Source organism: Denticeps clupeoides, chromosome 9 (genome assembly GCF_900700375.1).
Source record: "Denticeps clupeoides chromosome 9, fDenClu1.1, whole genome shotgun sequence".
NCBI lineage: Eukaryota > Metazoa > Chordata > Actinopteri > Clupeiformes > Denticipitidae > Denticeps > Denticeps clupeoides.
The window spans coordinates 8049742-8110689 of record NC_041715.1 but is presented as its reverse complement, the minus strand read 5'-3'; the positions used below and the strand labels follow the sequence as shown (position 1 = coordinate 8110689).

General features: G+C 45.7%; 2 protein-coding genes across 9 annotated transcripts; one reads left to right on the top strand and one right to left on the bottom strand.

Annotated features, from left to right (window-relative positions):
• The first annotated feature begins 1565 nt into the window (after nt 1-1565).
• On the top strand, nt 1566-44969 carry klf12b (Kruppel like factor 12b). Of its 5 annotated transcripts, XR_003750739.1 has the most exons (8): nt 18501-18589; nt 18678-18815; nt 21163-21245; nt 26937-27453; nt 31854-31989; nt 37131-37282; nt 38899-39797; nt 44622-44969. XR_003750739.1 is itself a non-coding variant. In XM_028990700.1 (7 exons), exons 3-7 carry the CDS (start codon nt 23578-23580, stop codon nt 39078-39080), a joined length of 1140 nt encoding a protein of 379 aa, XP_028846533.1. In that variant the 5' UTR covers nt 1613-1664; nt 21163-21245; nt 21354-23577; the 3' UTR covers nt 39081-43367. The 5 variants fall into 5 exon arrangements, 4 of the variants coding, with proteins under 4 accessions (XP_028846536.1, XP_028846533.1, XP_028846532.1 ...); XM_028990700.1 differs by lacking the exons at nt 18501-18589; nt 18678-18815; nt 44622-44969 and adding exons at nt 1613-1664; nt 21354-23730 and having other exon boundaries at nt 38899-43367; XM_028990699.1 differs by lacking the exon at nt 44622-44969 and having other exon boundaries at nt 38899-43367.
• A 161-nt stretch (nt 44970-45130) lies between these two features.
• klf5b (Kruppel like factor 5b) lies at nt 45131-49147 on the bottom strand. Of its 4 annotated transcripts, none has more exons than XM_028990704.1 (4): nt 49021-49147; nt 47044-47794; nt 46831-46890; nt 45131-46385 (listed from the first exon to the last, which is right to left on the bottom strand). In XM_028990704.1, the coding sequence occupies exons 1-4, from the start codon at nt 49027-49029 to the stop codon at nt 46207-46209; spliced, it is 999 nt and encodes a 332-aa protein (XP_028846537.1). In that variant the 5' UTR covers nt 49030-49147; the 3' UTR covers nt 45131-46206. The 4 variants fall into 4 exon arrangements, with proteins under 4 accessions (XP_028846537.1, XP_028846539.1, XP_028846540.1 ...); XM_028990706.1 differs by lacking the exon at nt 49021-49147 and adding an exon at nt 48754-49002; XM_028990707.1 differs by lacking the exon at nt 49021-49147 and adding an exon at nt 48232-48592.
• Between the last annotated feature and the right edge of the window lie 11801 nt (nt 49148-60948).

Below are 60948 nucleotides of genomic sequence, written 5' to 3'. Positions count from 1 at the left end.
TATGTTAAGGAAATTATACTCTATGCACAAGTAAGAGTATAAGTAACTGAATAAACTATCAAAAATCAATACCCTCGAGTGGGCGTTATCCTGTGTTGCTCATTTGTGGCTGTTAGGTCGGTGTTAATTTCTGTGCATTGTGTGTGTGTGTTTGTGCGATGGTATGAATATTCAGGGGGGAGCAGGTGGACTAAAAGGCTGTGTGTAGTCACCGCAGTGCCAGGGAGAGAACGTCTCTCATCATTACGGTAAGGCCCGCCACACAAGATCCCAGTAACGCGAGGTCTATCGGCAATGCAAATAAATTCCAGCTCCTATACATCACACGTGATCCCAAGGGGAATCTGGCAGACCGTCACCATGTTCCTCCTTCCCTTTCAGATCATCTTCATAATCAGCAGCAGCAGCAGCCTTTAGGAGCTCTAGTCACGTTATTTTATAAAATGGCATATTTCATTTGCATAATTGATTGGTGGTCACTAAATGACATGACCGCCATCAAATACTTCATATGTCATGATGACATATTCATCGTATACGAACTGCTTTTCTTTCGGTTTTGGTTCTAAAGGAGACGTAGGGTATAGTTTTTCACACTCTGTCTTGCTTGTTGATTGTCCCTGTCCCCATGCCCCGTCTCTCCAGCCATTTAAACCGGAAGGCCCTGCATGCACGCGCCCAGCGGACGCGTCGGAAACCTCCCACTGGGGGCCCCGTGTAATTCGACGCACGCTGTTAAGGCTTAGAGTATATTGTCTTGCCTCGCTTATGAAGCCTCCACCCACCGGCCCACCCTACATTTAGCGGATCATGTGACTGTGGCAAGTCATTTGCAAGTACAACAGTTCTCTGTGAGCCCCCATTCATTTCCTGAGAACTGCGCCGAGCGAGCAGCTGAGCGAGGCGAGAGAGAGAGAGAGGAAGCGAGAGAGAGAGAGAGAGAGAGAGAGAGAGAGAGCGGTGGAGGCGGGGTTGCCAGATCTCGCCGGGCAACACTTCCCTGGTTGATCGTCTAAGACACGGCGAGTCAGTTATGTACGCAGCTTGTAATGTTAATTAAGTAATCTAGAACTGCTTCAGCTTTACAGAATAAACCCCAGAAGAGGCATAAAAGTTTTTTCACAGAGGGTACGCTGGTGCTGCAACATCGAATTGTTTGCGTTTGCACAAGCGTCGTCTGTATGGCAACCAACCACATTCAACAAATTATAAAATGACGACCACAGTAAGCAGTGCAGCACAAAATTCCTTACCTTAGTCATTGTAAAATGATATAAGTTAAATGGTGACATGATCAGACAGACCAGTGTTGTTCAACTCAACCTCCAATCTGCATTGTTACTGACTCTGTATAATATCCAATGATAATTAAACAAGAACACGAGCAAATTGTTTCGATTCACTCCTCCTTTTGGAATATGCAAGGTCTAATTGCGTCGCTCGTGAACTTGTGCGGACCTCGGCCCCGAGGCCGCGCCGAAATCCTCCAACCTGGCAACCCGTCCTGACCAGCGGAAAGGGGCGGGGGAACGAGCGAGGGAGCGAGAGAGAGAGTTAGAGAGAGAGAGTGAGTGAGTGTGTGTGTGAGAGAGAGAGAGAGAGAGAGAGAGGGAGCGGGCTGTATAAGGAAAAACAGTTTGCGCCGCTCTGCAGCTTCTGACGAGGTCTGTGCTTTTATTCGCCCTTTTTCTCCATGTTTGTCGGCGCGTGTGTGTATTTTTCTCCGTATCTCTCTCTCTCTCTCTCTCTCTCTCTCATCCTCTCTCTCTCCCTCTCTCTCTCTCCCGCCTCAGCGAGTCTCGTTCAGCTGTCAAAACAGACGAGTCGCCGCGCACCACGCGTGTCCCGCTGTCGCGGTGGTGTGTGTGGCGCGTTTTCTGCCTGTCCGTGTTAAACTGGTAACTTGTCGGAACGCCAGACCGCGGCGTTTACTTATTTTCACTATTGCGTTTCATTAAGATAGCGGGAGAGAGAGCGAGAGAGAGAGAGGGAGACGCGCTTTTAGTTGAAGGGCAAGAAAAGTTTGCTCGTTGTCACTGCGAGCGAGCGAATGTGTGTGTGTGTAAACGTGCGTTTGAAATATATATATATATATATATGTACGTGTGTGTGTGTGTGTGACAAGCTCTGCCACCGAAGCGCCGCGGACGTAGCGGGTTAAACGCTCGGAGGCTGTGGTGGCTGGTGGAAGGACACCAGGGGGGTGGGTGGTGATGAGGGTGGTGGGTGGGTGTTGCATGGGTGGCGTCTTGGACGTCTTCTGCGCCCGCGGTCGTCGGCGTCGAGATGCGCGGCTGTCAGCGGCGCGAGCGAGCGTGCGCGCGAGCGCGCGCGCGCGGGCGGGAGCGCGCTCTGCAGAGGGCCGAGGGCCTGGCCCCTGGCTGTTGTTTTCAATTAAAGTGGACCTGGACTGAGCTGACAGCAAAGGCACTTGTACTCTAGGAGTGGGGTGATAGAAGGAGACTGTGTGTGTGTGTGTGTGTGTGTGTGTGTGTGTGTGGATTAAATAGGGAGACTGCGGTCCAGGAGCCGGGGGTTTGATGTGAAGACGCAGTCCTGACCCCCGCGACTTCAGCTGTGTGACAGTCAGGGTTTTCTGCCGGCCCCCTCTTCCGCAGCCCAAGGTTATTCAGCAGAGGAGATTAGGTTCCGTTTAACTTTCACTCTCGAAGTCTTTAAAGGCCGAACAAATCCTTTTACCCTCATTTTTTGTGCTTGTGTGTGTGTGTGTGTGTGTGTGTGCTTGGGGGTAATTTTACATTTTGGACTTGAGCATTGCAAATCAATTATATATGATATAAAACACTATCAAATTTACCCATAAGCATCATTTGCTTTTACATATAAAGCATTGTGGATTAATTACAGTGCTCAGACTTTGTTGGAAGTGTACAGTCACCATGCAGGTGACTAGTGATGGCTTGATAAGGGTTCGTACTGCACAACTTATCACTCGACTGGTGCGCTGTGTCTCCGAAGTGACGTTCTGTCATGAAACAACTTGCTAGAAGTGACAGAGGAAATGACTTTTCAAAATGGACATATTCCACGAGTCCCCGCCCCTTTCCATCATCCTGTGTCCAGTGTTCTCATTAGCTGTAGGTCATAGGTGGCTCAGCCAGATATTCATCGCAATAGAAGCTGAGTCTTTTTATCTAATTGTACCAATCAACCGGCAATTTGCCTCTGATCAGGAATTTAGGTAGATGTAGGTAAACTCTATACAGGTGCCTGAACCGGCGAAGGGCTTCTGCCCTGCGAGCGGGCATGCTGTGGGGGAAAGGCCAAAGGCAAAGTGCTTTGTGGGACCCATCTGTGTTCAGCATGGCCCCTGGCCACCGAGGGGACAGTTTGTGTCCAAAGCTGTCAGCTCCGGCTATCCACGAGTTCTGCAGGCAGCATCTCCGACACACACACACACACACACACACACGCACACTCTAAGCCAATACAACTTTGAGTAGTAATCTAATCAAATCTGGCAACGTTAATTACTGGTGGCTGTACCTGTTTTCCGCGGCACACCTTTCACACGACGCCGGACTCTAAATCTATCAGCAGGCAACAGAGGGAGATGATAAAATCTGTAAAAAAGTGCATGTTTTTATGTTGAAACGCCTTACAGTGATGGTGAGGGGAAGCTGTGACACCAGGAAGCTGAGCAAGATTCCCATCTCACTTCACCAGTGCCACTTCCTTCATGATTGATTAATGAGGGAACCTCATCTGAATACTCCGGCTTAATACTGGCATTAAGTGGAAAGTTCTCTGGAACCGTACAACTGTGTGGTCTGAAAGTTGAGCCGTGGCAACCGGACTTCTCTCCTTAATCTAGATGCATGTCATTCGGCATCCACAGAACGTCATCAATCTTCATCAATCCCGAATCGTATCTACCTTAAAGAACGAACTCCAGTTGCCACGACTCAACTGTCAGACAACTTCACCTGGATGACACTGTGTTGGTACACTCAGTATTATAATCTTAATTATTTCTTGGTATTGGCTGCTACGTTATTTAGCAAGGGTCATGAAACAGTTTGAACCGTTAAAATTATGAATGTCGGCTGTGATAAAATAATTGGTGGTACAATAATGATACGTTATATATATGTTGTATATCCTTTACATCGTAATCTTCATTATTACACATATCACGATTAAAAAAAGGTCGCTGTGTGACCCTTATGTTGCAATATTTATGATGATTTACATTTACATTTACAGCATTTATCAGACACCCTTATCTAGAGCGACTTACAATCAGTAGTTACAGGGACAGTCCCCCCCTGGAGCAACTCAGGGTTAAGTGTCTTGCTCAGGGACACAATGGTAGTAAGTGGGATTCGAACCTGGGTCTTCTGGTTCATAGGCGAGTGTGTTACCCACTAGGCCACTACCACCCTTATATGTAGGCTGGTGTCAGTCAGATTGATCGGCCCTAATGGTTTTTTTCTCTTTACTCTCTTTATGTATTTTTTACGAAAATCCTGGAAAACTGTGATCTCATGTTGTTACCAGGACGAAGGCGAGGGCACGGCAGCGGCCGCTACGTCACGGCCCCCGAGCCGTCTGCTGTTTGCTCAGAGATGCTCCCGCCTCTAACTGTGTCAAAGGACAGCGGGCCAGACCCCCCCCCCCCCCCCCCCCCCCCCTTCCCCACGCGCTAAGTTGATAGAATGTTCTCTTGCACGTCCTCCGGTATATTCAACCCTTGACCCCCGGCCGCCCAGCCCGGACTTGTTTACTAAAAGTGTTTAGTGTGTGCACATGGAGCACAAGCGGGAGAGGAGTTGTGCAAGCGCCCCGGCATTTTCCGTTCTTTCTTCCTCGCCGCAGCACAGGATGTGGAGGCCTGGAGCCCTTTACCCTTTACCCGCGTCGGCTCTGTGTCATTAGCCGAAAAGTCTGTTATTATGTTACTATGCGCGCCGCGGTTCCGACACCTCGGCTGTCCTTTAATGCGTCGTGAAGGTAGCACGCTGTACATTTCACCGCGCGGGGGCCATGCTGTGAGGAGAAGGCCCTAACCCGAGTATATCACCAGGCTTTCGGTATATCACCAGGCCGGCGTGGCGATGGGCCCAGGTGTGAACTCTGGACGTACCCGCGGTGTAACGCGAGCCGCCACAGTCCAGCGCGGCTGAAATCCAAGCGGAGGCGGGCCGGGCGACGGAGGCGGGCGTCCCGCTCGCACCGGCGTGAACCGTGTTTCCAGTTGCAGGTCAGCCGTTCAGGGAAATCATGCAAACAGCATGTGGTATCGATTTGGAGCCGGGGGGGGGGGGGGGGGGGGGCACGGCTCAGGATGGCTCGGCCCGAGACTTCCCCGGCGCTCTCAGCGTTATTGACGTGTCTCGGCGACGCAGATACTATCTGCAGGGCCCGGAGTGACTATATGCCAAAAACGGCAAAGTAACATGACTAATGAATGTAAACACAACTGCCGGTTTCATCGCGGCTGGTGCTGCGTAGCACATGCCTGAGGGTTTTTCTCCAAAAATAGACTAATTATTTGCTGCCAATTAAAATAAAAAAAAAAAAAATACAAATTAAGCGGGGTGTAAATGTTATTATATTCACATACCTTGCATGTATATAGAAGCCTAAGTAAAAGGCTCAAATACCTCGGTCAAATACCTTTCAAATACCTCGGCCACTTACACATGTACATACATGCATGCAATATTGTGAAAAAGATGAACCCCGACCAGCACTAATTTCTCTAATGTGATTTTTTTTATGATATTAGGCAATATAGCATAAATAAAGCACTACCTTTTTGAAACAAGTTGAAACAAATGGCCTTTCTCATGATATACATTTTTTTTTAAAAACATACTAGTATATATAAAAGTGTACGTTTGCCTAAAAAATGACTCGGTATACCGAATGCATGTTCGTGTGTATTTGTGTGTCCCCGGTCCTTGTGTACCAGAGTAGGGTTATGTATTTGTTCAGGGCCGGGTAGGCTCTCTACAGGAGTCGGCAGGATACGGCCGACCCCCAGCGACAAGCGAGTGGGTTATTGTGCTGGTGATAATGCCGCCGCCGCTGACCTCCAGGCCCGGCTCGGAGCGAGCACTCCCAGGCACGCCGCTGGGCGCTGCCTTCAAGCAGGTAGCCGCTATCCTTCTCCCGCTCTGTCTGATGGAAGTTTAGCGGAGTTGAGTTTCGTTTAATATCTTTTCATTTCCACCACATCTGCAGACATCAGTGGAAAGGATTCGGTGGAAAGCGGTCCCCCGACACAAAAAGCTGATTACTGCGACAGCAGCAGCAGCAGCAACCGCCGCAAAGTAATGAATCATCTTTTGCATCGCAATGGATTCACAATGCACAGGCTTTTGCCGCGCGGCGGTGGAATATGTGATTTGAATTCGCTAATTGCGCCCACGGCCTGACAGCGGACAGATTGAGAGCGAAGCGCTTCTGCCTCGTGACGCCAGGTAGCGATGTGCTGAGATGTTCCTCCTCCCAAACAGCTGGCGCTGGTGTGCAGATGGCTCCTAAGAAGTTGGAGCCGGACACTTTTAAACGGATCTCTGTTTTTTGCCGTCAATGCGCCGGACAGCTGTGGCCACTGAGACGGTGCTTTGCCTCTTAAGTGTGCAGCCGGCTCGATCGCGCTGCTTGTCACTCAGATAGAGGACGCTGCCGCCTTTAAACGAATGGCGGGGTTTGAACATGTCCCGGTGACAAGCGCAAGTCGTATTGCATCATGTTGCTTTTGGCGGCGTGCGTTTGGTTGGGCGCGTGTCTGCAAAAAAAAAAAATGAAAGCAAAACGAAATGTATTCTACAGAGTGACTTTTTAAAGATGCCGTGACATGTCATGACTCAATACGAAAAACGCGCAGAATTACATCAGACGCTCTACTTTATTACCAGATGGTGTGGATGTTTGGCAGCAGGGACAGCTTGGCCTGTCAAACGTCCTGTCTGAGGACACTGTCCTTAATATGGTTATAAGTGGGAGGAAGTAGCCTAGTTCAGTGGTTCCCAACCTTTTTTCCCTGAAGCCCCCCCCCCCACATCTGTCCAAGACAAGCCAGGTCCCCCCAACCCAGATTCCTTCCCACATAGACACATTACAGAATAAAACGACTGTAGCAGTAGTAGGTTTTGGTTTTTGTTCTCCTTGTTTTGCACATAGAGTCTATATTAGAGCTGTAATCAACTTTAAAAAGTTACACCCGACCGGGCTGGAGCCCGACAGAATTCAGCCCGACCCGACGGTTATGCTGCGTGGTGAATTTAATAAATGACAGGCACACAGTCAGTGTTTTTACTGCGCCACTTCCATACAGCCGTGACCCTGTGAGCTCTCACAATGTTCAACTTTTAAAAAACTTGCCTTTCTGTGCATGCGCTACACACGCTAGATTAAGAGGTAAAGGAGGTGAGCGGGTTTAAAATATAATCGCCAGCTGCTCACCTCCGTTTCGCCTCATCAGCATCTCTCTTGCGATAATCAAAACGCATCACAAGATGACGGTGGCCGAGAATTGCGAATCAAATGAACATTTCATTAAAAAAAACTTTTAATAAAACAAATTAACAAAAACCCTTTTACCAATCCCCAAAATAATTTAAAAGCAGCGAATCAAACAAAAGCATAGGTACTATAGACCGGATGTTCGTGTGTGCTGATTAAGCTGATGATAGAAATTGACTATGAGTACAGGATTATAGAAATTTTGGATTATCATTTTGGGTGTGTTATTGTTTATAGATTTAATATAATTTTGGTAACCTGTGCCGACCCACGATATCTGGCAACACTCCAGGCCTGTTGGGTAACACACTCGCCAGTGAACCAGAATATCACAGGTTCGAACCCCACTTACTACCATTGTGCCCCTGAGCAAGACACTTAACCCTGAGTGTCTCCAGGGGGGGACTGTCCCTGTAACTACTGACTGTAAGTCTCTCTGGATAAGGGCATCTGGTAAATGCTTTAAATGCAAATAAGACGTTATGAACTCAATCTTACATTTGCGTGAGCGGTTTTATTTTTTCTGGCCTTTGTTTTCGATTCTTTTGGGATGCTTTGCATGTCTCGTCTGTCATCTGAGGGATTTTCTTGGGGCATTTCCCACGCCTTACCCACACTTGGGCCAAGTTTATATGCTTCTATACTCATCATGTTTTGTTTTTTTTTTTAGTTCTCATCTGAGTCAAAGTGCAATGTGCTTGATGTGCACTTTTTTGCAACCTTCTAAAAAGACTTTTTAAAAATCTTGTCTCATAATGCTGTCTGTGTTTATGGTTTTCTTCAAGAGCCGGCATAGAATCGAGAAATAGGTGCTGACACAAACTAATATCAAAGCGTTCATTAAGTGTGTTGCGGAATTGTTAACCCTGGAAATGTGAAACTTACAAGGAACACATGGCCTCAGGTCACTCTTCTAAAATTAGTTATATTGACTCCTTGAAGGCACCTCTCACCTATGGGTGCTGCAGCATATCACCTAATGATTGCAGGTTGTTGCAGGTGTAATTCTTTTTACAGTAAAGCATCTGTGTCCTTTATTTATCGAAAAATGTCTCAAATTATTTAAAATACTGTAGGCAGTATTACTAAATTCTATAAAAAGACAAATTATGGTATATTGAAGCAATAAAGAGTTAATACTTGCAGCTCCAATACTTGTAGATGGTGCTAAACAGGAATTTAAGTGAGCCAGCTGCCAATGTTACCAAATTGGAATGAAATGAGACTGTTTATTTGCACTTATCTGAATAAATGGGATCCTGATTAATGTATATATGTTACTTAATGCTACTTAAAGTTGAATTAAATTGATTAAGTTAAAAACCAACACTCTGCTTTACCAGCAAATCTATCTGCGGTAATTTTATATTCAGTTCAGCATGGTAATGACCACATAGTCATATTATTGGATGTCAAATTTTTTAAGCTCTGAGAGAAACAATTTGCCAGGGTTTGTATAGTCTCATACATTCCAATCTTGTTAAGCAAATACCCACCTTTGATTTTGAAATAGGGTGATAAAAAGAATCATATTTATTTAAAACAGCTTAGTGACAGTTAATTAGTAAGACACATTACTCCTAATATCATGTGTTTGTGGACGTCTGTTTCCTGTACAGAACGTGGTTCATCTGCCTCACTTTCCAGCTTTGTAATGGTGGAACATGCTACTACGCCGCTGTCCGCTCTGCCGAGCAGCAGAGAGGCCTTTTTAGGAAAGTGCATTTGTCCTGACACCAGTTTCGCTAACAGCGATGTCTCACGGCTGAGGTGAATTCGCCCTCGCCAGCCCGGCCGCCCTCCGATATCTTTCCCTTTCTCTGTGCATGCGAGGTAAAGGTAGAGAGTAAATAGAGTGGAAGGCGGCATGTCAGTGAGTGCACATTCCTTATTGATCTCGGCGAGGTTGCTCGCGCCGAGGTCGCCCGTTCCGACGCGGCCTTCCCTCGCCGAGGCCTCGCCGCAGCGATCAGTCGAACCACATCCGTGCCGCTGCCTCGCACCCCTGGTGCAATTGAGGTTTTTGTGTCAGGACTATTTTAAAGCATGGCTGCTGACACCGGTAGGATTCAGCGATGGGGGCGGGGTCATCCCTGCCTGTTTTTGGACCCGAAGCCCTCCACACAGAGATCGTGCACTGCATGCGTGTGGTGCTAACTGTTACCTGCACTGTTCATCGTCGTCATGGCCACTCTGACTGATGTTGGGCCAGCAGTGCAAAGCAAAGACGCCCTGTCTAGTATTTTGTTCGGTGACCAGTTCTCGGGCCAGGAGGTTGAACGGAAAACACAACTGCCTGCTTGTTCTCTGGGCTCTCATTGAAATACAAGGAGCCCAGTCAACGCAATCAGATATGTAACTAAACAGCACTTTCACTTATCTCTGCTTGTCAGAACTATGGACGTTTGACTGCTAGCCACTGCTGTGTCAAAAACATCCACCCTGTCACTACATGGAGCCATGGAAGGAGCCAAAGTGTAAGCCAGCTATGCCTTGTTAAAGTGAAAGTGAAGCGAGTGTCATTGTCAACACAGCACAGCACACACAACGCAACGCGTCCTCTGCTTTTAACCATCGCCCTTGGTGAGCAGTGGGCAGCCATGACAGGCGCCCGGGGAGCAGTGTGTGGGGACGGTGCTTTGCTCAGTGGCACCTCAGTGGCACCTTGGCGGTTCGGGATTCATTACGGGTCCGTTTCCTTACCCACTAGGCCACCACTGCGCTCTCAATCTAGTTCTCGATCTAGTTGAAGTTGAAGTTTGGAGCCAATGGTGTTGCTGGAATCACTGGAATACAAAAAAAGTTGTGCCCTCTTGCATTATAAATTGGAACCATGTTGAATGGAACCAGTAAATGGAACCATGTTTTGAATCAGCTGATTTGTTTGCTGAAATTGAATGGGCAAGTGGTCCGGATTCGACACTGACTGCCTCTTCGCAATAGCTTATCGCGGGTTTACATTGTGTTGGTGTGTGCGAAAGTCCCGCCTCAGCCGGAAACACGTCCAGAAATTATACACGATTCCGTGTTTTGCAACGGATTTCATTTTCCATTTCCATTTACAGCATTTATCAGACCCCCTTATCCAGAGCAACTTACAGTCAGTGGTTACAGGGACAGTCCCCCTGGAGTCTTGCTCAGGGACACAATGTTAGTAAGTGGGAATAGAACCTGGGTCTTCTGGTACCCACTAGGCTACTACTTTTCTTATTTGTTTTTTTATTTGTTTTATTTTGTGATTCCGTCAGGCGTTTTCCGCATCGTGGAAATAATAGGGTACCACTGGGTACCACTAGGGGACTTTTCCTCTAGATGCTCAGTGGGGACCATCACTGTGTCACAGAACAGAAAGTAAGAGGAGGATCCAGGCACGGATGCACAGCAAAACTTTATTAACACTTAAACACTCACACCAACACACAGGAAGACACGTGAGGACATGCATGAGGACACGGGGAAGGGAAGAAACACTCTCTCATGGGGTTCACTATCTGCACACCACCTGAAAAAAAACAAACCCCAAACACAGACCGTTAGACACACACACAAGACCCCGAGGCTCACTGCCGCCGACATGACCAAGACCCTTCTAAATCAAAGCCAGACGTCTATAACAAACTGAGCACCAGCGCGGCTCCCCCCTCTCGGATGCGCAGTTCAATCTCCTTTACAATGGTTACGGGGACCAAGAGCCCAAAATGACACTGCAATTATAAATTCCAAGGGTGAATTTGGTTCGACGCCAACAAATCAGCATTCATCATGCCGAATTTCTGGCCTTGCAGCTTTTCACCTTCTTTACTGAACGTCAGTCTAGTCAGGAGTTTATGGTAAATACCTGCTAGTAATAATTTGCAAGTAGCGTTTAGTGACAGCAATGGACGTTCGGCAGTGTGGTGGGAGGTGCCGTAGCAGCCACGGTGTTTTTGTGAGTAAGTGCGAAGAATTAGACGGGAGTTGAAAGCGCGGCGCTGGCACCGCGTGTCAGATTGCGCCGGTGCGCCCGCGGTGTGTGTGGGGGGGCGCACCGGTTCTCACGAGAACAGGCCAGTGCGCGGTGAGGCCGCCCAGGCGCGTAGTAAAAACGTTGGCCGGGAAGTCCGATGCCGGTGTCGGAGCCAGCTGATCTGTGGCGAGAGAGAGAGAGCGGGCGGCACACTGTGGCAAGAAAGACTTTCTCTCTTTGACATGCACAGCCGTCCCAGACAATCTGAGCCACTGTACTGCATTAGTCACGTCCAGGCTATTCTGGATTCAAACACTTCGGCTCATTCATGTACCGGCAAGGCGCAGTTGTTTACCAGAAGCTGTAGATTAGACTAAGTCTGGCAAGAATGCAGAAGTTGCCGCGTGCAACATGGACTAATATTGCTTTACGGAGTGTGAAAGTATTCTGTCTCTCGCATCCATGTGATGCATGAATTAAAAGTTACGTTTTATACATAAGTAACATCAGTAATGTATGTTACAAGTGTGCTGTTCAGCTTTCTGATACTTTGTAAACAACTTTGTAAATAACTTTCATGCGAACTTTTATTTTGTGAATTTAATTTTTTTTTTTCGCAAATTGTGTCGTTACTGAACCCTTGTAACAGTACTGCTGGTGTTTCACTTCAAGTGGATTTAGCTCCAAGTGAAGGGTCCCTGGAAATCTGTCCTTTTATATAAATATGTAGTTTTCAATATAGATTTGTAATGTTTGATAGCTTAATATAGCTTATTTGGCCATTTCGCTGTTTTACTGGTGTGTGTTTGTATGCATATGACTTTTCATCTTTTCATAAGTTCTTTTTTTTTTGGCCTCTCCCAGATCTGAAAAGGTCGGACAATGTTGTAATTTTCAAGCAAAGATCTTGTCCTTGAATTAGACTTGGCGCCCGTTGAGCCTCGGGTCGACCCACTAGCCCACGCCGGGAGGCTTGTGTGAAAGCCTCAGTCTTGAGGCCGCATCCGGCAGCGTCATCCCAGCAGGATCACTGTCACAGGATCCCCCATCTCAGAAATAGCCTGGGCTCAAGGGCAGTCCAGCCGCGGCATTGCCACTTCCGTGATCCGGCTTGTTTTAGGGTGAATGTTTACACGGGTCTCATGCTTCTATTAATGGGACGCGCTTCCTATCAGGTGTTGGGAGCCGGGTGCTGGGGACGCCGCGTTTGCAGCCGCTTTGCAGCTGACAGCGATGCCCTCATACAGCCTCTCTTGAGTGGATGCAAATGTCTGGGAGTGATAAGCTCATAGGCTTTATTCACCATTTTATATCGCTAAGGCAGCCCAGATTGCAAATATCACGGATAAATTGACTTTTGCCTGCAAAATATCCCCTCACTCATATCACTCATTTGAGCACACTCTCTACCGATAGCGGGGGTCCCCAATTTTTTTTTTTATTTTTATTTTTTTTTTTATCACCACTTCAGTTCATCCAGCCTCGTTCTTCAGATGTGATAGTGTATATCCATCACATTTACAAACGTAATGGAAGTGACAAGACAACAATTCAATTTACCATGGTTCTGAATGAATGAAATTCATAGCCTCGTATGTGTGTTCATGTGTGTGTGTGTGTGTGTGTGTGTGTGTGTGTATGCGTGCTCTGCAGGAGGAGCGTGGGCTCTCAGAGGTAAAGTCCAGCACAGCGCCTTGAGCCAAACACAGGGAGAATATGCTGGTACTGCACATTCCTCTTGAGCCCAATTCAAAAAATGTCCCAGCAGCGTCCAGACGTCTCAGACCCTGTTGCCTGCCAGGGAAAATGTGCCTTTATGAAATGGAAAGTCTGAAGTCATTCACAGTATGGCAGAAAAGATTTTTTAAAATAAATAAATAAATAAATCCGAAGAGAAACCATCCTGTCCACTGGAGAACATCGATACGGAGACTGGAGCAAGACACATGCAGAAAGAAAAAAAATGTGTGGAAAAATGAACTGCAGAAGTTCAGATGCAGTTCAGACTCAATTTAGCCTGGAAAGTAACACTAGTCATGATAGGGGGGTTTCTCTGTAGATATTTATAGCAAAGACCTAAAACATTTTGTGTAATTTTGCTTGTGAAGTGGGTGGAAGCCAGAGTACATGAATTAAATTCATTAGTGGGGCTTTTGGAATTTTCATGTCCACTGGTCACCCCTGATTGGTACAAAGCGATGGTGAGCGATCATCGTCGATGCCCCAATCCGTTAGACACAAACAGCAATGACTGGATAATGAACGTGAGTGTGCATAAGACATGTGCGCCGAATGTATGAAACACAGGGCTGTGAAGCTGTCCAATTCAACGCTCAACATGGTACCAATTTCCCTCCAGCAGCCCTATTTTTTCATTCTGCTCAGCACATACCCAGGTGTTGCATCCATCTCTGTCTTTCTCTCCTTCATTACCTCACATTTTTACACTCCTCAAACACATATCATTGTTTATGTCCCTTGACTGTAGCCGTGACATGCAGATCATGGGAATCATTCTCTCTTTCCGGGCACTATTTTATGGCTGCCACTGAGCGCAGCACTATGCACTAACTAACTTGTTTGCTTGTGTAGGGTAATGCCAAATGAGGACTTTCAGAAATAGATAACACAAGAAAGGTAACAGGATCTTTAATGATGCTTGCACTTGTGACACATTGACAGACACTGGATAGTGACAGAAGTGTACCTAAGTCATCCAGAAAAGCGAGTCTGAGAGCTGTCAATCATCAGGCTCCTCCCATTTCTAAACTCTATTTATAAAAACATAATCACAGATTGTGTTCTGGGTTAATAATGTGATTGTGTTCTGAAATACTTACACAGCTGCAGGCTGGGCCCTAACAAGTCTGGAGCCCTAGGCAAGATTTTAGGGGGTTCCTCCAGAACGCAGGCAGAACACCGTTTTCTATGCCATCCTGGGTGACACTTGGCGGAGTAAAAAGTGGCATTCAGGGCGTTTTCAGAATAGAATTGTGAACCTTGACTGGGCTCACGATTTGATTCGATTACGATTATTAATGCCTCGATTATCGATGCATCATGATGCATCCCATATTTTTTTTTTTCTGCAGTACTTCACATGATGTTTTCCAATACAAGATGTAAGGCCTCGTTCACCCGAGTGGATGCTTTGATTTGCTTTTGATAAAAAAACAGTCCGCACTGACCTAACTCCACAAACGGCAGGAAGATGCCTGGTTCAAATGTCTGTGATGTCAGGTGAGCTTGGACTGAACGTTTTTCTGCTTATTGGAGCAAATCTAAGCCGTGTAAAAACGCCATTGTGGAGGATCGAACAGCGTTTTTTGCTGTTGCTGTTGGCCCTGTTGGCTTGCTGCAGTGGAGGGTTGGGGGTGGGTGCTGTGTTGGCCTCATAGGAAAGTATCAGAATTACTATTACAACTACAACATAATAGGCTTTGCTTAGCATGTGGGCTTGTTCTTTTTATATTAAGACACATTAATACCAACTTCTTTAAAGAAACAGTTTATATTTATGATATATATATATATTATATTATATTATATTATATTATACACACACACACACTGCCTGTGCCACGGGCCGGCCTTGCACAGCAGCAAAAATGGTATTTGGTTTACATATAAGTGACTAGAAGTTCTTTTCTGCTTGGTTAATTAATTTCTGAGGATGCCTAACCTTACAATAGCAAACAAACCCCACCCCATGCATAGCAATTAGCTCTTAGCAGCGGCTCATTATGTTTTTCAGGCCTCAGAACTGCAGACTAAAGAAACTAAAGGCTGCACGTCCTCTCTCACTCACATCGCTGCCTGACTGGTCACATTTGGTTTTTAGGCCGCAGAAAAAGGAGGAAGTGATAGCGATTCCAACCCGTGGCTGAGCAGCTGGGGTCAGAGGTCGGCCCGTACGTCCGAACATCCTGTAGTTAAACGCACATGTTATCACAGAACATTGTAAAATTATGCTGAATAGCAGATTGTGTTCAGACGCTTCCTGTAAGTGGTGCAGTGTGAGAGGAGGAGCATTATATCAAAAAACTTGGTTCATTTGTTTTGTGGCCGTGGGTTTGTTGGCTTGTTGGCTTGGCTGGACTCCACCTCCTCTCCCCCACACTCCACCCAGCCCTCCTTTCCCTGAATGCTCTGCTGTGTTTTCCCCCTTCGGCCTGTGGCAGCAGGACCAGCCTCTGTGTCACAGATGCACACAGTTGCTCTGGGCACTTAACATGGGAACAAAGCATCGGCACCACCGAGGCCGTCCGTCTGCTGGTGCGCCCTCCATTTCGGAACCTCTCTTGTTCCGTTACTGCAGATCGTTTGCATGTTCCGAAGGCTCGTAATCTAAGAGCGTTTTTTTTTTTCCACCTGCACAAATATCCTTCATTTCTCAAAGTGTTAAAAAAGTACTGTTCTAAAATTAGCATCTCCTGAAAAACGTGACCCGATGGCACTCCGCCTTCCCCCCACATTGGAGTAGATTTTTGCACCCTAACCCCGCCTCCCCATCGGTGACACCTGATTTGTTGAAAAGCGACGTCAGATTAAGTCTGGCGAGAGCGCTTAAAAGAAATTGCACAATGAGGTGGGAGCCAAGTTCCTGTGCGCCGAGTGAAAGCTCTTTAAATCAGTGTGTGGCGAGGTCGGCGTGGGGTCTCGGGAGGTCAGGGTTCTCCGCAGCGGCCTGTCATCTTGTATTGATCCGCTAGTCATTTGTCTGACGTGCTGCCGCTGCCGTGGCGATTGCTTCAGTCAGCACCCATAGTCGTCAGGGAGTTTGGAGCCGTGTTCGTTTTTTTTGGAGTTGGGGGTTGGGGGCGGGCTTTGGCCGCACCCCCCGCCGCTGCCGGTCGGAATTGAATCCCGGTCCGGTCCCCCCACACCCCCCACCCCGCCGCGCCGTTTCCATTTGAATTGGCCTCATTCTTCTCGTGGCCCCTGTCCCGGGGGACGGCTCCAGCGGTGCATGGCAATGAGATGCCTGAACACTCGACTGCCCCCCTCTCACACCTGGGATCAGCATTTCATTTCAGGGCCCGGCGAATGGAAAGGTGATCTTAATCTCTCCACTCCCTTCCCTTTTCTCCTCCTCATCTCCCTCCCCGATTCACTCGTCACGGAGACGGCCGTGCCCAGGAAGGGCGGGCCGCCTTCTTGCTCTTCTGGGACGCCCGGGGGAAGTCGCGCCGCTTCTAGACCCACACTTACAATCATTATCCCTGGTGCTCGCCACTCTGCTTTTTTCCCTGCTTCATAATTCAAATTTTCTATGTGGTCAGATGAGATTGGCGACAGCTGGTCATTACAAATGGCCAACACTCTCGAGGCACTTCTCCGGTTTTAGTGTGTAATTTAATTTTTATGTTCCAGTAAACAAAAGCGGGCTTTGTTCTTTAAAGCCAAGTGAGTAACCTTCAACTCATTATATTTTGCTGGTTTGTGTATGCTGGAGTCAATATTCTTATTCTTTTTAAAGTAAAAACTTTTGAAGGGAGTCATAAATGAATCACCGTCGTAACGTTTTATTAGTGTTTATAACTGACTAATATTACACTGCTAGAATTAAAGATATACAGTGTACTCGGCCAATCTTGGCAGTGACAGTGCGGCGAATTCTTTGATGCTCATCTGAAAACGGTGCGCATTCGGCGGTCGTTAACCGAGCCCACAAATGTTAACTGTGGATATTGATTTCCCATTTGGGAAGCTTTTCTCTTCAGCTGCTTAAGAAAGTTATTTAGAGAAGCAGATATCCTTCAGGAGTGAACCCGTCCGCTGCTCATTATTAACCTGCGTTATTAACCTCCACAGGTACGTGTGTCCGGGCGTGATTTGTCAATGTTTACTACACATGCTGGATATATCAAACATGATAGCTTGTGCAAATATACTAAGCAAGATTTTTTAAATAATATATACACTACTTATCAGTTGTCCCACTACTGGCCGCAACCAACCCAAATGAGCATCTCCGACTGATTAAATAATGGTTTGACATGCTAGTCAGATAGTTTGGTAGAGGTAGATTTGTTTATTAAGTCTTTCAACTTGTATGCTAAAAATCTTTAATATTGCACATCACTTTCATTCCAACCCCCTTCATGCCCTTCTTGAAGCACTTGCACCTAGATACTTTAATCGACACCATCTGTATAGAATGGATTCAGACACAGGCTATGTTTCTAGCCGTTCTACCTGTCTTTAAAGGTATCCTCTGGTCGACTCGCCTGGAGTTCCCATGAACACCATGTCTTCAATATTATTCATTTAAAGTCTATGTAGCTTCTTAATATAAACAGCAAATATTGCAGCTTTTCATACTATTGTATATCACATTTACACCTGGCTTAGAGGTATTCTATAATGCAGGCTTTTAAATATGAATTTTTGAATGCAACATGGTTTCTAACTGTTATAACCCCTTTATTACAAGTGAATTTACATTAAAATACAAAATTGTATTGCATTTGGTGATACTATATGGATGTTTTATGATATTAAAATAATGATATTATATCTACATATATTGCTTAGTGATAAATACTAGACATCATGTCTGACTGCTGGGGGTCATTGTCCAGTGGCTATGTGGAAACTCCAATCCCAGCTTCAGGCCCCACCTATGGTTACCAAGGCAACATTATCTCAGTCCACACATGCCTAAAGCCTAGGACATTCTGGTCACAATTCCACCGCGGCAAGATTAGCAGCAAAAATTGCTTGAAATCTATCCATGGACCAAGGCACAGTATGTGTGTGTTTGTGTGTGTATATATTCTTTTTTTTGTTGTAGTTTTTGTGGTTTTTGTGGTTGCGTGTTGCGGCCCTCATTCATGAAAGCAGGCTGGAGTGAGTGGTGACTGGAGATGTGGAGTGTGGTTCCTCATTTCCTGTGGGCCGTGCCGACGACGGGAGTGTAATGGAGATGTTTAGAGCATATCTGCTCTGCTTGCATTCCTCCATGTGCTGCTGCTAAAATAATAAGAGTGCAGGTTACCTCAGGACGTCCAGTCCAGGGAGGCTCGCGCTGTTGCAGTTGGCTTTCTCCCACTCAGGAAAGGTACAGCTGCCCCCTTATCACCCTCTATGCGGGTTTGGGGGGCATGGTTGTCATGTGACACAGCTCAATTCACAGTAAGAGCGGTGCGTATCTCACCGCAACCGCCGCAATTCCTTCTCCAGACTCGCCACAGATGACACGTCACTCATGTGCCGTGCGTTTTCCCCACAGAAGGGCACTGTGACCAGATTTATATGGCGGCAACGCGTGTGTTTGGCGATGCACCTGCGGGGGGACTAAACCCGCCCAAATTGGGCAGATGGAGGAGACGGAGAACGAGTTTATCTCCTGCCCGTCCCCGCGATCAAGGTACTGTATTAGTGTCTAATCGGATGCAGGCAGTTCATTAGACCCTATCTTCGGTGGCAAGTCCTCTTTTGTTGAAAAAAAAGCTGCTACTTTCAATTTTATATACATGTAAAATGATAAAAAATTATACAATAAAAACCAGGGGGGCTGTGCGGACTCCAGAGAGGAGAGCCCCCGACTTTGTTCGAGCATAAACCCGCCTCGGGGAAGTTTTCATAGAGAATTGGATGTGCAAGAAGACATTTTTCTTTCTTGTGTGGATATTCGGGGGAGGGAAATGTCATGGGCTTCTTCCACTCCCTGATAGCAGAGGAAGCTGAGGGGGAGTGGGACGAGGGGGGGGCGTGTTGTCTGCGTGGCGGTTCTGGTGGTTGTGTCCTGCCCCGCAGCCATTCACTGGGTCACCTGGGTAATAGTGTACATGCTGTCTTATCTGTGAACGGAGGAAATGGTTGGGGGTGGATTATGCAAGGAGCAAGGGGATTGTGGAAACTGCTGCCCGCATGTAGTTACTAAAACGCTCCATTTAATTGACCGCGGTTGGAGTTTTACTTTTTTTAATGTGCTATAAAGCAGGGCTGGGCATTATATCAGTGTCTCATGCATTTTGAAACTAATCTTTTCAGACCAAACATGACAAGTGCCATTGTCCTTCTTTCTGAATATACGCATTAATTCTTAACGAGGCAAGTCAATTATGTGGTAAATTATGCCAGCACATACAGTTGGGATAAAAAAAAGAAGTAAAAACTGTTAATGCCGCCTATTAAATGCATGATAATATCACAATAACAGTTTATTATTGACATTTCCCAGGATTTAATAGGCCAAGGGCAGTCCACTTTTCACAATTAGCATGCAGTTCGCATGGTGATGTGGAGTACAAAAAAATTACAGCTTTCGTCACGTTTTATATTAGATATGAGTCAACACCTGGCAACAACACCTGACATGTTGTCTTTAAACAGTAGCACTGGATCATTATAGTCAGAAAAATGTCATGTTATTTTGTCATGACATGTGCTGTATGACAATCATGATGAATGTTCAGTTCTTGTTTCATTAACTACAAACTATGACTGGCAGTTCAGGTGTTTCTCTCTCTCTCTCTCTCTCTCTCTCTCTATGTCTCTCTCTCTCTCTCTCTCTCTCTCTCTCTCCTCTCTCTCTCTCTCTATATATATATATATATATATATATATATATATATATATATATGTATATATGTATATATGTGTATATATATATATATATAGAGGTTGAGTCAAGATGCTGCAGTGGCCCCTGTAAAGATGTACTGCGCATTAACTGATTCCCATAATGACGTCACACTGCTGGGTCTATTGGCGTTGTCACAGGGGGAATTCGATGACGTACTTGCAGACATACTATGGGCGTGGGCATAAGCCGTCGTACCGGTAGAGGGCACTGGGCGAGCGGGGCAGGAGGTCCGGGGGCGCCTGTCCGGCGAGGAATGAGGACGCAATGGATGCGCTGCGACGCAGCGGGGAGTCAGTTCGGGATCTTTGGGAAGGACCGGGGCAGAGGAGAACCGGAAGACGGCGGGTTTCAGGATGGTCTGGGATCTTGGACTGGACGGGAGTAGGTCTTGGGCGGCAGGAAGGTAGGGGAGCATGGAATCCCGTCTTAACCGATGGGTCAGGTAGGTTCAAGGTCAGGGGCAGGCAGAGGTTGTAGCCAGGAAGTTCTGGTCAGGGTTCCTTTCGTGGTTTCCAGGGGATCAGGCAATTCTCGAAGTCGTGGGCAGGCGAAGGTCAGGGTGGTAGTAGCCTAGTGGGTAACACACTCGCCTTTGAACCAGAAGAATCCCACTTACTACCATTGTGTCCCTGAGCAAGACACTTAACCCTAAATTGCTCCAGGGAGACTGTCCCTGTAATACTGATTGTAAGTCGCTCTGGATAAGGGCGTCTGATAAATGCTGTAAATGTAAATGTAAATGTAAGGTCGTATTTCAGAAATCACAATTATCTTAGGTCGTGGGTGAGAGAGCTAGCGTCTCTGGCGAGTAAACTCATACAAAGAGCGGGCGTGTCTCCTTGGGGTTACCTCACTTTTATACTTGCCACCGCCCGCTTCCATTTCCTCTTCCGGGTTGTCGTCTCCCAGGCTGGTGAGGCGCCCTCTAGCGGGCTGGAGGCGCGTTGGCCATGACAGCTGTCTATGTATTTGTTTCTCTGGTGTTTTGTTCATGTTCGCTATGTGAAAGGTGATCAAACGAAAACAAAACAAAATGAAAAAAAATTTGCTTAGTCATGATAAAGTCAGCATGGCTGCTCCGTGTGCCTCACACCTTCTCCTCCCTGTCTGTCTCTCCCCCACACAGACGCCACCAATAACAGGATGTTAATGCTGGATGGAATGCCTGCCGTCCGAGTCAAAGCAGAACCTCTGGAATCTGAGCGAGGGGTAAGGGCGCAGTTGTTTTTCCCGACAATTGCAACGCCGCACGCCCCAACCCCCACCCCTTTCCTCCAACCCAACCTACACTGCTATGACACCCCTAATTACTCCCAGGCGTGGAGGGCCGGGGCTCGGAGCGCAGCCGTGACGGGGGAGGCAGTGGAGGGCCACAGCTGGATGGGGGAATGATCACAGGGCTCTCAATCAGGCCAGTGCAGCCAGGGCGGCCATCTTGGCAGGGCAGAGGCACAGATGCATGGAGACACTGCTCAAGGGAGACAGCCTGCTCTCTTTCTCTCTCTCTCTCTCTCTCTCTCTCTCTCTCTCTGTCTCTTCACTTCTGTTTTCCCTCTCTGTGTATCTATCTCTCTTTCCACAGCTCTCTTTCTTTCTCGTTCGCCCGCCATGGTTCACTAGACGCCATGGTTCATTTATGTAACGCTTTCCACCACTTGACCACACCTACATCTATAGCCCTGCTGCAAACACCGGCTTGGCACTGTATCTGCAGTAATGAAGAATCACGCATTCAAAACATTGCCCACTAGGCAAGACAATTGTTACTCAGTACCACATTTTGGTTGCCCACAGATGAAGTATTTATTTACAGCATTTATAAGTAAATAGCATTTGAAGTAATTTTATCACAATGGCTGGACAGGGCAGGAAAGAAGACGTAATCACTGATCCAAAAAACAGGGCTTTTTCTGAAATATGACACAGGCATTTACACACAGGACAATGTAAAATACAATGACTCAATGAGGACTAGACACAATGAGGATACATTTATATACTTAGTATCAGGTAGACACAATCAGGGCATCAGGAACACAAACAGTCAACACGAAACTCCAGAACTGGGTCAGAACCACAAAGTTAGACCAAGTTTTTATAGTCATGTTTTATCACTATATAGTGATCATACATTGTTATGTACTTTAAGTGACTGTCAGATACAGAGACATACTAATCTCAAAGTAGAATAAGGTGAATAATGCATTTTTGGAAATTCATCCAGAATGCTAAACTTTCATACATGCCATATTCATTACACGAAAAAGGGAAATCATTTTGATGATTCCAGTGATTATATTACTGGTCATTGTATTACTCAATAAATAAATCATTTTTGAATGTAAGTGCAAAATCTTTTTATATGATGCCTAGATTATGTGTGTAAATCATTAATACTAAAGTATATTATTGTCATATCACACAAGTATACATACATTTTCCTCAAGAGTTAGTCATCTACGTTGGTTCCCTCTTTCCGTATTTTTCCACAATTGAAAAGAGCATCAGAAGCTTCGCTGCTTTGTAATGGCTTCATACGTGAAGTGGGTGGGTGCCAGTGGTCCAGCAGGGCCTGTCTGTAGCTCTTATCTCAGCCCGGTGCATGTGCTCTGCGTTCACTCCAGGCTAATGTCTTCCGATTGGGGCGGTTATCCATATGTGTAACAATGTCGCTCAACAGCAGGGTGCCCACACGGCCGAGCTTTGAAGTGTGTTGCTCTGGAGAGTTTTAAACGGCGCGCTCCTCCTCTCCAAATGTGGCGAATTTGCGTGGCCGCGGGCCAGAGCCTTGCTGGAAATGGTGCGGCCCGTCAGAGATTTTAAGTCTGTTCGGAAAATAAGGCCCCCGCTAGCCAGGCTCCCCAAATAAAGTGATTGTCATCATGCTGCAGGGGAAGGCAGCAGAGCAGAAAGGGCGTGCCTGAAAGTGAGGGTGAGTGCGGTCAAGCTCTGGAAACATTTGCTATTTTCTGCCAAAAAATGACGTGAAAGAGATCTAATTTCATATGCAAATTCAATGTTTTTCCCCCATCAATTTTCTTTTAATTGAACCAACTGTTTCTTTCAAGCGAAAGGAGTTCCACTCATTGTGGTTCTTCGATTTGTCAGCTGAGCCACTATCACCTGCTGCCTGAGAGAGATGAGAAATCAGACAGATTTCTCCCACAAACAAGGAGGAGCTGAGAGAACAGAGAGGACTTAAGAAAGAGGAAGGTCTCCAGAGGCCCGGCAGCCTTGGGCTCAACCTCCCTCTGTCCACGTACACCACGAGCCTGTACACATAATAAGTAATAAACTCGTACTTCTTAACCCAGTTTGTGGCGTGAAATTCAGCAGCCAGCGGGCGTGAGTGGGCTCTCACGTCACTGTCAGGTGAGCCGCTGAAACCCACATTCCTCTGGTGCAACACACAGAAAGAATCAAACTGATTTGGTACGAATTCTGCTACTAGATTCAGTTTGGTTACTTTAACATGCCTCTCTTACTGTACTGTGCTTTCTGAGGGGTCTTGGTTAAGGCCATCTTAAAAAGAAAGGAGGGTATGGATAATATAAATATTACCTATTTAGCAGCTCATTTGCCACAGTCTGCTTTAATACAGGATCAAGTCTTCTTAAAAGAAGAGTTACCTGATTTTACCTGCTGTTATGCCATCTGGCTTCTGAGACAGCGCTGCTCCAGAAGTCAGTTTACGGTAATTCATTTTCCAGAAGTCCATTTACAAGGTTTTTATGACAAGAATAATCATCTGTTTTTATAGGACAGATATTGTGCAGCCCTACAGGCCACTGTATTGCCGATGTACTTCACTACAATCCATCCATGTTAACCTGCTGGGTATTTTCTCTGCATATAGATATGCATTGTGATTCATTAATAATTTTTAATTGTTGTAATAGTGAAAATGTATCACTATCAATATGATCACTAAAATGTACTGAATTTATAACTGGATTTACTAATATAACACAGAATTTTCACATCAAGGTGTCGTTATAAATTGTAGTAATCAATTGTAAAATTCCTAAATTTACACAGTCCTATCATAATTTTCAGGTCATTGCACAAATACAGGCGTGACCAAAAATTTGGAGAATGACACAAAGTCTTTCACAAAGTCTGCTGCTTCTGTTTTTATTATGGCAATTTGCATACTCCAGAATGTTATGAAGAGTGATCAGATGCATTGCAAATTCCCTCTTTGTCATGAAAATGAACTTAATCCTACCCCAACAAAAATGCTTGAAATTATTGTTCTTCCTCTGTTAACCATGGTTACTTGCAAGGAAACACGTGCAGTCACGACTGTGTTGCATAAAATGGCTTCACAGGCAAGGATATTGCTGCTACTAATATTGTACCTAAATCAACCATTTATCGGTTCATCAATAACTTAGAGTTGAGAGGTTCAAGTGTTGTGAAGAAGGCTTCAGGGTGCCCAAGAAAGTCCATCAAGGGCCAGGACTGTCTCCTAAATATGATTCAGCTGCGGGATCGGGGTTCAACCAGTGCAGATCTTGTTCAGGAATGGCGGCAGGTGGGTGTGAGGGCATCTGCACACAGAGTGAGGCCAAGCCTTTTGGAGGATGGCCTGGTGTCTCCTCTCCACTTCTCTCCAAGGAGAACATCAAGGACAGACTGATTCTGTGTCAGACTCACGGCCGTTGGGCGCACAAGCATGATGTGGTGCGAGACTCAAAGTCGGGGACAGAAGATCGGGTCGGCAACATCGGGGACGAAGAAGAACAGAGGGGTAGTCCAGGATGTCAGGAAAAACGGGCAGTCGGCTCGAGATGTGATCTATCCAAAAAAGGCTTACAAATACAGGAATAACCGTATGGGCATATGTTTTGTTTTTGTTTGGTTGTGTTTTTATTTTATTGTGTTTGTCGTCCGGCCCGAGGAGCTCTTCTGGGTGGCCGGGGTCGAGGTTGCCTTCTGGTGGTCTTGCGGAGGGCTTGTGAAGAACAGTTTGGTGATGAACTATGCCTTTTCCATCATGACAGAGCACCGTGCCCAAGGCTCGGGGAACCAAACATTGATATTTTTATCCAATCGAGAATTTGTGGTCAATCCTTGAGAGATGGGTGAGCAACAAGCTTTGTGAAAACCAATATTTTTGTCATTCTCAAAACTGTACATCTAACAGCCCAGTCACATGTGAATAGGCGGTTGAGGCAAATTAGTCTTTTACCAGAATGGGGGTGTTGACAAATGTGGATCTAATCTAAAATAGTTAGAGCCTTCTCTCAATTCCACACAAGCTCATTACACTCGCGCTAATTGACAGCTATGCAAATGGGGTAAAAAAAGTCACTCGTTAGGTTTGATTACTAGCTGTCCCAAATTGCCTGCGATGCAGGAAGTGTTTTGCGCAAGGCCTGATTAAGAGCTGTATCTTGAAGTGCACGTAGGCCGAGTCAATCAACTGCCAATGAATGAAACAATGCTTTTTTTGGGTCTTTTTTTGGGAATGCAAAGGTCTTTTGTGTTTTTAATCGAGCTCCCATCATTAACTCAGCTTTGTTGGGGGACACAACCAGGAGCACGGTTCACTTTGTTCACTTTGTAATTCCCATGTCGTGTTATTGTGGCCGTAACCTTGAGGTTATGACTCCTGAACTGTGACCGTGCCCTTTGACCTCCCCCCACTTCGCCCAGCCTGGGTTGTGGTGGTGACATTTGTCGCTAATGGCGCTTTGTTTCCGTCTCCGGGGCAGCTTTATTGTGCTGCTGATTCATGGGAATGTAACATTTCCTGTGAGTGCAGAATGGTCTGCACAAGTCTGGGTATAAAAATAGTTCTTGCGTATGTGTATATAAAAATGAAGTCATTCGGCAGACGAAGCCGTTCAGTGTACTTTATCGGCACAAACACCAGCCTACAAACACAGCAGCCAGCCACCAAACAAAATAAATGCATTTTCTTGAACTTGCCTGCAGTCATAGTGGCCTTCTGGGCAACACCTTGTCTATGAACCACAAGATCACAAAGTCACGGATCACAAAATCATTGTGTATCTGAGCAAGACACTTAACCTTGAACTATCTCTTTGGATAAAGACGTCTGATAAATGCTGTAAGGCTAAATGTAAATTCATTGTGACTAATCACCTATTTGAGGGACATGTGGCCTTTGAACAAATAAATGCAAGAGGAATCCCAGTTTATTAATATGTCATCTTGAATTTAATGTCTTCTGTGGTGCAAAAAAAACCTTATTTGAAACACCGAGTGAAACAATCCAAGTACGGCTGACCCTATCAACGCTACTTTTTGCTTACTTTTTATTACCAGTATAAACCTCCTAAAAAAACACTTTTCAATAATAAAAAAAATAAACGTTTATGTGAACCTTTTTTTATTTGATTGTAAGTAATACTCTTTAACACAGTGGTCTCCCTTCATTGCTGCACTGAGGGGTCTTTTCGTTTTTTGAACAAAACCTTGGTCAGACAAAGCCTTGAGTAACTCACAAACACAACCAGCAAGCCACCCGTGCCGGTCCTGAGGGACACGTGACAGTGTAAAGCAGGTCAGGAAATTGGGCCCATATGATGTTTTCCCAACATCAGAAGAGAGATTTCGTGGAGATATAAGTGGAGCCAGGAGGGATGAGTTCCTGTGGGAGTTTTGAGAGGCGGGGGGGAACAGGCGGACACACTCCCGCCTTATCGCCCAGCATGCCAACACAGCCACTTGTACACAACTGGTGCCATGCAGGGCGACCAACAATGCAGCGTTCTTTCAAAAGAAACATTTGTTGTGTGTGTGTGTATATAGTTTCAATTAATAACATCTGAAATACCTCTCAGCCTTTTCCGTTCACAGAATTGGCAATTTGATATTGTTTTATTTGTGGCTGTAGTTCAGAGCTTGTGTGTCTCCTTGTCTCTGCAGTCCCCAAAGGTGCACAGTTATCCTGATATGGAGACGGTGCCCCTCCTGCTGAGCAAAGTGAAGTCCGAGCCTCCAGAAGACCTCCTCTCCTCAGACCCGTTTCAGACACAGACCGAGCCAGTGGACCTGTCCATCAACAAGGCCAGGCCGTCCCCGCCGTCCGCCTCGCCCATCACCTCCGCCTTCTCTCCGTCCTCCTTGTCCTCCTCCTCTTCGTCATCTTCGTCCTCACCGTCCGTCATCACCTCTGTGTCCTCAGCCATTTCGGCGGCCATGCCCTCGGTGTTGACACCGGGGCCACTGGTGCCCTCGCACTCGGGGGTCAGAGGAGGACAGTTTTTGCACATCATCCACCCCGTGCCCCCCTCCAGCCCCGGAAAGGGTCCCGGCCACGTCCACCGGATCCCTGTGGTGGTCCAGTCGCTGCCCCTCATGTACACGGCGGTTCGCTCCCCGACCCACATCAACAACACCATCATGTTGCCCCTGCTGGATGAGGCCAAGAGCCTGAGTAGAGGTGAGTCCTGCTTTAACTTCACCCAGGAGAATAATATTTTGAAGCCAAGACCCTTTTCTTGTTCTGGGTCAGTTGTCCTGTTTGAGATAACTCATCAGACAAAATTATCCATATTACCGATTAGAACACTTTCAAATTTTGTCGGTATTGCATGGATCATCAGGGTCTCCAGACAAATTCTAAGAAATGTCAAAATTCATGAATATGGACAATGTCATCATGTACTAACCTAGGAGTGGCGATGGTGCCACTATGATGGCCTCTATTTGAATATCATTACACCTAATTACATTCTCCGTGCTCTTTTGTCAGAATACGATAAATGAACAGTTTCTTTGTAGGGCTTGTTAAAGTAGGGTGGTAGTAGCCTAGTTAGCAACAGAACCATGAACCAGATGACTGCAAAGTCACTACCACTGTGTTCCTGAGCAAGACACTGTCCCTGTAACTACTGATTGTAAGGGCATCTAAATATCATAAATGTTGCTGCACCAACCTTATTTCCATGCCTAAAATGTGTTTAAAATAAAATATCACACTCAAAGTTGTGTTTTACCTTTAAATGTCGGCCTTTGGTGCAACCACCACTGCCACTATTGGACTGTATAGAACTCCTTTGTAATTAGACTTTAATATATATGTAATGATTACAAATAATATAGCTGTTTTAAGAATATTGGCAACCTTTTTTAAATAAATGCACAATTTTCATTAATAGGAAAATAAATACTTAAAGATCGCTACAGTTTGACACATCAGCCTCTTGTAGCCCAGAGACGTTGGTGCACATGAATTTCTGCTCGTTTAAAGTTTCAGGTTTGGAGGTGAAGTCCTTGTGCCACGTTATGCTCCAGGTTGCATGGACCATCATGTGTGGTCTTCAATTTGCAATCGCTTCCTCGCATCTTCCGCATCTTGTATCTTTTGTGAAAAAGAAGTCATGCTTTGGGTGTTCCTCTCAGCTGTTAACCAAGCAGCACAAGGGAGCAGTTGGGTGTTTATCTTCAGATTTGTGTCACTCCCAAATGGTCAAACAGGGAGACACAGGGTCTTTTATTTTTTTAATGATGGGTGTCGTCGTCTGCAGCGGGGGGTGTGGGAGATGAAGGAAAACAAAGTTTGCGTAATCGGGCGGGGCGGATACAGAAGATGGGTGGCAGCGAGAACACTCCGGCACTCAGGAGCGGAGTGTGGACCCCGCCCTGTCGTGGTTTACAGCCCGGCCTGAGGAAGCGGCTCGGGGATGGGTGGGGCTGCGCACTGGAGCTACGGTCACATGGCTGCCTGATGTCAGCCTGTTCGCCGCCACTGACCCTCATGTCGCTCTAATTAGACCTGGAACTGCTCTTCCCACCCCCAGTGGTCTGAATTGCTCTTCTGAATTGTAATGCATGGACCTATTTATTTTTTGGTAAAATGTTGGCTTTGAGTGCCAACAAACAAACAAGCGAACAGACAAAGCTTCCAGTTCGTCCGTAGACCTCATAATGGTTTGTTTCGTCTGATTTAGGCTGATTTCTGAGGACATTTGTGGACTTGACGTCCATGTCAGATACACAGATCATTAATCCTACATGAGAGTGACAGCTGAATACCTCTAGGATCCTCTGTATATAATGGTGCACAAACACACACACACACACACACACACACACACTCACACTCACAGGTTGGCCATCCTTTTCCAGGGGGCGTGTGCCCTTCTCTTCAGCTCTGTCTCCGGTAAGGTTTCCATGGAAACAGGCTTTGGCTGGAAACAACAGGAGAAAGAAATCATGGGGTTTGTCTACCTCTTTTGAACTCCTCTTTTGTCTCTGGCTGCGTTTAAAAGCAAATGCTGCTGAAAAACAATCGGGCGAATTCAACCTCGCGTTTTCCCCCGCACAAGACATTTTTACAGGCTGGTTAAGTTCATGTGAAAATGACGAATCGCCACATATACTCAACGTCCATATTACCAAAAACAAGTGTTCTACAAAGTACCTGCTGGCTCAAATTTATATAGGAATTCATGTTAATACTGCCGCCGCTGTTAAAATTAGGTTAGCTGTATCACACACACTGTTGACATTAGACTTGAGTGTAATGATATTAGGTAATAAAATGGAAGAACACATAGTTCTTGTCAGATCAAATTTGCCCTCACATATTACCGGATAACAGTGAAACTGTAAGATTTTGTTTTCTCTTCTGTAGCTTGCATGTTTAGATTTGTCTGCGCAGTTGAGGAAGTTTATTGAGACCAAATTGCTCCAGGCGGCCGTAAAAGCACTCGGCAGATCTTTAACTGGCGGGGTTCATGCCGTTATGACAATTATTTTAGCGTTTCCGTGAGACTGCAGTTCACAGCCATCATAAAACCAGGAGTCTACAGGATGAGGTGAGGGTCAGCGGAATGTATGCTGCAATAAAAAAAAATGAACAAAATGTAATGCAGTGTGTTCATGCTGCACATAAATGTGGGTACATGTTATTTGGTAAATAAATACATAGTACTACACTTTGTTATAGGGTATGTTTCACTGCCCATAATGGCCAAGCTAGATGTAAAACGTAACTGTGATATGAACTGTTAGTGTGTTATCTGTAGATATTTATGACATAATTGGTCTAGTCTTCGTACAAATTGATAATCTGTGAAGTCAATTTCAGACAATTTTACTTTCAAGCAAAATATTCAAAATACTTGCATTTAAAAATTTTGCAACCTGCCAGCTCTGTGCGTTATTTTTTATTTCTTTTTGCTGGCCTGGATGTTATTTAGGGAGAACTTGGAGATACGTGGTCCTTGTGCTAATTAGCACTGAAACCCATTGATTGGTTTTTGCTCTGTGAGACGGGTTGAATTTGACCTCTCACACCAGCCAGCCCACATGCGCACTCTTTAGGCGGCATTGTCCAAATCTGAAAAAGCAGAGACTTCATTTACAGTCATGCTTTCTTTATGCTGAAAAGTTCCACAAAATGGGAAGCGGCTCATTTCCACAAAGTCAATGATTTTCTCAAATCATCTCAGTTACGCCTGCTCTGGTCTGAGCCCATTGTATGTCGTCCTCATAATAACACAGAAATCTGGATTTATCACTGCCTGGTTCCACCCAGCAGATAAACTAGGGGTTGTGTTGTGCTCTGCCTGGGTGTGGGTGCTTGGGTGGGGGTAGGAACACTGTGTGTGTGTGTGTGTGTGTGTGTGTGTGTGTTTATAAGTGTGATAATGGAGGAACAGGCTCTGGTTCTGACATGTGTATAGGGGAACAATGCTGTCTCTGGCTGATAGTGAGGCAGGACTCACAGAAGAAACACCCCGAGGCCAACCCACCATCACACAGGCAACACACACACAAAGTAGTAATTTTATGGCATAAATGTGTCATATTTATGACTTGAAATAATTAACAGTGTTACCTAAATACTATATGAACATTTTTAAAAATATATTTTTGAAATAAATAAAAAAAGGAAGCACAGTTTTAGAAGTACACACGTATTGTTTGGGGATATCTTGCAGGTCCCTACAATGTACGTGTCTGTTTTTCTGACAGTGTGAAGACAGTTTGGTCACACAGGTGCCTTAACACCCACATACAGTAAGACACACATTTTACACACACACATCTTCTCTGTTTGCACACTTGTGCTGTAATAGTACTTAGACTAAGACATAATTAAATTCACTAAAGATCCAGGTTTCTTTGTTAAATAATACCACACTCCCACGGCCACAAACCACACTTATATTCAACCAAACTAACCCACACAAGCCCACCCTGACCAAAACCACACACAGCCCAACCAATAAAAGCGGCTAATGCAAACACGGTACACCCAGCTCCAAACAATGTTCCACACTGTGCCACACAGTTTAGCCAAGCGCTCACAGACAGCATTAAGTGCAGAGAGACATTACAGCTACAGCTGTAGAAGGTTAAGTTGGGAGCTTTAAAGGAGGCATTTGGGTTTGAAATTCAATCAATGATTAGAAATGAAATTCATATGTAGGTTTTCATTGGCATAATATGACCTGTAGGTACACATTATTATGTTGTTGTAAGCTTAGAATGAACTTTTTACAATGGAAATATTTGGCATTTACACTGGAAATATATGCAATTTTGTTCTACTGAAGCCGAGAGAGCATGTATGTTGCTTTACATTGAAGCAGTAGCATGAATCTTCTACTGATGTATCTTAGGTCACCTATAAAAGGGAGGGGTGAAAGGTGAGGGTTTTTCAATAAGTAAATCTGCAGCATTATTTCTACAAGATACATGCACCTTTCCCATTCAAAATTTTAATTACATATTAAACCTTTTGTAAACTAATGCATCTGTATGAAGGATAACCAGCCACACACGTTGTCTCAATATCACTAATCAGCTCTTCTCTTTTCTCCATGGCAGCACATACAGACCCTAACGGCCTGTCGCCAAGACAAATCAAAAGTGACAGTGACGATGACGACCTGCCAAATGTGACCTTGGACAGTGTTAATGAAACCGGATCCACCGCGCTGTCTATAGCGCGGGCTGTACAGGAGTGAGTATCACCGCCCTCTTCCCTGCCTCTGCACTCTCCTCTGATACCAGGGTATTTTAATGGTGCTAAGACCACCACAGTGACATACTGGCTCGTATTTTTCCCAGCGCTATGCACAACGTAGTGTGTGTGTGTGTGTGTGTAATTGACATTTCTCACGCACCCTCCTTTCTAACTGTCAATAATGTAAAGCCCCTCCTGTTAATACGTTACAAGATGGAGTGTAGCGTAGCGTCCGTCTCTTCCCTTCCTCCCCAGTTTTCACCCCATTCTCTACAATCGTTGTACCCCTTGTCCTCAAGGTACGTCTAACGTGACGTCGGCTGGATACACCTTGGGACCACGCCCACTGCCAACAATAACATGCAGATTATCAGCACTTAACTCTGGGACAGTACAGCTACTAATGTCATTTAATGTCACAAGAAAGAGCACAAGCAGAGGAAATATTCATCTTCCAGCCACAGCCCGTTGCTGTTCATTTGCATTTTTTTCTGTAAACTTTTTCTAGACACCCCATTGCACCGGTCTTTAACGCGGTTAAAAACCAGCCTCCGTAGTTAAGGGCCTATTGATTAGGATGTGGCCAAATGCTGCTCCCCGTGTTCCTGGGGCTTTTTGAAGTTGCCGGCGTGTAGGCGGCTTCGCTTGTGTCTCTGCTCTCGTGCCGCACGCCCATCTGTCTTCAATCAGATGAGTCGGCTCAGGGCTTCCCCGTTTCGTTAGCGCCGGTGACATGATCAAAACCAGAGTCTGCCTTTCAGCATAGCGTGTCGTAAAACACAGGGCTAGTCATAAAAAAAAGAAAGAAAAATAGTCTGCCAGCCAGACTTTGTGCCTCCGCCCGGGCCGAGGATTATTTCGACCATCGCTTCGGAAAGTATTCCAGGATTCCTACCAATGTCATAGTTTTGCTAATGACGCAGAGTAAATGTTTCCTTCGCTCGGAGTGAGCGCTGGGCCCTGTATGAGTTGTGCTGGCAGCGGAGCTGGGGGCACGGTGCCACGCTGGAGTTGTGAACGTTGAAAGTGTTTGTTGTGTGGGTAGGCGTTTGATAAAAAGCGCTCAGGCCTGTAATTGTGTGAGTGCAGACGACAGCGATCGTGCCTTGACTGGTACTTTTTACGGAGGTCGAATGTCACACAGGTTGGCGGCTTCTCCATGGGCACGTAGGCTGGCGGTGGTTTCTCACCAAAGTTGAAATGGTATGAGCGGTGTCAAAAAGTTGCGAACGGCGAGGTGAAAAACGCTGTAAGCGTTTCGCGCAGAGCTCCTGGAGTGACTTCTTTAAACATCCTCTGGCTGGAATGGCACCTCTCCAGACAGCATATGGCGCCACGTGTAGCGGGACGACAGGTCTCATCACTCACGCGCGTCCCTCCTTTAGTAACTCGCTCAGCCTGCCCCAGGGCAGAACTGTCCCGGCGACCAGTTGTTCCATCCGTCTCTCCACCTGGAGAAGCAGGGAGGACGAGGGCGAGCGAGCGAGAGAGAGAGAGAGGGGAACTGAAAGGAGTACAGCCTGTTCCTATAGGCGTGTTTATGTATGTGCACGTACTGTACATGTACAGGCCTGTGCGTTCCGGCGGAGTCACACTCGCACGTGACACCTTCGCTCTTGGCAGTGTTGGTGCGTGTGAACCGGTGTGTGAAAAATGTGTGTTTTGTGGATGTGTGTGCAAGTGTGACAACCTGCACTTTTACTGCATGTATAGAGGACGTGTGTCCGGCTGTGTGTGCACTTACATTCTTCTGTCAATACTAAATGGTTGCATGCTCATGTTCCGACAGTGTCAGAAATCCAGGATGACCCTGCCACAGTGTGTGTGGTGGTATAATCTGGGCACGTCTGCTGAATGGCCAATAAGAATGCAACATGCAGTGCAACATGTATTATCATAGCATGCAAAACTCATTTTTTTCTCCACTACATGTATGCTAATGACGCTTGGTGCTTGTGAACCTTCCATAAAAATTAACATTCCTCGTGCGTCTTTTGCAAAAGATTATTAGAATCCTGTTGTAATGATCCCGAGACTTTGCCGAAATAGTACGTTATAGCAACGTGTGTGACTTCCCTAGCAACATCTTACATATGCATGAGCAGGGGAAAGCTATTGTTAGTGGTCCCGGTGAAGTCAGCCAGAACCTCAGGGACCTACCGTCCTCACTGGCGGAGTAGAGCGATGGCGAGTGTGTGACTGACATGATGTCGTCATCATTTTCATCCCGTTCGGCCAGTGTGTATGGCTTTTTTCCGCTCTTTTGTACAGTTTGCCAGAAGGGTAAATCATCTGAAGCTCTGTAGGTGGAGCCCGTCTTCTGTAATCCCTCCCGCGCTTCCGTTGGCCATTGTGCTGCCGTGGTCAAGCCGTGGGTTTGTTCTGTGCGCGTCCTTAGAGAGACACGGCGGGGCTTGTTGTGACACCCGTCCAGGGAGCATGTCAGAGCGCTGTCTGGCAGCGCTGCATAGGAAAAAAGCCACTCACAGGTGACTCGGAGGGGGAAAACAGAGACAAAGGGAACAAAAGAAAAAGAGTCCAATCCTATTTGAAACAGACGGGAGCCTTTCCTCTTCCCTTCGGACCTCGGGGAGCAGACATATGCATGTACAAAGCCGGGATGTTATGGCGGTGGGGTTCATGGCGGGCCGATTTACTGTTGTTTTTGTTTTTTTTCTCATGTAGCGCGCTAGCTGTTAACCGTGGCCCTTCCTCTGACATCACATTCAATTATCATTTATTGTTTTAAATGATCACAGCCTCAGTCCTGCTCAAGCACCTTATGCAAAGTTCACACTGACTTAAGATGTCGTAAGGGTCAGAATGAAAAGATATGTGAAAATGACAAGCTTCTTGCTGAAGAATAAGTTGTTTGTTCAACAACTTAGTTCTATTTATTTGACATTTAAAAAAAAATGGGCACATTGTGGGCAGTATGCCCACCCCTCTCCATCGTTCCATGTCCTGCACTCTTATTGGTCATATCTCTCTTAGTCTACTATATATCTGGTTGCAGTCTGTAGTGAGTCGGCAAATATCTTTTACCAAAAGACAAAAGGGGCAGTGGTGGCCTAGAAGGGGCAGTGGTGGTCTAGAGGTAAAGGAAGCAGCCCCGTAATCCGAAGGTTGCCGGTTCGAATCTCGATCCGCCAAGGTGCCACTGAGGTGCCACTGAGCAAAATACCATCCCCACACACTGCTCCTCGGGCGCCTGTCATGGCTGCCCACTGCTCACTCAGGGTGATGGATTAAATGCAGAGGACACATTTCACTGTGTGCACCATGTGCTGTGCTGCTGTGTATCACAATGACACTGTATTATAACGGTTGGCTTTCTCAGATCAACTAGAATTGTGTAGTAAAAGGCTACATTTACATTGCATTTTACATTTATGGCATTTGGCAGATGCCCTTATCCAGAGCGACTTACAACGGACTTTCATGTTACCATCAATGAAGTCATCAGTTCTGCTTCACTAGGACTCAAAACCATGAATACAATCATTTTATTTCAGTTGAAGTTTTTCTTACATAAATAAGATACCACTGGGGCAGTGGTGACCTAGCGGTTTAGGAAGAGGCCCCGTAATCAGAAGGTTGCCAGTTCGAGTCCCGGTCCACCAAGGTGCCACAGAGCAAAGCGCCGTCCCCCCGGGCGCCTGTCATGGCTGCCCACTGCTCACCAAGAGTGATGGTTAAAAGACCTATATTGTTGTGTGCTCTGCTGCAGTATATCAGAATGACAATCACTTCACTTTCAAAGTCAGACTACAAGTCTATTTAGCTGTTTGTCAAAAAAAAATCTGTTTGTCTCCAGATATGCCCACAGTTAAAGGTTAAGGCCACACTGCAGTGGCAGTAGAAGTGACACTGGGGCGTGACTCCATGACTTATGTCGGGTTAGCTGAGTTCTCTCAGCTGAGTTGCAGTAATTCCAGAAGCTGATGTTGATTACATGGTGCCATGACTGTCAGGTGCTGCTTTGCTGCCCCCCTTCTCTGATTCATGCTGCCTTGTTGTTATGTTCCTCTCTCCCCCCTCCCTCGCTGGCCCTGTAGTTGTCTTTTTGGTTGTTTCCCTGTTTCCTCGCCTTAGTTCCCCCCAGTTCTCTGTGTACGTCTGCTGTCCCCTCCCTCTCTCCCTTGCTGCGCAGTGGGTGAGGGGAACTGGAGTTCAGCTTCATTTCTGACACATTCGCTCATATCCGCTAGGCCCTGGCCTGGCGACACTCCAAGAGCAACAGGTGATCCCTCAGGCAGAGGAGGGACAGGAACTGGGCCGGGTGTGGTGGAGACATTTCACTGGAGGGGTCGTCTAGCCCCGCCCTCCCCCTTCTTGGCTGTGGCCGTGTGTCCTGCCAGTCAAAAGGCACAGGGGTTACCGAGTTCTGCTGAAAGAGAGAACGCAGAACACAGGCACGGGTTGCCAAGAGGGATGGAAAGCTAGGAGCCTAATGCAACTTCCTTCCAGCTCTTAAGGACACCCTAATATGCAGACAGAGAGACAGAAAACAGTCAGACAGCCAGACTGACACACACACAGAGACGACTTGGCAGGTGCTGTTCCTGTGTGCAAGAGCACGACTGACGTGGCTCGTGTTTCTGCTCCAACTCCCCGCCACCGCTTAACGCTGTCAATTGAAAACAGCCATCTGAATGTGCATGCGGAATTATTGACATGCACAGTTACAATGGCAGATGATTAAAGGTGATACTTCAGGGTCACTATGCTTTATACAGCAAACAGGGCTTCAGAACATAGACAAATGCAATCATAGTCTGAGAAAAGGAGACACTCCACTTGGACAATTTATCTGGGTGTGCAGAGTCATGTCGAGTCTATTTCATAGTACAGTAGCCCCATTTAGTGGCCAAAAACAGTTACTGCATTAAAGACACTATACTGTTACAGGCATGGATTTCCGAGTCATTGTTTTTTTTGGGCAAAATGTTATATAGACTACCATTGATGAGGTTAAAAGACATTTGTTATGCGCCTAATAGAACATTATAAAACGTTAAGTGAACAATGATTTCACCATTATTCAAATTTATGTAGTCCTGAGTGTGTTGCTCACAGTCACTTTGTATATACGGTAAATGTGAGACGTTGTCTTTCTGTGTGCGGTTGAATTTCAGCTCCATGTTCAGTATTGACAGCATACGCCGACCTCGGAGGTCGGAGTCCCCGGACTCCAAGAAGAGGCGCATCCACAGGTGTGACTTTGACGGCTGCAATAAGGTGTACACCAAGAGCTCACATCTGAAAGCACATCGGAGAACGCACACAGGTCAGTCCATGGGCCCTGGCCCCCACCATGAGGCCACTTTCAGAACTGCACAACTTGATTGCACTTTCGGTACAGTTGTGGCCAAAAGTTTTGAGAATGACACAAATACGGGTTTTCACAAAGTTTGCTCCTTCTGTTTTTGCCCGGAAAATTAATTTAATCCCAAATAAAACAGTTCCACTGCATTTCAGCCCTGCTACAAAAGGACCTGCTGAGATAATTTCAGTGGTCCTCTTGTTAACACAAGTGAGAGTGTTGACAAGCACAAAGCTGGAGATCATTCTGTCATGCTGATTGAGTTAGAACAGCAGACTGGATGCTTTAAATGGAGGGTGATTCTAAAAATCATTGTTCTTCCTCTGTTAACCATGGATACCTGCAAGGAAACACATGCAGTCATCATTGCAATGCATAAAAACTGGGCTTTACAGGCAAGAATATTGCTGAAACTAAGATTGTACCTAAATCAACCATTTATCAGAAGTTCAAGTGTTGTGAAGAAAGCTTCAGGGTGCCCAAGAAAGTCCAGCAAGCAAAGGATCGTCTCCTAAAGATGATTCAGCTGCGGGATTGGAGTTCAACCAGTGCAGAGCTTGCTCAGGAATGGCAGCAGGCAGGTGTGAGTGTATCTGCATGCACAGTGAGATGAAGACTTTTGAAGGATGCCCTGGTGTCAAGAAGGACAGCAAAGAAACCACTTCTCTCCAAGAAGAACATCAAGGACAGACTGATATTCTTCTAAAAGTACAGGGATTGGACTGCTGAGGACTGGGGCAAAGTCATCTCTGATGAAGCATCCTGAGACCATTCATGTATGGGACTGCTTCTCATCCAAGGGAGTGGGCTCACTCACAATTTTGCCTAAGAACACACTCATGGATAAAGAATGGTACCAAACATCCTCCGACAGGAGCCTCTCCCAACCAAGAACACTTTGGTGAAGAAGAATGACATAAGGCCAAAGTGGCTCGGGGAACAAAACATTTCAATTTTGGGTCCATGGCCAGTAAACTCCCCAGACCTTAATCCAACTGAGAACTTGTGGTCAGTCCTCAAGAGGCGGGTGGACAAACAAAAACCCACAAATTCTGACAAACTTTGAAAAAAAGGGCCAACTCTGCAAATAAAAGTCTTGAAAAAAAATGCTTGTTATTATATTTCAACTTGTATATTATTTTACACCACAGAAACAACTGAGAAACAGATCTAAAAACATTGAAGCAGCAAACTTTGTGACAATCATTATTTGTGTTAAAGGGTGTGTTAGCCACTAAATACACTACTATTCATTATATTTTGTTAATACACAAGGTATACATTAGAAACATCAGTGTTACGTCAAGTTATGTCATTCATAAATAAATTATGGCAAAATGAACTCCCTTTCGTGCTAATAATTCAAAGGAATTCAGTCACCGGTGTGCCGATATCAATTATTTATGATGGCATTGAATTTATCTCCACCTGTTTCAAATTGCAGATCTAAGTTCATGACAGGAGATTCTAATAAAGCGTCCATTTATCAGCCATTTATGATTGCATGAAATGCATGAATTTATGAATAAATTTGAATCAGTCGGTTAGTTTGTAAACTGGCTGTGTTTCGTTGGCTACAGGTGAGAAGCCATATAAATGTAACTGGGACGGCTGCACGTGGAAGTTTGCGCGCTCCGACGAGCTGACCCGGCATTACAGGAAGCACACCGGCGTCAAGCCATTCAAATGTGCAGACTGTGACCGCAGTTTCTCGCGCTCGGACCACCTGGCACTGCACCGCCGCCGACACATGCTGGTCTGAGGCGGCCGAAGGACTGTTGAACCCTCCGCACCCTTTCACAGGCACGCACGCACACACACACGCACACACACACACACACTCTGACCCAAAAACACACAGCAGTACAAACACACAAGGGAGAGCTGGATCTTTCCTCCGAGGGCTTTCTGTAGGCCTGGAGCCGTCGATCGTCCCCCGCTGCACATTGACAGAGGACACCCCCCCCATCCACAGACACAGAAAGGTGACTCAGAGGTGGAAGGTCACCATACGATTGGAGCTACAGGGTGGAAATCCTTTATTTCCAGCTCCTCTCTGCTTTTCTTTCTCAAGAGTGGCTGATGTCGTCGTTTTGGGCAAACAGATTTTTTTCTTCCGTTCTCCTCACAGCATATTTTGATTTTTTTTTGTCTTTCAAATGGCTGCTTCTCTGCATCTACAATGTGAAGAACTCTGCAGAACAGGAAGGCTGTGTTCACACTTTTGGCCTGGACAAGGCCACACCGAGCCAGAACCGAGGAGTGGAGGGGGCACAGCCACGTTCCTCCAAAAACAAACATGGATAAAAAGACAGTATTCTTGCACAGTAACCCTCCACGACTCTGTGCATTAGGAGCTCAGGTCATCTGGGCACAGGGTTGTTCCCATGGAGACCAGAGAAACTGCTATGGAAACATGTGGAACGGCGCGGGCCAGTGATTCAGAGGTGGGAGGAGCTGAGAGTCTCATCCGCTCAAGGTCAGCCAATCAGCTAATGAGATTATTCCCACAATAAGGCACAGTAAAGTGAAAATTAAAAGAAAAAAGAAAACACTTCCACAGTCATTATAGTACCGTGCAGTATGTGTGATTTATTTTGGTATCGGTTTTCATCAGTCAAGGTTTTTTTTTTAGATATAGGTCTTTTTTTATGTATAGGCCAGAAATCTGCCCTTTGTGACATTTCCTATCAAGCCGACTAGCTTTACAGATTTTTTTTTTTTTGTGGAAATAAAAAAGAAGAATTGTGATTGGTGCATTTTGTGCTGTGATTAGCGACCAGTAAAGTGCAATCTCTTGGAAGTAAATATAGTTTTAGTATGATATCTTTGGTTGTTTTCTGTTAATGTTACCTTGCTATATCTTGCTTGCTTTGATATACAGTGAGTCGGAAGGAACGAGGGGGGGGGGTCCTGCTTTTGGACCAAGCGGGTGGTGAACAATCAGTCGTGCTTTCTGTTGTCTGTGACGTCCCACACTAAAGCACCTTACACGTCAAGGCCTGACGGGGCAAAAAGCGTACGGAAATGTCCAGAGAGGGCCGCTGTTGTTGAACGAGTTAATGAGCAATACGAAAGACCCTCTGTTGAAGACAGTGAGGAGCAAGAGCCTCTTGCTCTCCATTTCCTGTACTACTAAATTATAAACTGAGTACGACTTGCATTTTGTACAATTCTACTCGTGCCACCCTGTTTTCTACACCGCGGAGTTGTCTCCATGCTTGTAATGCAGAATGCTGAACAATGTCTCCCTCTACAGGCAGTGCAACGGTATTGCATCCTAACAGGCCTGTAGGTGTTTCCCCCGCGACCCCGTATTTGTCAGGTTGTGGTGTCGGGGTGGGGTTTAAATAATATGTTAATTGATACATTAATAACTTAATTTTGGGCTACATTGGAATGGGGTCAGACTGAAAATTGATTATTTACAGAAATAATATCTTTAATATTAATTATATCTAATTAGGGAGACCGGTGATTATGACGAAGTGTGAGATATATATATATATATATATATAAAAAGAGACATTTTTATAGCAGTGCTGTACAGGTTCCTGATTCCAGTTTAGGGTTTTTAATGCATCACTGAAGTATGTACATTTTTATAAATATGTGTCTACAGTTCCGCTCATACCTCTTTAATACAAATAGACTCAAGTCTAGTTTGATTTGAAAAAAGGAGAGTAAACACTGTCACCTTTCAATAAAAAAAACAACAGGTAATTCTATAGAGCAACAACAAGGATATTAATAATAATCATAATTGTATCATGTTCAAAGTTCAAATTTAATTGCACTACTGTTTTGAAATAATTTGATTTTAAATTCATGAAAACTATTTCACGTTGATCAAAGCGAGTGTGAATGCATGCTTCGCCACAGACTCACTGTAATGAAGGTTTAGCAAGAATATTTAATTTAATTGGTTTAAGAACAGCGGGAGACGCTCATCACTGTAATCCCTTCACCCCCCCTCCCCGGACGCACCGTGATTCAGTGCTGAATCAGGCTGGGATTATCGACATACAACATCAGAGAGATAACGCAAGCTGTTCCTCATGCTTATCATGGTTATATCGGTTTCATATTAGCTTGTAACGCATGTATCTGTCTACATTTTATTTCCCATGCCCGTGGGGGCCGACACGCATCATCAGCACCTTGTTTTATAGAGTACGTTCAGTTATACACAATAACAGTAACCGTTAATGTATTTTATAACCAGATACTGTACTTTCTACAGTGTGGGGCACTTCATCTTTGAATATAAATATTTTCATGATAAAAAAAAACTTTTAAAATGTTGTAATATATGTGAAAGTAAAAAAGAAGAAGTAATAATTCAAGTTTTACAGGCTTTATATACCTATGGAATAATAGGGCTTTTCTTTTTTTTCATTTTTAATACAAGAAAATAACTTTATATGTATGCAGATTTTACCTGATTTGATATACGGTGGGTCTATTGACGATTTGTAAAGGTTTAGTGTTTTAAGTATTCTACAAACACGTTTATATCGGTCAGCAAAAATGTGACAGAACAATCTCCTCTTGAAATTTTGCGTCTGGTGCTTGAGAGTCATGCATGGGAGGCGTCGCCTTCATCCCCACCCATCCACATATCGCCGGAGCAATCGTCAGAAATGCAGACAGGTACATCCAAGTTGATCTTTTTATATGTGTATGATTTCACTTTTTCATCAGATCTTTTCCAAATTCAGCACGCTTACACCTTATCACCCATAGCCGTGTATTCATTTCATGACTTGGATCATGATTAAATAACAAAAAAGACTGTCTGTATGAGATGATTGCTCTCACTAAGGGCTGAATTCAACCCCGGTTATTTTTTCATCAGCATTTTTCGACCAGTTTCATCACTTGGACGGAAAAATAACGAATTCAGCTGCTTTCTCGTGTTCGTGGATTCATGGCCCTACATGCCCATGTACCATGCAGTAGCGTGAGTGCATGCATTCCTCTTTCTGTTGATTTTTATTGGCATAATTTTGTAATGGCAAGCAGGGTCAAAGTTATGCAATAATGAATAGTGCCTCCTGTTACAGTGTAATGCAAGTGCATAAAACAAAACAAATATATATATAGCACCTCAACAATAATCAGTAACCCCCCTCACTCCAACACCTTCAATGAAAAGTTTGTAATTCACAAAAAGAACACACAGAAAAGAAGCACACCCCCCTCCACATGCATTCTTTCTCTGAGATGCACTGAAAGCCTTATTTGTTGTCCCAGCGCCGCTTGCTGTCATGCTTGTCTCCTATGGAAGCTGCATATGTCGTGCGTGTGGATGTATTTTACGATGAAAAACCTCAGTGGGCGGATGGGACTCGTCGCGACGCTCGGCTTCTAGTCTTACCTCTCGGATGTTGCACATTTCATTCTTTCCCCCGTCCCCCCCTTCCCGTGCCAGTCTCAGAAAGGCTAAGTGTTAATTTGATTCAAACTCTGGGGTTTTTACTGCAGTTTTTTTTCACAGGGGAAAAGTACATAAATAAATACATAAATAAACGTCCAATGAATGTGCAGAGACTGGGACACCATCCCGCTACCTGGTTGCGCTCATCGCTTTTTAATCCCATCGTCTGTACTACATCGCTCTCCTGTTTTTATATCAGCGACCTTCATTCTTTTCTCCTCTGCGTAGTTACTCTAATGCCTTTGTTCGAAAAATTTGTGGATATTCTGTAATTGTTGTTCTTATATTTATGTATAGTATGTGTATTGTAAATATATGCAGAGCTTTTGTTACTTTTTTTTCCTTGTTTTTGCGCTGCCCCTCAGTCCAGAGAGCCAGAAATCCCAATACCTGAGAAAAAACAAATGTTGGTTTCCTTTTTGTTTAGTTTATTTTGTTCTCCAAAAAAAGTTGTATAAATATTCTGTAAGTGCTTTTGCTTTTTTTTCCCCCCTCCTCTATATTATTTTTCATATGCATTGAGCTGTGAAATAAATTTGAGTTCAACATGTTAATGTATAGTAATTTGAATGGAGGCATGAAGGCAAATAAAGTTGCTTTTTGTATGTATGTCCAATTCACGCACTTATAACTACCTAACAACTGATAACCAGTCTTTCTACTGCTACATCGCGTAAGAATTGGAATATTCTGGAAAAGATCATTTCATGGTGTGGCATTTCGGCAACTTTACAGAAGGGCAAAAAAAAAATCACCAACTTTTGATCAAACTTTTTGTTTAATTCATTTTCTTTAAAAACCTGGATGACAGTATATATAATGAACAATACTTCGTATGTTATTTTAAAATAATTACCTACATTTTTATATAAAAACATTTATTTGGCACCTGTATGATCTGTTTTTTGTTTAATATCTCTAAAAACAGACATAGTAGATCCTTGGTAGTATATATGTATAGTTTGCCTAAAATGTGACTTTTGCTTCTACAGTTTTCATAAATTTATTTAAAAAGTATTGACTGCATAAATGAATTTGGTCGAACATTTCTGTATTGTGAATCCTATTCAATTAACACAAAGTGTTACCTTTCTGGTTTAATGTGATAATGTGATTATATTGAAATTACCTGAACTTTTCTCAGGCCGGGTCATTTTGCCTGGGGGGGGGGCAGGTGTGGGAAATGCAGAATCACTAATGCTTTCTTAAGCATGGGCGTTGGACACAATTACAGGTTTGCTCTCGACATCAGTCGCTGTCAGTTCATGCACGTGGAAAGGTTGCGGACGATTAAGAAAACATGTTCTATGCTGCACCGCAGCAATAGAAGCCGGATTGGGATCCACATTGTCCTTCTGGGTGACAAATTGCATGCAAACTAGTGCAAATGCAAGTACTTATGTTTTTATTTAATGATGAACCACGCCTAACACCCAATATAATGGAAATGACAGACTAATACAGGGATGATGAGTCTTATGTCAGGCCTGTTCTACAAGTTTCAGCTTTAGCTCTTCTCCTCGCCATTAGGGAAGGTCGTTGTGGGCGGTTCGCTGCAGGCAGGGCGGGTCCTGCCAACAAGCCAGAACATCTCCTGTCTCGGCCCTGCCACGCTCACCCATTAAAAAAATGAGGCATGGATAATAAAGGAATCTACGGTTGCGAGGTGGAGGTGTTCGACATGCGGCCGGGGGAATGCCGCTGTTGCCAGCTTGATGCATTTGTGACTTTGATTACACTAATTACACATGACCGATGGTTAAAGCGAGGTCTACGTCTGCAGATATAACTCATAAAATGCTTATATGAATGATGAAGACTCAAATATTTAAGCTATCTTCTCATTTTTTGCTTTTTTTTTAGGACAGTCGGATTTGGAACCTTCATGGGATAAAAGCATCTGCTCGGCTCTCACTAAACCACCAAAGTCTGACTGGGACCAGTACAACCAGCTGGGACAGTCAACTGTACAATATTATTGAATCTGACACACCCAGCATTGTGTGCAGCGGTTGAGTAACGATGGAGATTAAGGAAGCGCATGCTCGTCCTTACTCAACTGTGGAAGGTGCATTTAGCAAGACTTCTTCTGTGGCACAGAGGGCCAACAGCGCACATCTATAGTTAGAATAAAGGTGATTGTTTTCACAGACAGTGTGTGCAGAGGTTCTTCAGAACAGGCAGAACGTGCAGCAACGCCTGCAACAGACCCAATAAAATATCGTCTAATTGAAAGTTATTTCAGCCTCGAAAATAATCACAGTTCTACTAAACGATATCTACAATTACATTAGGGAAACTAGTGAAATATGTATGTTGGCAGAGGTAAAACAGCATTAGCAAACAAGACAAATGATTAAAGCAACAATCTGTTACTCCACCAAAATCAGCATTTACTTTTTTTTAATTTTTTTGTCAGTAGGCATTGGAAAATAATTCAAAGTTTCACATGAACATTTAGATGAACAGAAAATGGAAACTCACACAGCTTCTTGAAAATAATATATATTTACATTTAAAACGTCGCCTTTAAATAGCTCCCAAAGACGTTCCCGTAACCTGTTTACAAACTGGGCCCAACACTTTATGATTCAGCAAAAAAGTAAATAAGGTGGTTCACATGTGAAATATGCCGAGGAAGAAGCATCAGCCGGTTTTAGTTTTTTTATCTGACACAACTCAGACCAGTTCCGTGAAACAGAAGGATTGCAGATGATGAACCCTGTCACGCCCGTCACATCCGCTCTATTGAGGCAAATAGTTTCACCTGTACAGACTCATGCCTTTCACCCCCCCCCCCACTTCAACGGAGCGGTAATAACCCTTTCTGTATGCAAATGAAAGGTTGCATCGCGCGTCTGGAGCCTTCCACGCACGTTGCATCTTCGCTTTAGGGAGAATGCGGCTCTGATAAGCCACATCGCGTCATCTGGTTTTGCATATTAGAGGACCAAACCAAACCAAAAAGTACTTATGCTGTTATTGATGCTGTTTCATTTGTTTGAATATGCTGGCCTTCTGACCATAATCCTAATTTCTCCGGTACCTACAACATATACAAACGTCAAACTCACCCAAAATACAACAACAACAAAAAATATGAAAATCTGAGCATGGTTACCCAGAAGCACATTCAGATATTTTCAAAAGAACACAAAACCTAAAAATGAAATAAAAAAAAAATAAAAAAATGGAATACAGCGAATAACCGTCAGAATAAATACGGTGTCCCAGTTCCCCCAGTGAGTTCCCCCAGTGTCCCCAGTCCACCCAAAACATGTAGAGTAGCGTACGGTTCGCGGTTGGTGTTGTGACAGCCCTGCTCTGGGGCTGGAGGGGGGGCCTGGCGAGAAACGTTGGGGTTCGGGCGTTCTGTACAGTAGCACCCTCGACTCCTCCTCCTGGCCCCGCCCCCGCAGGCTGATTAAGAGAGCGAGAAGATCTTCCCCTAGTTCTGGTGCCTCTTCATGTGGAGGGCCAGGTGGTCGGACCGCGAGAAGCTGCGGCTGCACACGGCGCACTGGAAGGGCTTGGCGCCCGTGTGCTTCCTGAAGTGGCGCGTCAGCTCATCGGAGCGGGCGAAGCGCCAGTCGCAGCCCTCCCACGAGCACTTGTACGGCTTCTCGCCTGAAATGCAACACAACGCGATACGGTTTCAGCGCGATAAAGGTCACGGGGTCAAAGAATGGCCGCGAGTTGGTTTTATGCCCCCCAAATGTCGTTTAGTCTTACATTAAGAGTTCTTGTAATGCGGGAGCGCTCCAGAATACGAATGGAATGCCCGCACGTGCCAGGCGGCATATTTCTGCCTGGCAACATAACATGCGCGACCCCCCTAAATATAAAACCCTCCCACCATAAAAAAAAAAAATAATAATAATACATTTACAGCATTTATCAGACGCCCTTATCCAGAGCGACTTACAATCAGTAGTTACAGGGACAGTCCCCCCCTGGAGACACTCAGCGTTAAGTGTCTTGCTCAGGGACACAATGGTAGTGAGTGGGATTTGAACCCGGGTCTTCTGGAGTGTGTTACCCCACTAGACTACCACCACCCCACCCGTCTTACCTGTGTGGGTCCGCAAATGGGCTTTCAAATGTGAGGATTTGGTGTAGACCTTCTTGCAGCCTGGTCCCCGAGAAAAAAAAAAAAAAAAAACCCAAAAAAAGATGGTGTTAAATATCAAAGGCTCACGTGAAGAAGCCGATTTTTACCGCCCAGCGAGCCACTCACACTGGAAGCCATTTCTAAATATACGCGACGGAAATAGCCGCTCCGTACCTGGCACGTCGCAGTGATGTATTCTCCGCTTGTCAAGGTCGGGGTTGCTCCTCCGGTTGTACCTGGCAGCCGCGGCTCGGGGGGGCGTGGGCGCGGCGGCGGCGCCGAGGCCGGGGTCCCGCGCCGCCATCTTGCAGGCGATGGTGGCCGCGTAGGAGGGCGGCGGCGACAGGTTGTGCAGGAGGTCTTTGCACCGGTCGGGGCTGCCGGGCTCCGAGCTGGGGGGAGAGGGTGGGAGGTAGCCGGGTTTGTGGCGGCCCGGCGCGCCGCGGCCCCCGCCGCACTCGGGGCCGCCGCCGTAGGCCGCCACCGGCTGGGCCGGGCCGGCGCGGGGGTCCTCGCCGGCGACCAGCGTCTCCAGGTCCGAGTTCAGGAGCTGGAATAGGGGGATGTCGTGAAGGTCGAGGGGAGACGTGACCGCCTCCTGCTTGACGAAGACGCCGCTCGCTGGGTCTGCGGACGCGCTGAACAGGCTGGTGTACTCCGGGGGGTGGGTGGAGGCCATGCCGCCGGGGCAGCTGGGATACAGCGCCGGCTGAGCGGGCTCGGTCTTAATGTGGGGCGCGGCCGCGAGCACGGGGCTGCAGAAACCGGGCCGCAGGTAGGTGACGTCTGGGAGGAAGGCGGCGTTCATGCTGGCGGCGTGGAGAGAAACCTGCACTTGGCCTGCAGAGCTGTTCCTGCAGAACTTCTTGTCTTGAGGGATCCCTTGAGAATGAAGCTGGAAATACTTGTCCATCGCTGATTTCATCTGGAAACAAATCAGAAATGAAAAACCATGAATCCCCCATAAAAGCTCGCCTGCTATACAACTGGGTGTAAATTATACCCGATTGAAAAGAATCGACCAGCGACTGAAGCCGGGAACATAATAGCAGCGGGGCACCGTAAACCGACTCGGATTTGGTAATAAAATATTATAAATATCATTACATCCATGGGTGGTAGTGGCCTAGTGGCCCAGGAACCAGAAGACCCGGGTTCGAATCCCACTTACTACCATCGTGTCCCTGAGCAAGACACTTAACCCTGAGTGTCTCCAGGGGGGAACTGTCCCCGTAACTACTGATTGTAAGTCGCTCTGGACAAGGGCGTCTGGTAAAGGCTGTAAATGTAGGAGCACAATCTTCGTAACTTCTTGGAGTTCTAACCTGAAAAGGATGCGAGAAGCGGAAAGAGTAGCAACACCTGTTAGTAACTGTGGCCCACGCGTGGAACAGACGCCCCGGCTCGGTAGGGAAATAAACGCCCGGGCCATTACACGCAGCCGCTGTTCATTTTTTTAACTAAAGCGGGGTCGATTCGGCGAGTGGGGCCGAGGCGCCGGGTCCCAGTTGCTGCATTTACGGGGGCCGAGGAGGAGTGGGCCCGCCCCACGCAAGCCCTCCGGCATTGTCCTCGCGATCGGACGCATGAATGGGGACCCCACCCCACCCCCTCCGAAAAGCCCCACACGGAGCGATCCGGCGCCGGATATAGACCCTCCAGCTGCTCGGGGCGCGGAGAGAAGCCCGCAAGTTGTCCGAACGGGAACTTTCACCCCCGCAGGCGGCGACCGAGATCCGGATCGAGCAAAAAAAAAAAAAAAACCCCGAACAGAAGCAGGCTGCGGGCACGTCGTGCGCGGTGCGTGTCTCTCGCTGCCCGACATGCACTGCGGCGACCGTCGGTCAAATATCACACGAACGCGCCGCCGAATCGGCACCTTACCGGAACGCGCGCTCTCGCCGGGATGCGACAAAACTACATTCCTCCTTCATTACGAGGAATATTCCCGGTGGAATCTCGCGATCTTCCTCTCGCCTCCTTCTTGCCCCGCGACGATCTCCGCGCCGGCCGTCAGGACAAACGACCAGGAAAAAATGAAAATAAAATTAAAAAAAAAAAAAACTAAAAAGCCGCAGCGACGGCGGTGACGATGGTGACGGTGAAGGGTTGTTTGCGCGGGAGAAGGCGCGGCGCGGCGCGGCGTCTCACGTTTGACATGTCAAATTACGCAGCGCCACATTTCAATGCCCGACGCGGGGCGGGGCTCGGCGGCGTCTCCGGTCCTCTCCTCGGTGTCGGGGTGCAGCCCGCACACACCCCGCAATAATCACGACGACGGCGACAACAACGAGCCTTTTAAGCGACTTGTAGAGAAAAGAATGCCGCCGTGCGGGTCCATGCAGTCAGAAATGTGACCTTTCAGGATCGGTTAAAGGCCATAAAGGGCATCTTTAGATCTAAGGTACTATTTCACCCGCAGGACCATCAAAGTACCCCATGCTAGGACCAGACTAGACAAATTATTATTTTACATTTACAGCATTTACGTCCAGAGCGACTTACAACAGTAGTTACAGGGACAGTCCCCCCCCTGGAGACACTCAGGGTTAAGTGTTTTGCTCAGGGACACAATGGTAGTAAGTGGGATTCGAACCCGGGTCTTCTGGTTCATAGACGGGTGTGTTAACCACTAGGCTACTACCACCCTATGCACCTTACAACTCTATGGCTGGGTGGTGAGGTGGTCACACAGTACATGACCTTTCACTTTTTGCTTTGTTGACCCCTACTAAAAAAAAAGGAGGAAATAAATGAACTACAGCAGAAAAACCTACTGATAAACACATATGATCAAAAATAACTGTGAAACCGATTGGCACCCATGGGCAGCGTGGGGAGTTCAAGGCCCCGCCCCTCTCCACCATGACTGGGCCTGCAGCCTCATCGACTTAATCAGACAATTAGCATGCAAGATACCTGAACAGCCCCCGAGGGGTTCGTCATGAGAGGCTGCCGATCGATTTTGGGGATTTTGGTCTGGCGACCTTTGCCGCCCTCGTAACGCCATTATTTACAAAAGTGTGCATTTCACTTGATTTCCATGATCGCTTTTGACGTGTCACTGCTTGTGTAATTTATTGTTTTTTTCTCCTTTGTTGAAATATTTGCTGTTGAATTGAAAAAAAAAAAAAAAAAAATCACTGCAGCGTGACATTTAAAAGAAGCTTTAGCACACAGAAGCTTACAGTCTAAAACGTCTAAATTTGTTTATAATTCTTTTCAGAATTAACACTGCTTCTGTAGATTCTATTGGACACATTACATTTACAGCATTTATCAGACGCCCTTATCTAGAGCAACTTACAATCAGTAGTTACAGGGACAGTCCCCCTGGAGCAACTTTGGGTTAAGTGTCTTGCTCAGGGACACAATGGTAGTAAGTGGGATTCGAACCCGGGTCTTCTGGTTCACAGGCGAGTGTGTTACCCACTAGGCTACTACCACCCTGACACTTTTCATTTTTTTTTATTATTTCAGACCCAACTCGGGCATTGACACTGGGGACCGGGTCACTTCATTTCCCCGTCGCTCGTCCCTGGGGCCGTATGTGTTGGTATGCAAGAACGCCGGAGCGCGAGCAGCTGTCTGTGTGGACTGCATGCCTCGTGCCAGGATGCCAGGGGAAGCACCGAAGACGGCAAAGACCCTGCCAGACGGAAATATTGAGAATGGTTTAGATGAAAATAGCACAATATCATGAACGCGCCATGCGCCGCCCTTCAAATGGACGTACAAATGGTCCCGGGGAATTCGAGGACGCCAACCAAAGCAAATGGTCTCAGCAATGATATTAAAAATGACAACTGTGCGGGCGCACAATACAGGTTTACTTAACATCATCTTTGTTCTGTGAAGTGCCACGTTCACTTAAATAAAAATAAAAGGAAATAACCCAGGTTTTGTGGCATGTTCAAACAAAGGTGTGCCCATGTGCTGGCAGAGCAGGTGAAACGTGATGTCAAGACAAAGGCCATGAAACACACACACACACACACACACACACACACACACACACACACATGATTTTAAAAAGTCAAGCAAACAGCTCGCAGAGGAATGAAGAGTTGGATCCTTTTAACGTCTCTAAAAGCCTCTAAAAGCAAATTGGCGGGAAAGGTGACGCGCGAGGATCATCGCGCCCTGTTCGGTCTCTCAATCATCCACTTCCAGTGACTGTGATTTACATCACGGTGTCGGCCAAAAAAAACAAAAAAAAAACGGAAGAAACTTGTTACCTGAGGAGAGGAGAAAAATGTAATAATAAATCTTCTAAGGAAATCTCGCTCCCCCGGAAAGCCTTTCAAGTCGGCCCGCTCTGAGGACGCCGATGCCAATTAGCGCGCCAGCGTTTCTGCAAGAGAGGACGCGTCAAAAGTTGTGCGGCCACGCAACTCGCCCGCAGGGTGACCTTTCGCTTCGACCCCCGCACGGAGACCCTGGGCCCGACCAGGCGGCATCTGTCGCCCTGGCTTATAGAGCGCAGCGCCTGCCTTATAGATCCGTCCCCCCCCCCCCCCCCCCCCCCCCCCCGTCCCCATTGTTAAAAATTCAAATTATGTCCGACAACTGCGGCGCAGACCTAGAAGAATGCCCGGCATGTATGAACAGTGTTGCGGGCCTAATCCTTACCGACATGAGCAAATAGGGGTGTGTAGTAGCCTTAGTAGGTAACACACTCGCCTATGAACCAGAAGACCCGGGTTCAAACCCCGCTTTACTACCATTGTGTCCCTGAGCAAGACATTTAACCCTAAATTGCTCCGGGGGGGGGACTGTCCCTGTAACTATTGATTGTAAGTCGCTCTGGATAAGGGCGTCTGGTAAGTGCTGTAAATGTAAATAAGGTAGATGAAGGTGGGGGGGGGGCGTACCTGCACCAGAGAACCGACTCCGACTCGCGTGGCACAATACGTAAGAAATCAGTCACCTTGCTGCGTGCTACGCCCGTCGGGGCCCGAACGGCCCGTGTGTTTGAATAGCTGAATCACGTCCTGGACAAACTGGACTGGCTGTTGACGGAGGCCGCTGTGCACACGGGGCTAATCGATGGCCGGCGGCCATTGTTAAGACTGAAATTTTTCGTGGCGGGAAAGTTCCTTCCGGCCTGCGTGGTGAGAAGCGGTGCCCCGCTTCTGCCCGTTTCTCTGATCCGATGGAGTCGGGATGCGCGATGCCCTAGGGTTGCAGTCACCCTAAAGCGGGTCAAACTCGGTCGATGAGAGGGGTCGATTCAATGCATTTTTTACACGCCGCATTTACATTCAGGTGATATATCTGCCCTGCCGCCGTAATCTGCGGGAACGTTACAAGATCTGGACGACGGCCAGTGTAAATGCCAATAGGATTAGGTGCATGCTTAATTACGGAGTTATTAAAAGTGACATTTGAAGTTTCGCTGGCATTTAACAGAAGTTTTAATGCTTTGTGCCAATGGAGCTTTGTATATGCATGTGTGTTCTTCGAAAGAGAGAGAGAGAGAGAGAGAGAGAGAAAAACAAGACATTAAATACGTGAATAAACAAAGTACAAATGTGATTTTAATCATCTCAGACTCATATATACATGCGAATACATGCGAAACCCAGGAAAGTGGTGAGCATTACACTGGCCATCGTCCAGCCAACACCACGGGAGAGGCGTTTTTACCTCAGTTTTGCAAACCCGACCCTAACAACTTACTAAACGGGAAAACTTGAACTAAAAAACTGTGTCACCCGCATAATTAATAATTCGTTTTTCTCGGTATTCCACGTGCAATGGAAGTGCGGCCTCTCCAACGATGGAGCAGAAGAATTTCCAGCCACTAGATGGCAGTGGCTGTCTGTTCACAAATCCAACACATTTTCATGCATCCTCTATCTAAAGGCTGAGAACTCATATACATTAATGTCTAATAAATTCTAAACGTTTATCATATATGCCACACGTGCACATTTTTTATTTTATGCAAATGGGCATTTTTCATTCAAGGGATAACCCTTTATTAAAATGATTCCTGCGTGCGACATGCATTTTAAAAAGGATTTTACAGATAATGTGCTTTTCTTGTAAACAATCTTCCGGATTGATGTCCACGTTGTAAATAGTACTCACCCTGAACTAAACTCCACCCTTACCCCAGCCCTTAACAATATAGTCCTCATGTCAGGAAGACTCGTGAATCTCCATATTACAACTTCCACTTTTTTTTTACTCTCTTCCTGTAAAAGGGCAGATATAACAGTCGATGTTTAATTGCTCTGTCAGATTAACGTCGCATTTTAAGTGGCATATTTGTTTAGAAGGAACATTTCACATTTGGTTTGTGTCATCACGTCCGCTTTTCCCGCTCTTTCACGCGGCCGTGGCCGCTCCTTCTTCTTCACCCCGTGTTTGTAAAACAGCAGATGAGGCTAATGCACATCTCTGGGGAGAAGTTCAATATAATTTGTTCATTAAATGGAATAATTTAATTACTGCAACTCCGAAAGCGTTCATCAATATAATTGTTTCTTGAGTTAACGTTATAATTGATGTTTAAGTGAAAACAACTCCATTTCTCCGAAGCGAGCACCGTCTCTCGCCCGCGCCGCTCCACCCCATGCCCCTCGCCGCTCTGATCTCGGCCCTTTTTACCCCGGACTCGCTGATGCCGCTCGGCCGAAACCAAACATTTATTACGGCAATTTAATTTAACCTCTGTGCGGGAGAGTGTCCGTCAAAGGCCCCCACTGTTCTCCTCAGTGGCCCGGCCTCCCCTCCCTGGGCCTTTCCACGAAGAGGCGAGCGGCTAGCCCGACTCCGAACATACCAGGGCCATTCAAACTGTCTCAAGTTTCATCGCGACGAGGACCAGATAGAGTTCAATTCATCCAAGCGGGCCGAAATAATAAAACATAATGTTGGCTAATCTGCCTGAAGAATGCGAGCTGTTTGAAGTCGACGGGCCCCTTATCTGCGGCCGAAAAGAATTGCCTTTTGACCAAATCTAGAGCGAGGGGGCCGAGGCTCCGGCCCGCACCTTGCAGGTGTTCCTCCGCGGAGACAACCCGTTCCTTGTGTCGGGGAGGGGGTGGAGGGAGAGGACCGGCTGGAAGCCCTGACCTACCTGGCGGACTCTGGAATGAAGGAAAGGAAGCGGGATCTGGGTCTCGTCTCGGGTTGCGCTGAGCCCCCCCGCCGCGGCCTCGTTAAAACTTTTATCAGCGTGTTGAACACGGACGCCGCTTGACAGACGCGCCACTTGTTCTGTTCTGTTTGACAGACCCGGGAGAGATTGTTGGACGGGGGCCCGTCCGGTTTTATTGTCTGAGAAGTGTGTCCAGCGCTACTCGCCGTTTATTTCGCGGTTCGCAGCTGCGGGGACAAAGGTCTATAAATCAAATGGCCTTCATGAAAAGTCAAAAAAACATCGCTGTCCATTTACAGTGAAGAGTGGGGAAAAAAAGACTCGTAAACGTACATAAAAGATCATATTTGTGAACTGAGACCTGCGTATGTTTAAAACATGGCCGTTACGATCGTACGCGCGTGCTGCAGAGATTAATAAGGCCCGCTGAACTAATGTAACCGTGCCGCTCTCGTGACATAGCTCATGAGCAAATATTAATATTCAGCGTTGCGCAAATGCCTCTGTATTCTGAACCGGGCCCATTAATCACAAGCGGTGGTGTTGGGGGGGTGTCTGTTGTTCCATAAACATCGTATTGAAGAGCCGGGGTAACATCTGTCCAGGCACTGCAGGGCGACATTACTCCGTCAGGAAGATGCACCCCGAAATTTGGTGCAATCAGGCGCCTATTCAGTGCCGGGCTGAGGAAGACAGATGATGGTTTAACGGACAGGGCGGGAGGGAAGACGCGGAGGGGCTTTTTCTTTTTTCTTTTTTTCGTCCAGCGGCGCCCACGCTGCACGGCTTCAGGATGCAGGTGCGCCTCATTTGAAAAACTTCACACCGCCATGCATAATAATGCTTTATTACAGGGCTATTTATGAGTAAATTCGGCAGCTACTGTATTTGCATGCCGTGCGGTACGCAGTGGTAGGACATGGAGGCTGCACAGTACACTGCGTACCAGTCCTTTCATGTCCTACAGAAAGGATGTCCATTAAGTGATGGCGCTGTCTTCACCGGACCAGCCCATTTTAGGTGGAGGAGAGCCTGGACAAAGCTGGGTACTGTAGTTTGGTGAAAAAGTTGAAAGTGAGGTTGACGAGGAAAACCTCAAAATGATCAGTTAACTTTCCCATTTCTAAATAAACCCATAATTCAGAGACCAACTAGCTAAAACACAGTTCATAAGTTCAATTTTTTAAATAGGCATGTCAAATAGATCAGGTCACTTCAAACTTATTTATGAAGCACAATTAAAAACAATAGCTGACCATGGTGCTGTACAAATGTCCTTGAAGTAGGTTTGAACTTTTTAATTTCTATGTAATACATTTTGTCTCAATGTTGGAATCAAATTCAGACAGTCTTCTTCTAACATTTTGGATTTTGAGAAGTTGAAGGTACTGTGTGGCTGTCAGGATTGCCTGCAGCTGGGCTCCACACCTGACTCCAATCCTGACGCCCCATAAATGCCGGAAGTTTCCGCCCCTTCTGGGTCTCCGGCACTCCGCGCCATTGTTTATTTGTATTTATTTCTTGTCCGTTAATAAAAACCCCTTCCCAACATGTCAGACCTCTGCGCTACCTTCCCCCGTAAGTTCGTAGTCGTGACAGTGGCTCTGCGCCAGATGGCCTTGGTCACCATCCACGGCCATCTCCAGACTGCATGGAGTACAAAACCCGGTTCATATAATGTACACAGTATTCCATGTCCGGCATGCAGCGTTCTGTTATGTAATGTTGCTGGCAGAAAATCAAAATGAAAGATGATCCTATAATTTCTGTCCCTTTTTCAATGCATTAATGAAAACAGGCGCCTTGCTGAAAATCATACACATACTTATTTCCTTGAGATAAAAATGCAAACATGGATGGGCGGGGGTGTAGTAGGGGTGGTAGTAGCCTAGTGGGTAACACACTCGCCTATGAACCAGAAGACCCAGGTTCAAATCCCACTTACTACCATTGTGTCCCTGAGCAAGACACTTAACCAGTGTCTCCAGTGGGGGACTGTCCCTGTAACTACTGATTGTAAGTCGCTCTGGATAAGGGCGTCTGATAAAATGCTGTAAATGTAAATGGGCGGGCCAGTTACGGCAGACAAAGTTAATAATTTGTACATCCCTTGCGTTTTCATTTACATTTGTGGCAGACGCCTTCATCCAAAGCCACTTATGTGCTTACAGTCAATGAAGGTATCACTTTTGGTTCACTAGGACCCCCAACTATGAATACAATCATTTTATTCACTCTGTTGTAGTTTCTATTACATAAGTCAGACTACAAGAAAGTTAAGGCCGTCGTTCCCCCATTAGGCCCATAGGGGACAGCGATCCGGAAGTGGTCGAGTAGTCTGGCGGCCATCTTGATTGGAGCTTGCTCATTGTTGAGTATACTCGTTTATGCTAAGCATTTAAGCCTTTGACCCTTCTTCCAGATGGCCTTCGCCTGCTTCTTGTTCTGAACCCAATGTTGCCAAACAATCGCTCGTCCATGGGTTGTTCTTCTGCCTCGCCCTCTTATACGTCCGCCATCTATGCGGCCGACCCACACCTTCTGACTATTCTTCAGCCTGCCCCCTTGTGCCAAGAGTATGGCAGTAACCAAGAACTTTGTTATGTCACTACTCCCACCGCCATAGCGGTCTGCTTCAAGTCAGTCAGCAGTCTCACGCCTGCTCCCCGGCTCGCGCCCACCCGGCATCACCCCAGGCATCTGTGTGCTCCTGCCCATTACTCCCCTGCTTCCTCCCCATGGTCAAGGAGACGTGCTCGTGCACCTTCTGTCCCCGGCCATGACAATGAAGTTTGAAAATACTCAGTGACGGTGCTGTTCTAACCTCTAGACTATCAGACTTTTGTCTGTACTGCATGTAGTTCATTGTTTTTTTTTAATAATAGGTGATGATAATACATGATGATAATTATTGCATGCTAAATTGTGCTGTTTTATACAGTATAACAAAGATGCAGGAAATATTACTATTTCTGGCGGTATTCACTGGGTTTGGAACATGCAAAAGGACTTGTCAAGAAATACATATTCTTGTTGCTTACATGTTATAATTATTTTATAGCTTTTGTAATGATTTACCTTTATTTAGTTTATTATACTTATTCTTTATTTTGTTTTTATTAGAAATGAAGTTGCATTGATGATAATAAGACTTGACTTGAACTATGAACGGGCATAATGTGATATTATGAAGAACGATGCCACTCGCAGGACAGAATTTTGTTCTGTTTGTGTGATGTTTTTTTTTTTATTCTATTTGTATGGAAATCTCTCACTGTGGTTTTTATTTTACTAAAAGATTTCAAACAGCTCTCACGGTGAAAGCATTATGTATGCAATAATCACAGCACTTCAAATTAAGATCATGTTTCATTTTTTCCGCCTCTCGTTCACTCTTGAAAGGTCTGTTTGTAAAGCAGAAATCCCCATGTTTCTTCATCATTTCCCATTTGTTCATTTTACCTGCTATTTTAATAATTAAGAGCACTTTGGTATCAAAGAGACCAGAGTTTTTTGTTCAAAGGTATTAATTAGAACTTTATTTATGCATATTCTTCCAAAACATTTGCATAAAAAGCTATTCCACAGATGGGTTTATAGGAGTAATGAACGTGGCAGCCTGTAATCCAACATCTGCTTCATCACAACAGCGCTCATCTCGCCGAGGAGGGGAGAGAAACAACAAAAAAAACATGTTGACTTTAATTAAAGATGATGTCCAAGTACATCTTAAGGAAAGTAACTGAAACTGCGTCAGTGCGGTTTTTTTAACAAAGGCGCTGACTGCCGGCGAAAGACACCTTCGCGTCCGGGCATCCTTCTCTTTCTTCCAGAAACGTCCCGGGCATCGTCCTTCCTCCAGCCGTCCTCGCCACCGACTTGTATTTAAACAAAACAGGATAAATCGGGCATTTCGCATATACTCCCCCCGTCCCCGGCTCAGCAGGCATTCCGGGCCGTTGGGTGGGGTTTTTATTATGGGGAGGGATGGGGGGGGGGGGGGGGGGGGGGGGGGGGGGGGGTTTGTGGTTGGGAGCTGTGCTCTCATACACCACTGGCTGCAAGGTCACTCTAAGTATTGATAAATCACACAGCTGCGATTCGCCCCTGACAGCCCGTACTAACATCAAGCTGGATGGAAGAGAACAAAAGACCATCAAGCGGCCCTTTTCTTGACACTTTTATTCAATCACGGGCAGATTGCTTACGACAGCAGCAGCAGCTGTTCCGTCTTCATCTTTCCCCCATTTGATAAAGCGTGTCAAGTCATATTTTTCTAAGTACTCCGGGTTCACCCCTACTGTGCGAAACGGCCACAATTCTGCATATGCATTCCACATGAGGGGATCATCAAATGGGTCAGGGTTCTAATGACATGCCGATGAAGGTCACCTCGCATCTAGAGGGAAGCAGCGACAAAGCAACAAGCTGAAGGTCAAAGATAAGGACGTGCGTGGAGATATCTTAGATAGCATGGAGAGAATTAAACAATGAGGGAATAAAGCTGGGGCTGGTAATTGTTATTTTGGGCCGTGGCGGTAACCTTGGACTGGAGAGGGGTTACTGATAGGAATAAACGCTGCAGATTCCCATTGTTTATTTAAGAGCTCCCAGGAATGGGATTTCCAGTCGCAGCCCTAAGGTCCAGGAGTTAGATGACATTTGCAGGAGGAGGGTCTCAAGGTTAATGTCTGAGCACATTTACAGATGATTGAGGGCTTTCTGATGGAGTTGACGGCAGAGGCAGGAAATCTGGACTTTGGAATGAAAGTCTGGAATAAACAACCCTGGTGTAACAAAGTGGGACAGTTGGGCCAAATCCGATGGTTGTTGTGTTTAATTAAAGGAACTCTCTGTTCCACAGATGTCCTACAGACTACACCAAACAGATGGACAGACAGACCTTGGACATCAACATAAGTTAATGATCCTAAAAAATGAACACAATGGTACCATGGAGTTTTATTTTTGGCCATTAACCTCTTTAACCTCTAATAGTTCATGATGTTAACCACAGTATTCTGTATAGTCAAAGTGACCCATTTGTTGTGGATTTTAACAGTGTATTGTAAGTGAATTGCATAACTATCTGCAGAAATCCAGAATTTCTTTTCCCCATTCATGTTCGCTTATGTTTTTTTTAAATTCTGTGTTATATTGTATCACAACTGCCGAAACTTGTAAAATAATTGAGTATGTTGCATTGGCCATTCGATTTTGCCTGCAGAGTCTCCATGTTATTAACTGACAGTGCTTGTCAGAACTGAAATTCTACCTCTAGAAAAAAAAAAAAAATATATATATTTTAATTTCTGAGCTTGAACATTGGCATCGGCCCTGCAGTATTCACATATCTAGTCATGAGATCTCATTAGTGCGTTAATTAAAACCGGACTTTAATATTCTGAACATGCACACCATTCTGTCCTTTAGCCGAGCAAATGCCTCGAGCTTCAGCTCTGTTTCAGCGCCTCAGCAAACAACTGGAAAAGGTCTGATGCTAATTATTTAAGCATGTAGCCAAAAGCAGACATGCAAAATGGACTGTGCGGACCATTCATCAAAAAAAAAACAAAAAAAAACAGAGCGTCTTACTCAAGACTTGGAATGGATCCCAGGGATGAAGTTACCAAAAAAAGAGGCAGTGGCAGTCCACAGAAAACAGATGCTGCAGACATATGCTGGCCATGACGAGAGGAGGGCTTCAGACACTGCCGTCCCCTCCCCTTGCTCCTGTGGTGGCCATAGAACTGCCACCATCGGAATTAGCAGCATTGTGAAGAATGACACAGTACTATGCCATAATTCTGGATGTTTCCTTACTGGCCATTTTGTTCGTCACGTCTACACCAGAGATACAGATAGGGCATCTTCTTCGTAAATTTCTCATTACTGCTTGACGTTGCACTGCGGACTACTCTGTACACCCGGGCGATGTATAGTTATAGTATGTATGATTCATCATCGATTTTATTCTGAAAACTGTCCAGACCTGTTTTTCGGACCACTGTACGGTCTGTGATCTCCATATTTAATAGCAGAAACAAAACAAATGTAATTAAATATAAATAAAAAAGACAGAGTTCCTGTATGGAATTCACTTGAGTATTAATTAAATTACATTCACCTCATTTAAATCATTATATTCTCACTTTTAAAGGGATTTGGCTAAGGGCGTTCATTTTCTCTGAAATATAAAGAAAAAAAATCCATACCAATTAATGAGAGATTCTTGTTTATTGCTTTTTACAGAAGCAGTTTGTTATGCGGCACATATCAAACCGGTGGTATATAAAATTCACACGGTGTAATTACACTTCTATTAATATTGTTTCAGTGCAGCGACAAGCTCTGCTATTCACATAAATTTATATTGTCAGAGACAATGCCGGAGAAGAGTGATTGTGTTCATTATGTGTCACATTTGTACCGACTCAATGACATCTCACATTTCACAGATGACTGTGAGGTTTTTTTGTTTAAGTGTAATGCTATATTAGACAGTCATAGTCATTAATATCAATCATTTTTACTTTTGTTCTGCCTTTTTAGCATTAAGAATATTTTGGAATGTTCAAAAAGTTCCAAAAGTATGGTGCAAATTCTTCTAATCGCATCATTTTCAATGGCAGTGATGAGATGGCATCAGTACGCCACTATAATTGGGTCTGGATGGGTCTGTGTAACTGTGTCTGCCCATGAGCGATGGGCTGATAACCCCCACTGAATCTGATACGCACAACTGCTGATTGGCCTAAACCCGTCCACGCAACATAAACTTAAGCAAATACACTCGCACAGAAACAAAAAACTAATTTCTAATTATTCACACTGATAAAATTGGACCTTTTGTCCAGCCTGAGCTCACTTTGAAACAGATTAATCACTCTGCAGATGACTTAGATCAACTTTGAAAAACACTAAAATAAAAATAAAATGATCACCAGCACTGGCCAGAATGACAAGTA

Excerpts from the sequence above, each read along its gene's own strand:
- klf12b (XM_028990699.1), top strand. The coding sequence starts at position 18,701 with ATGGCGGCAACGCGTGTGTTTGGCGATGCACCTGCGGGGGGACTAAAC. Across the intron at positions 31,990-37,130 it reads ATAGCGCGGGCTGTACAGGA|CTCCATGTTCAGTATTGACA; the intron begins GTGAGTATCACC and ends GTTGAATTTCAG. Across the intron at positions 37,283-38,898 it reads ACATCGGAGAACGCACACAG|GTGAGAAGCCATATAAATGT; the intron begins GTCAGTCCATGG and ends CGTTGGCTACAG.
- klf5b (XM_028990704.1), bottom strand. Across the intron at positions 46,891-47,043 it reads ACATCACTGCGACGTGCCAG|GCTGCAAGAAGGTCTACACC; the intron begins GTACGGAGCGGC and ends CTCGGGGACCAG. Across the intron at positions 46,386-46,830 it reads CCATTTGCGGACCCACACAG|GCGAGAAGCCGTACAAGTGC; the intron begins GTAAGACGGGTG and ends GTTGCATTTCAG.